At 40.7% G+C, this 60948-nt stretch overlaps 1 protein-coding gene and 1 long non-coding RNA gene across 2 annotated transcripts in view; both read right to left on the reverse strand.

Annotated features, from left to right (window-relative positions):
- The window catches only part of tmem161b (transmembrane protein 161B), a 15832-nt gene extending 6730 nt beyond the window's left edge, over nt 1-9102 (reverse strand). Inside the window, exons 1-5 of the mRNA XM_034118270.1 lie at nt 8889-9102; nt 4542-4645; nt 2915-2995; nt 1493-1590; nt 1195-1351 (exon numbers count right to left, since the gene is read on the reverse strand). Of these exons, the coding sequence (XP_033974161.1) occupies nt 1195-1351; nt 1493-1590; nt 2915-2995; nt 4542-4645; nt 8889-8891 (443 nt within the window). The 5' untranslated portion in view covers nt 8892-9102. The remainder of the gene's footprint in view (nt 1-1194; nt 1352-1492; nt 1591-2914; nt 2996-4541; nt 4646-8888) is intronic.
- Nucleotides 9103-23895: 14793 nt separating this feature from the next.
- Nucleotides 23896-58919, reverse strand: LOC117473029. Its single transcript, XR_004554981.1, has 4 exons — nt 58725-58919; nt 44609-44668; nt 27416-27514; nt 23896-24575 (listed from the first exon to the last, which is right to left on the reverse strand). It is a non-coding gene; the product is annotated as an uncharacterized LOC117473029 (long non-coding RNA).
- Nucleotides 58920-60948: the final 2029 nt, after the last annotated feature.

Consider the following 60948-nt stretch of genomic DNA (forward strand, 5'->3'; position numbering starts at 1 on the left):
ACAGAATGTGAGGGACTTTGGCACCTATGCATGCGATCAAGGATGTAATAATTTTCACTCTGCCCCTGTCAACCTTGATCAGACAGCTGAGGACAGAGCATGTTTCCAAAGAGAACCGTTTGCCTCGGAGATGGAAGGTGCAACATTTCAGGCGACAGCATGCCAATTGTTCACTCCCTTTAGTCCATTATAGGAATGGTATTCAAACCAGCGGAGTCTCCCTTTTTCCCCCCTTGTATTCAGCACTGTGAAGACAGCTGTACAAACACTCAGTTCAAGCCAGCATGGAGTTGAAAAGAGGTTTTTGAGCCATCATGTGGTGGGCTACAATTAATAAAACACAGAGTTTTCCTATCAACATTGGGCAAAGGTGAGGATGAATGAAGTCACATTGATACATTCCAGTAAACTAGGGGGATAAGCAAGGTGCCATTAGATGCAGATACTTGCCGACTGGCTGCTCCAGGGCTGTCAGAGAAGGTTAAGGCAGTCGAGACGGCAAGTGTCTTAAACATATCATCAGGGCTGAAATAGGAAAACTGAAATCAAGTGTCCCATTAACACTTATACTGAGCCAACACATTCCGTCATCTTCATCTTCATAGTGCCAGTCCATCTATTGCCCTGTCTTTCCTCCTCCCCCCCCCCAAAGCATATCAGTCTGTTGGGCTGTGAAAATTGGGCCTCCAATCTCCGACGTAGGCAGGAAATGACACACCCATCTGACTGAGAGAGCGGGGCCTGACCAGGAGCACTGGAAAGATTGATCCCTGTGGTTGGTGGCGAGGTTAATGCATAACATTTAACTGTCATTCAGTGTAGCAAAATAACAGGTAGCTGTGGAGGATAAAGGTGCTGGCCCTCAAGCCAGTAGGAGCTCGAGCGGTCATTTTATGATCTCTCTCAAACAGTGCTGCATCCTAACAATCAAGCAGGAATGATTTGCTCTCTGATAGACAAAGAGATGTTAACCGATGACATATATAGCATGTGGTGATGAATTGGAAATAAGGAACTTGTGAGAGCACGAAAGAGACTATAGAAAATACTTCCACTGAAACCTCATATGTTGCCAACCCCACCCACATAATGATATAAATATGCTACCAATTTAAAGAACATTGAAAACCAAATCACGAGAGAGATTTAACAGTCAGATAAAAAAGATGTTAAGAGTGACTGATGTAAGGATACAGGACAAAAGCTAGCACGAGCAGGCTCCAGACCACACTGATGTTCATCTCTCCCGAGGGCTGAGCCACGCAGTAGTACAGCTCTGTTATCAGATAGACCACAGTCGCCGCTACTGTGAAATCCACCAGCCACTGGAACTCTGGGAAGTAGTGCAACGCTGGGGGCAAAGAGAATTTCCTTTCATCATAATATTCAATAATAAAATATATACAGGCCAGTATGTGCAAAAGTTAAAAAGAGTGTGTGATTTAAAAGTTGATATTTAACTGTGGAGACATTGGCCCTCTTAGATTTATACCTAACGTGTCGACTTCTGTGATGCATTTCGTCTCCAGCTGTAAATCGATGTCCTTGGGAACTGTTACTGGCTTATGGTCAATGTGACCATTGAACTTCCTAAAGCAGAAAGGAGAGAGCAGCAAAACAGAGAATAGGGTCAGTATAACAGAAACAAGAACATTCAAATTTAAAAAGCATTTTATTTTTGTATCCCTGTGAGGAAACAATTAAATTCATGTTTCCTATTATACAATGAAAAGTAGTAACCACACATGTCTGCACTCAATGCGACGCTGGCTTACAATGCTAACATTTGGCAGAGTTGTAGTTATTCCTGTTGCTACTAATACTATTGGACTATTCCATGACCAAAAGGGGGGCAAAGCATAGGCTGTGCTCGATATCTAACAGCAGGCGAATGCAGAGCTGTTCTTTAGGCTTTAAGAGCTGTCTGGTGGCCTCCTCAGTTCTGGGCTTTGTTTGTTCACCCTGTGTGCGCGACTCACAGGACAATACCACAGTAAGACTCTAGGGCCAAACATGCCCTGGACAGAGTTCATGTGTGAGGCACCTGACAGGAGAAAAGGGGCTCAGCTTCACCCCTGACTGAGGGAGTCGGGCGTTAAACAAAGGGAACCGAGCGGCATGGCACGAGCTGGCAAACGGACAGTTATCCCATCTTTTCCTTGAAGGGATTACTGAGCATGTGGTGTTAGAGAGCCTCGCTGTACCTCATACAGGGCCAGAGAAAAGACTGTGCCCGAGTTAGAAGCTGGACACGGTGAGGAACAGTGAGGATTAACTCTCAGTTGTGACTTCAATTTAAAATTCATATTTAAAAAAGGATAGTACAAAGAAAACACCACTTAATTTATGTGTTCAACATATGGTTCAACTTCCACCTGCAGCCCGAAAAATTGAATAATATTGTTTTTTGAATTGCAAAGTAGCCTTGATGGGAAATGATCTGCCAGAATCAAAGCTTGACATCTGACCACTTTGAAGATATAATGCTGTTTAGAACACTTTGATTTCAGAGAAGATGCAATCCTTTTTAAAGTGTCAGCCCCTAAAATAGCCTAATAGTAATGGCTCCAAAAAACAGAACCAACTTTCCTCACATCCGCCAGACAGGGCCACTTCTAAGCCCGGTTGCTCTGAGCCTCGATGAAGAGCCATAAAGGAACAAAACAACAAAAACAGACTTCTGTCTCCTTACTTCAAACAGGCCTTAAACGAGCCACATAAACACATCAGCTTCATCTGTTTGCCGACATGCCTGTGGTCTCCATCCATCTCAAATGTCTGCATCTCATCTTTTCATGCCTCTCTGATGAAAGGGGTGCCTTTCGTACCTCCTCTGTGCCACTGCATTTCCCCAGCCCCAAAACAATAGCCCTTCTTCATTCCGTCCCCCCCGTCCCCCCCCCTCCCTACCTACCTGTCTTTCTTCTTCTGTCCTTTTTGTTTCCCAGCTAAGCTCCTCAACTCATCTTCCGTAGGGTGCTGATACCACCGCAGACTGTGAACAAAGAGAAGCAGAGGGATGAGGAATCAGGCTCCGACATGGACAGAGACAGAAAAGGGGACAAAACAAAGCAGATATTGTGAATAAAACACACACACACTGAAGCATACAAAGCAATTATCAAAACATTCAATTTAAACATATCTACCATAATGGTTGCTTGGCATGGAAATAGTAAGTAATTAAAACTTTAACAAAAATGTATAATGCTTTGTGTGCTTACTGGAGTGGAGTTCAATTACTTACATTTACTTTACATCAAAGCAATAATATCAAAAATATAATTGAAAGATGCTCGAGAAAGCACTTAAAGGTCCCCTATTATACTGTTTTTCATCAATATATTATAGTTGTCAGATATATACAAAACATGTTTCTGAAGTGTTTGGCTCCAAATACCAAACAGATCATTGCAGCATCCCATAAACCCCTCTGTTTCAGCCCTGTTTCAAAAGTGCTGATTCTCTGTCTGTTACTTTAGATGAAAATAAGGAGCCCCTCCCCACGCCCCTCTGAGAGACATTTGTTTAAAAAGAACACACTGGTGCTCTAGGAGGAGATTCAGGTGATAAGGTGGGGGGGGGGGTTACCTTGGTTGGTGATTGGCTAATGGTTACACAAGCCAAGAAAATCGTTATGGCCAAAATCTGATCAGCTCATTTTCAGACAGGTTTTACTTTTTATATAAATGGATCAGGACAAAAAGTAAGCAAATCTTTTTTCCTGAAACTTTCAGAATCTCTTTACACAGAGGGGACGTTTATGTATAAAAGACATGAAAAAGTGGATTTTGCACAATAGGTCCCCTCTCGTAGCCTTAATGTGTAATAGCTCTAAGCTTTATGATTAACTCCCGAACACACAGACACAAAACAGACTTTTATCAGAACTCCACTTTATATCATCAAAACGCATCTTAAAAGCATGTAGTGAGGCTTAACCACAGCAAGGTTATCTGTCCTTAAGCTTGAAATATGAGCTAATTTAAGAGCGTCCATTTGAAGACATTTCAGGCTCCTTCCTTGACTTTGTTTAGAAACCTTCTTGTCAGAGCATCTTAAGAAGCACTCTGCGTGGCAGAAGAGGAGAGAAGGAGCACAGCTTGTTCATCCCTTTGAACATTTATTTATTATGGAAAAATTAATAACTAAATATTCTGGGGGGCCTCGGACAAAAGTTTTCAGAAAATGTTTCGAAATTGCCCTGAAAAGTGAAAAATAATTAATTATTAAATGTGTTCCAAAAAGTTGTTTACTGAAAAAAACATGTGGCACTAATTAGAGGAAATGAGGCCGGCACTTTTATTTTTATGCACCATCCTCTCGGGTCCTCCCAATATTTTGATACCCTTTGGTCTTCGCGGTATCATTTGATGACTCCTTTTTTCTTCTATATAAACCGTTCTGAACGCTGCCGTCCGAGTAAACATTTTCACACCCATTGTTCAGGACTCTGAAATAAACTTCTTAGAGGTCAATTCAAGAAATGAAACTGTAGCATTTAAAGAAACTGAAACAGCATGTACAGGATCCTGCCTTACCTGCCACTGCAGAGTAGCCATCTTGCGAAGGAATAATGAGGTATGATTTTCTGAATTACACTGGCCATTACCATGGTAACCACCAGCTGCACACCGATCACACCCTGTGGAAATAGGAAGGGGGTTTACAATCACATTTAAATAGTAATTGTGCATGACATAAAGCAGCTACACATATGAAATACAGCTTTATATACACTTAAAGGCTACACCGTATTTTCCAAATGCAATAAGATTTTTAAAATGTTATTACCAATCTTAAAATGATGATGAAGTCATAGCATCTCTTATCATCTAGCGACAAAATCTAACTGTAAATGCATGTGATATTAGAAAATAATCTTGACCATGATCGCTGGCCCTTTCTATATCTTGACTATCATAAGTTCCAAAAACAAACAAAAAGGTAAAGAAAAGGTAGTGTTAGATTACGATGAAATGTGATAAGGATATTCACGGTCCCCAGGTTTTGTATGCTTTTGGCAAGACGGCATGGCTATTTTCTCTAGATGAAGTGTTTGATTTATAATGTGGCCAAAAGCAAAGCCTTAGCTAGACGGTGAACCCTTGAACATGAAACACCACAGCATGTTTTCTTTGTAAACACTGTAAAAGGGAAAGTTGTGGAAAGATTTGACTCAACAACCTTGATAAGAATTCAAAGCTCAAACCCAGAATGACCTTCATTTCAATATGAACAGAGATTGGGAGTGCGCTCTGTAGAACCAGGAGATACACACTTATTATTCAGACAAATCAAGAAGAGGAAGAAGGCCGTTAGATGCCCCAAAACACTTTTTATTACTACTTTCCTATTTTACTGAAAGCCACTATATGTTTTGTAGTATAAAAAGACCCTAACTTTAAAGACCCCAATAGTTGTCAAACCAAAAAGAAAAAACATGGCTACCTTTGAGGCTACCAACATGCTTACATATCATCCCAACATCCGTTCCTGAGTGCCCTAACATGATTTTCAAGTGACTAGCAGATGTCCCTAACCACAACTCTCATGTGACATCATGGTGAGCAACATGATATGTTTAAGTGTCTGGGGCTTCCTAACACTAACTAAAGACACCTCTTCTCACATGATTAGTGAAACAGTTGAAGTGATGACCTTGTATTGGCTGACATGATTAGGTTTAAGGTTGCAGCAGGCCATTGCAAATTTGAAATAAGTAGGAACGTTTAAAAAAAAAAAAAAAAGGCACATTTATTTAAATTAGAGTTCTTTTGTACCAGAAATATACAGTATTGTGATAGTTATGGTTAATTCAATTTTAATTATAGGTGTTAAGAGATTAATATCACCCCCTCCCCTAACTTTGACTCAAAAGCAAAACTACATTACGTTGTCATATGTACCTAAACACAAGAAAATGTAAGGGTTACTTTTACAAAACATATCACAATGTTGAGTTAAAAAAAGCATTTAATAGTTTACTCACCATTACAAAGTACCGTAGTTTGACTACATTTAGCGGGGTAAATACCATGTTCACAAAATGACTCCAACATCTGTCACAATGACAGCCTCCATGTGCCCAGGAGAATGAACAGCCTGTGCTCCTTTGGTAGAAACCCAAAGATTTAGCAACATAAGGAGCTCAATATCAACCCAGCACACTCAGATCAATATTCACTTAGGCTTAAGAGGCCAGAATCATTCCCATCATGCAGCGCTTTTATCCTTTCACTGCAGGTAAGGTCTGCGGGTTGGCCTATCTTTTTGGGCAATCAGTAGGAATCATTGATATCTGTGCCTACACACACACACTCTTGAACAGTGAGAGAACCAATTACCTAACTAATCCCCAATAAAAAGGGTTCTTTCCAACACAATGATCGTATATCTCTTTGAGCACCTAGGCAGTGAAACTACCCTTGCAAACTCATACCATAAATAAAGCAAACCGTCCTGTAGATTTCTTTGTTTACTCAACATGATGTTTGTTTACACATCAATAATATTAGTGTAAACAAAACTCCCTCCCCTTTCTCAACTTTACTCAATACAGCCAGAATGCTATTTTCCTCTCGCCTAAGCTGCACTTTTGTGGATTCGAGAATAATTACACCAAAAAGAAATACGTTTATCATAGAATGGAAAATTGATTCAGTACATCATCCAAACAGACTCTGCTAACATGCAGATTCTGAAAAGGTGTCTTCTGGGTCAGTCTGTCATGTGTGACCTGTGACTTTTAGTGATGTATATTATCACCATTCTCTAGTTTTAGTATCTAATGCTTTAATAGAGTTTTGCACTGGGCAACCATTTTCTTAAATATATCATTAAACTTAATCTTGTACTATTATAAAAATTTTAATTGGGTTTTTAAGGCTACACTGCATGTAGTTGGACATATTAACCTCATACACATATCTGCTTTGATTATACATGTCTGATTAGCAACATAATGTATACACAATAATGAAATAAAAACTATAATGAACAACCCTGCGCATGATGCTAGTAAATGTCTTTCTAAATGATGGTTAACCCTATGTCAGACTGCTGTTGGTGTAGACTAGAGGGAGGAAGGAAATGACAACTAACAGGACAGGGGCTGAGTCTGGACTCTGCACTAGACCTATATTTTGGATTGGTCATGGGGATCCCCAGAGTCACCCAGCATGTGGTAAGCTCCAAAGTCTGAAGTCAATACCTCGTTTGGAGTCCCAGAGAGGAGTGTGGGTGCCATTAAATTGTACTCGCTAAGATGTGATGCGTGTCCAAACCCAACCTTTCTGACGCAAGACATTCTCCATGTGAGGGATGGTCATGATATATAGGTCAAAAGTAAACTGCCTTAGTTTGGTGGATGCTGACCACTCTCTGTGGGGACCCTGCAAGGATCTCTGGCCTGGGGGGAATTGAGCCAGCATGGACTCTCTTATCTTTCCCATACCGCTTGACCCCCTCCACACAACAACCAAATGAAATCTGTAGGGGGTAAGACGAGGGAGCTGCAGTGATAACAACCATCCATAAGAGCTCCAACACCTCACTACTATTTTGGCAATGAAACTAACTTTGAAGGAGCAAAACCCCTTATGCTTCCCTAGTTTCATTTATCTTGATGTATTTATATGTAAACTTTTCAACTATTAAGTATTTGATATCTAAGGTTACACTTTCCAATAGACATACTGCAGCTTTGGTTAAAGATGGGACATAATGTATATCGGAATGGGCCTAATATTAATCCTGGAGTAAGTAAGACTGGAGGAAATCCTGGATGTTTCCTATTTCTAGGATATACTGTGATTAGTTTTTTCACCCCATCCTCTTGTAATACAGTATACCTTGGTGGTGTTAAAATGAACTTGAAATACTCAGATTATCTTTGTTTTTCTACCAGCTTCCTTTCAAGAATGAATGACTACCTGTGCTGTGAATAGAGTCCTGTCCTAGCTGCTGTAACAGACCAGCATATTGTGGACATTCTGATTATATGATATGAAGAACACTAGAAATGTACTCATCAACATAGTCATACAAATAACAAAAAAAACAAGAGGGTTGTTTTGGAGCTCCAAGAATTGTGAACTCATCCCATCTTACTGTTATTGTTATATGTATTGCTAACTGTTTGAGATTGAAGATACAACATGTGTTTTGGGGGAAATTGTTTGATTATTGGGTGCTAGAACAAATTCACACCATCATGGATGCCATTATAAATCTCCCTTCATTGACTTTTGGAAGAACAAACAAGTTTACACTGCAAACATGTTCCTGACAGGTTTTTAGAAACCCTTGAAATAAAATTGGAAATAACTATCGGAGTACTCGACCAAATCTCATGAAATTACAAATAAAAGAGACCAAATGAGACTCAGATCTGGTCGAAACATCCGGAGGTCAAACTGCGCAGGTCAGGCAGGTGAACTTTTCCCAAAGGTATCTTGCTACCGGCTTAGTGGCAACGTTATGCTAACCGCTTGTTGCATGATTTATACCGATTACTTGTCTTCAATGTGTACCCTGAAACACAACCCAACACCAGTACACCCAGACATTGTATGCGAGTGAAAAACAACTGAAACAGCCACCGATATGAACTATTAACATCTGGATTGCAGTCAACGGTCCCTTTGAGCTAATGCTAGCTAAACCGCTACACTGACTAGCCGGCTACATGCACTTGCTCTGGTTAGCAAGCTAAGCTAACAGTACACTGCAATCACAAGAACACATAGAATGAAAACGTCAATCAGTCAGCAAAGTCTAAATAGTAAGTAATCTGCATTACAACTGGTGTGAGTAAAATGCCTCCATCAATGCAATGCGACAATAAAGAGAAACCGTTGCGTGCAGGTGCTCGCTGTTACACTCACCATGTTGATGCAGTGCAGCTGAAACTGACTCTACCCCGACAACACTGAGCTCCCCGAGTCGGAAATCAAGTGGCGAGGAGCACATAAGCCCTTCTTGCGATGGTTATGCACAAACTGAAGGGGGTTCTCATTCAAATTGTCACCGTATCCTCGCAGACTTGGGTTACATCGTCCAAAATCAATGGATTCAACCTCCTCTCCCAAGTATTTTCAACTGCAGTAGAGGTCACGCTAGAACTCTGGGTAAGCCGGTGTCTTCCTATATGCCTGAGCAAAAAGAGTAAAATAAGAGGATTTAATTATTCGATTCACAACAAATTAAAATAAAACTATTGCTATAAAGTATATTGAACGAAGCTTTGTGTCTTACAATTCGAAATTTGTTTTAAAATGTACATGGACATTATCATTTTGATTAGGATTAAACAGGATCTCTATAAGTATGCTTTAGGACCTCCGCAACCGGAAGAGAGCAAAGAGACACCACCACACATGACATATCAGTTCAATTGGTACTTACATCCATGATCAGTACCTACAACATCAGACAGTATACTTATATATTCATGGCATCAGATGCCTGCAGTCCCGAAGCAGTACCTCGACGAATAGGCTAATAACACAGTCTCCCGGTTTTTGACTTCATTGATTTACCTCGGAATGGGATTATTGATAGTATGCATTGTACTTTGCGGCTGTATGCATCAATAAGTAAAATATCTAGGTCTGTTGGCTGTCTATTCACTTAATCAAGGTGACTTTTTAGGGCGGCTACTTTGACATGTTTAAAGTTATTAACTGTGAAGCAATTCTGCGTATCACGCCAGAGGCCTTTCAGAAAGATTGAAATGCATCACATGTATTTTAAAGCCTGTGGTCTCAAAAATCCAACAGAAGGAAGTTAAGGAACACATAGGTTGGTTTTTGTGGTTGTATTTTAACATCAATGATAACAGTGCTTGGCAGTTAGTGCGACGTTTTAATCACTTGACATCTGATATGGAATCCTAATGATGCACAAGGTTACTCTGTTTTGATAAGCGGTGACTTATTCATGGGATGATTAGGAGCCAAATGTGCAATCCCTCTGAAAACTCAGTAGAATTAGCAGTTGTAGTTTATGGAGCGTTCACCTTTTGCCATACTTCAACGTTTTTCTCCAGTGGTCTGGAAATTACATAATTATTATTATATACTTGATCTTAAAGTGTGTTTCGCAAGATATGGCCACTTGCATTTGCATATAAAATTGTGGAACCAATATGGGGTTCTGCTAAAGTTTTAAAGGTCCCATGTCATGCTTTTCCGGTTATTACCCGTCCCCTTGTATGTTATGAAGGTTTTTATGCATGTAAACGGTCTGCAAAGTCACAAACCCTCAAAGCACACCCTGTAGCGAGTAAAACTTTTACACAGAAAATACCTGTCTATGCTGCCCCAGAACGCCTCGTTGGAGATTTCTCTTTTTCTTCCTGGGTACAGTGACGTGCCCATACCCAAATGGACCCATTGGTCCAAATGGACCAATCCGTGGAGCCGTTACGTTACGTCCGCGGAGCCGTTACGTTAAATCCGTGGATTGGTCCAACTGGACCAATCCGTGGACTTCCTCACACACACACACTCAATCTTTTCTCAGCTGCAGCTCCGCCGATTTCTCCTCCCTGAGACGGCGGGACGCGGCGAGGCTGTGAGTCGGTGTGTGAGCACACACACAAACTCCCAGCCAGGCTGCGGGTGTGTGTGTGTGTTCGGGCTGGGTTTCGCTGTCTCGCAGACGGCCACTGGGCTCATTTAGGACAGAGAGTGAATACACATACTACACAGAGATGCTGTATGAGAAACCAATGTGATTTTGGAAAATTGCACAATATAAATCTATTTTAGTAGACCTCAACAATGGAATTATGATCAGTAGAAATGGCCATGACATGGGACCTTTAAGTACAATTATGCATAGTGATATCTGCATCACTTAAAGCTATTTCACACATTGAATGAAATACATTCTATATATTTTTAAAGGGAACATTTCACAATATTACTTTTTATATGCTACTTTATTGTATCATAGGCCATTGCTCATACTTTCAGATGTTTCTTTTTTCATGCATACTTTGAGTATACTTGATATAGAGTAGTTTACTATTAAGTAACATTACACACATTACACTGCCAAGACCACCAGATACAGGGTTTTAGCCAATAGGCCCGTCGACGCTCGCGACACTCATCATACAACTTTGTGTGGGGCCACAAGTTTGCCCTGTATATATATTTACAGTATACAGTATTTATTGTACTGTACAGTATGTCATTTACAATTATTTTTCATCTTATTTCTCTTGCACTATATTAATGTACTATTGTATTTATTTATTTCCTTATGTCTTCTTCATACATGTCAATTTTCTACATTTTCTTTTTTTTTTAAACGTTTGAGTTCTATTTACAGCATGGCTAAGATTAAAGGTGGAACTCTCAAACACACAGTACACATGTTTTTGCAGTTATGTGTTTGCAGCTGTAGACACAGACTATGATGTACATCAACATGTGGGTGTGATATGGCTAGGCTGTATTTGCACATGCGCATACGTTGTCTAATCCCTCCTCTCTTATTGCAGGGATACCTACCCCACCCCCTTGATGCATCGTACCAGCCCCTCGTGGTATGTAGGCACACAAACACACGCACACACACTGCAGGAGTGTGTTACCACACTGTCTCAATCTACTCTCTTGCACATTTTCCTCTCTAAAAAATGCAAATTCTGCCCTGAGGCCTGGAAGGTGTCATTATAAAGATAACTGTTTACTAATGATTATGTCAGCAATGAATATAAAGCAATGAGTTAATTCACATGAACATATATGTACTTTAATTGAATTTTTTTTTTAAATCCAGACATAAATTCAGTTTGATTCTGAAACAGAATGTCGTCTTACAAAAGTGGCTCTAGAGGAACACTGGCAATGTGTTATTTCAGTATCTGGGTTATTCCATATATTTCACACTGATTTACTTTTCATTTATAATTGAAGGGAGTCTCATACTGTACATTCTCCTCGTTGCGTTCCATATCACACTCAGCACTATTACTGCTGCTGTTTGAACTCTATTCTCTCTGGAGCTTGTATATATTTTTTCTTTTCTTATCCAGTGTTGTCTGTTCTTTTCAGTCAGGCTTGGTATTTTTAGATGAAACATAATAGCCAGAATCTTCAGTTACTGTGAGAGTTTCACACTTCTTCCTAATGTTTAATCCATATGACATCTCCTCCGTGCCTACTGGTTTCTTTGAGTTTCAACTCACAAGCCTTACAATATAAATAAAGATGATGAGAATGTTACAGTAACAATCTCAGCCTAGTCAATCAAATAGACTCATTGTTCAATGTCACGATTCATTTTTAATGGCAGCGCTTTTTGTGTGCGACTGCTGGTTAGCATTATACATCGTTTCCTTCTTTTATTAATCAAACAACAGTTTGAAATGTTTGTCACTGATCTCAGCAGTATACCTCGAAGCAGAGGAGGAAAGTGGAACAAAAATTCATGTCAACCCGTCACCAGTAAGACTGAAAATGGATCAGAATGTAATTCTCTTTGGTGCAGCGCCGCCTTCTTCATTCTGTGTAATCTACAAGGATGCAAATTACAATGCAAATGCAAATACTACTGAATAATTTATGTGTAGCGTTGAGTTCCTTTAAAGAAACCGTGAGCTTTTTGCTTAAATAGAGTAATGTGGTTTTCGAAACACACATTTGGTTAACCACAATATCTTACCATAGAAATTCACTGTGGAAAATTCTGTTCAACAATTTAGTGCAGGTTTTGAAGGTGTCAGGATTAAATATCAAGGATGAAAAATCTTAATTTCTTAATGATATTACCTCAAACTGTACTGTGTGTTTATAGTATAATGCTGGACAAAGTCAAGGTTTTGATACATTAAACAACAGATGATTCTTAATCCGACTGGTCAAACAATAATTATATTTTACAGTGCTTCATTCCTCTTTGGTGTTGATGTGTAATTGTGCCTGTTGTTGAACTTAATGTAGGCTGTAACCAACAGTAGTTACTTTTTTTTTTCAATTATTTCTGGATTCTCTAGAGCTATTTAAATAAATACTGTATATAAATGTCAATCCAAACAACTGTTGACATTTCAGATACCACAGTGCCTTTGCATCAAACACAGTAACAGAGCCTTCCTAGGTCCCCGTTCAATACGTCATTCTAATTTCTGGCAATGAAATTGACGCACTTGAAGAATGCCTTTGTATTTCGTGTGGGGGTTGGGAAAAAATTAGACCTATTACAATTAATGGCATTCATATACACTTGAACACATACATTTATTTATTTTTGCTTGAAATAGGTTCTGTTTCTATCCTAAAGTGTCGCTGCTTTCAAGCATCTCCTTTGGCGTTTTTTCCATCAGGGATTGTAATTAAGCAACAGCATGAGTGGGCATGCTCATTTAGCCTGCGTCCGGGCTTAGACAGCTTTGGAGGGATGAAAGAACAAATCCTGGTGGAACAAGGCAACGTATGCTATAGCTAAGTGGAAACATTGCAGACAGAATAACAACTATGCTTTAAAACTTTGGACGCATGTTTTTTAGTAACATTTGCTGTTCTGAGTATCTGGCATGTCAGGTGTGTATCTTGTCTCTTCTTGATATACTTGACTTAATGCTTAACGTGGTCATACAGCCTACATGCATACATGGGATTGAAAAACAATAATAAACAATGATTTTATTGCTGCTTTTTTTTTAAGTTGCATAAAATCGAACAGAAAATGAATTTATTACACTACAATTTTAATGAAGCCGTTCTATTCTCATTTGAATATAAAATGGTCACAAAAATGCAATTAAATTGACTCTAGTTGATATGACTGTAATAAAATCTCGATATTAAATCATAATTATCTTCTGGGGGTTTCTCTTTGTGAACCATGGGATTAATCGGTTCAGACTGACGTTTTTGGGCCTCTCCTTAATTGTTTCAGGATTTTTCGTACTCAAAGTATTTCTCAGCGACAAGACTTTGTTGATGTATAATAATAAAGAGTTAAAAATATAGATTTCACTTTGATGCTATTTATATAAAAACTCACTCCTACACTGAGTATACGATTTAAAGATTTGCAATTTGTATATTTAAAAAAAAATCCCATTTGAGTTCAGTGGTTGTTCCTTGGGGTTGGATTAATCTTGAACACTGCAGTTTTCTTTCTTCATCTTCTATACGTCTCACACATTCAAAGTCATAATGTAATAACAATGCAACATAAAGCAAAGTGGCGTATGCTTTACCTCACATTACCTCACGGTTACCTTCAGACTTACCTGCCTGAAAACCACAAAATCAATTATTTGTCTGAGTGTTAGGCTTGGTGGCTTGTTTTACTATTTTGTGTTGTTTAACTGTATATTTAATTTCCTTTTCTAAATCTCTGTTGGCTCTTGAAGTCTCAGGAAAACACTGTAGAGCGCCATTGCAGCACTGGGAAATATTAATGCAGATTTTTTTCCCCTTTTCAATTGAAGACTGATTTATATCAGAATTAGGCTACATTGTGTGTGCGTGTGTGTGTGTGTGTGTGTGTGTGTGCATACAGAAACAGACACACAGAAATAAAGGCAGAGCTAGAGAGAGAGGGAGAGAGAGAGAGAGTAGCTCATTATAATCAGGCAATTATGCTGGCAGAATTAGAAGCGTCCTTATTTTCTCTTGTGGCAGCCTGAGTGTGGAGACGTTTTTTTTCAGCGACTGCAGACTAATCCATGGATGTGACTATCTTGTAATGTGGAGCATCTGTAGTTGTGTTTGACAACAACATTTGGAGGTGAAAGCCTTTGATTTTGGCTTTTTGGAAAACCGGTGACTTAAACAGGGCTTTCCAGGTTCTGGGCTCTAATTTGCATTGATGAGAATCTTTTTCCTTCCCTCCCATGGTTGAGGTTTTGGCTGAGCGGTAGTGAGTGAGAGACGAGGGCAGTTATACACGCCTACAGCTCAGGACCATGGCTGTACGCAATCAGTGCCTTCCAAACAGTGGTATATAATTATATTGCATGTTTTTTGAGACATTTATTCAATTCTTATGCGATATATGCATTGTTGTTGTTGATGTTGTTGTCAGTGACAAAGTGTGTGTGAGAGAGGTTATGTATGTGTGTACATCATATGTTATTTATCTCTTACATTGAAATACATTTTTGTTATAAATTGATTGTCCTAAGGACATACAAATAATTCTGAACAAACACGGTATCTACATTATTTTTGGATTAATGAATATTGTGAAATATTGTGATATGTTTGACTTTTCTGATATGATAAAAATGTTTTGAGAAAATAAAATAAAAGCCTCACTATCTACATCTGTTTGTAAAAACTCTTAATTCCCCCGAAAATGCACTGTCATCATTATAGAGTCAAGATTTTACACATATGTGACTGCACCAACGGCATGTTCACGCTAAACACTTTGACCTTAGGTCAAGGGTGTTTGACCCGCATTAGACTCTTGACCTCTACTACATGTCTTATCAACTGGCCTTTTAATGTTTATGGATCATCCCTCCCCAGAGACAGAGAAACGGAAACATATTATTTTCAGTCATTTTTTGTAAAATGGAGTACCTAGTTGTTGTTATTCAAATTGAACCCGCACTTGCAAAGAAATTGAAATTAGATGTTTCCCCTTTACTTCATAATACAAAAACAAATCTGACATAACAATAAAATAAACAATGTAATATTTTACCCTTGGAGTATTTTAGCCTGAAATATAATTTTTTTTTTTAGATATAAAGACATCTTTAATATTGTTTGAGGACATAGACAGAATACCCCACAACTCCCACCCATTTTCTACTTGAAACAAATGTTGAATTGCACATGGAATTTGGCAATACAGACTGTCTATGTGTGTGTGTTGAGAGAAAGGGGGGGTTAAGATGAAGTGGAATGACGACTCCCTGAAAGTTCTCAGGGAAGTGCTTGTGTCTGGCCATGAAGCAGGCAGCTGATTTGGGATAGGGTGTTAGCATAACAAAGGGCCTGAGCCTGTGAACTTGGGGCACCTTTCGACCCTGGCGCTGTGGGGAAGAATAGTCTGTGGGCCTCCCCATAGAGCACCCCCACGGCTAGCCTGATCGTGGCTAAATTGTTAATCAGGGTAATTTAATATAGTTTTCAATATGCCTCATCTCTCATCGGGGATTCACCGCCTCCTCGCCTTCCCGCCCAAAAAAGCCCCCCCTTTTCAACCAGACGAGACAGGCAGCTGCAGGTCTTATAGTCTTCTCAATTGAAATGTTCAAACATCAGCCACACGAAGGCCTGAGCCCTGTGTTTGTGCATGTGTGTGCATATGTGATTGTATGCATGTGAACTGGTCTGCTTCTTCCAAACTTTAGCATGAAAGACTGTCCATGCCTGTATAAACCTGGACACACACATAGACAGCAAGTGAATGACAGTGTTGGTGATGGATAAGACAAAGAGCGCGATAACAACTGTAATGCGCAATTTTACAATATTACTGTACTGTCTGGCTTCTAAAAACAACTTTGGCCTCTCCACCTTCATTTTCACAAAGTGCAATGCCACATATTTACTTTGACCTGTGCTCTGAAAATTGGGAAATGAAGCAGTGTCTTTAAGCTGCGACATGACAGACAATCTGTGGCACTTTTCCTCTCTGACCTGGATCAGAGTGAGGGCAGTGCGGGCAGTAAATCTCAGGACAGGTGACGTCATCTCTCCTGGTGGAAGCGTCCAGTTGCTGGGTGAGTCACCGGACTGTGGGCCCTTGGTTTTAGGCAGTTTGAGGTAGAAACACACACACACACACACACACACACACACACACACACACACACACACACACACACACACACACACAGTACACACTTTTACAGATGCATGCACACACATAGGGCCTGGGTCCTGACTTTACTGTCTATAAATACATACTGTAATCGAGAATGACTCAGACTACACATGATGGCTCTCTGTGGGGAGGCACAAGATGAAGAGGGGAGGACAAGGAGTCTGTACGGCACAATGGTAGAGAGCTAGCAAGACCCCGTGTTGTGGTTTTCTCTGTGTTCATTTTAGCTCCCATCTCCTCGTTGGCACGCTGGCAGAAAATGGAGGACAAAGAACAGGAAGTACAGTTTCCCCCCCGTACTGTATTCAGTTACTGAATGATAATTTTCTGGTACTGATCTGGTAATTAATTAAAATGAATTACCCAGACAGATAATCGATTTGAAAAGTGTTCAACTTTTAAATGATACGAAACAAGCCGTGCCCATTTATTGCAGTTTTGTGGTTAAAAACTGCTATATTATTGCCCTTTGTTTTCATGTATTATCTTTATACAGCCTACTTTTCTGATAGTCCCAGGCTTCTAATGCAGATTATACAACAAAGGGTATTCCCTTAGATTTTGAAAGATAACAAATGGTGGCTGATTAAATTAATTACTGTACTGCTGTCAAAATATATCTCCAGTGCTCTTGCTTTTCTTTTACTGATTATACTTGTTTTCACAACTTTGTCTTATAAAGCTCCTTGCTCCTGGTCAAATGATCAGTGTTGGCATGTAGACAAAAAACACTGTATTGATGGCAGAGTGCGCGCTTATGTGTAAACAAGAGCTAATTAGCATAACACCTCCGATGAGCAGGCCGGGTGCTAATACAGACACTGTGAGTCTACGGCCAGCAGACCGTGTTCCCCTGTGGGCCGTTGAATAGAAGTGTCCTGCTCTTGTGTACTCTGTCTAAGGCTGTATGTTAATTTACGGCTAGATGATAATTCATGTCCAAATCACCAGACTGCACCCCCAAAAACCCCAAATCCAGACAAGTGTCCATGGGAACCAAGTACCCTAAGTCAACGGATATTATGGACATCACCGTCACACCGAGACAAATCAGTTGAGTGAAACAGACTAAGTATTATTTCAACCACAGATCACTTTATTTTTTAACAACACCATTTACTGATGCACATTTCTCCAATTGTTTTGTTACCTCAATAAGAAGCTTTGGTTTATTTTGTTTAATCATTTGTTTTAATAAATACAAAGATTATCCGTAAAAGAAAGCCTGAATTATTTTGTTTCTAATTCTCAAAGTTACCTACAGGTATACACATGCCTGCAGTCCTAGTTTAGTTTTAATGTCACGATATTTGTTGTACGGCTAGTGCGACAGGAAATAGAATTGATCAACATGGAAACAAAGGTATGATGGGCCCCTGGGGGGACAGGGTCTAACTGGGGTCAGGACTGTGGGGCCTTGTCTAGACGGCCTGCTTTTGTGGTTTCAGGGTTTCAGCCTCTATATCACCCTTTCAATAGGAGAACTTGACCCGTGTCTAGCTGCCGTGGGACTCAGAGTCAAGGAGACAGGGAGAGATGTGATGTGAAGACAGTGGGACAGCAGTGAAATAAGTTAAGAAGTTGAGAAAGTGATTTATTTCCTTATATTTAATGGTGGAAACCAGATTATATTTTGTCTTTTTAACTCAAGTTACATTGTTTCACCCCTAAATGGGGTCTTTCATCAAGGGTTACTTTCAATATTTTCCATTTTCTCTGTATGGGTGTGTCCCTCCAAACAATACAGAAAATAAATCTTGTGAAAAGGAGTTAAACCAACCAATGACAATACCAATATACAGAAACACCATTAAATGCCAAATTCAAATCAATCCCTCCCACTCTCTCAGCTCCCGTCTCAGTGTATAGAGGGTGCAGGGTGCTGCTGCGGGGCATGGTATAATTGAAAGGCTGAAGAAGAATACTGCTTGTTTAAACCAACCAGCAGGCAGAGAGGGCATGATGGGAAAACAAAGCCGGAGCCCCAGGAGTGGGTGACACAACATCACTAATGGCGGAGCAGAGAGGAACAGTGCCTCTGTTTTGTTACCCTCAGCCCTCCTGACAACCTGCAGGTTGGAGATACTACAGTACAATTCACAAACTCAAATGTGAGATTTTCCCAGCTGTATTGAGTTAGTTTAGCGGGATCCATCACAGCTCTACTGATACAGTGTTTCCAGAGTTATTTTCTTTTATTTGTGGAAATATATAGCCAATCATCAGCGTAATTTCAAGAAATTCCTCTGAGTTGTGTAGCCATGGTGATGTCATACGTGTAGTGTACATTTAATTCAATATTTTCAACTTTGATATCGTTTTCAGACTCCCACAAATACATGACATAAGGGCAGAAGGAGCACTTATGGATTCATTTGCTACTGCGAGTATAACAGAACCTCTTTATTCCCTCACTCTCTTTCTGGTACAGTACCTATATACACATAGCTGGGGACAGTAAGTGATAGGTGATAGAATAGCTTATTCACACTCTATACAATCTATTTAAACAATAATGAAAATCTGCAATGTTCCCTGAGACCCCTCCATTTCACATCTCAGTTGCTTTTCTTCTTCCTATGGATGAGAGTTTGACACGGGCTAAATCTCAGCAGTATAAGCTACAGCAGCTGGGAATTCCCTCAAATCACCAGGCATGTCTGTCTCTTATTGACCCACATCAGGAATCCCCACCCACCACCTGCAAGACGGCGGTTCATTTTAGCCAGCAATAAATATCAATATTACATATCAATAAACCCATCAAAGAGGTGGGTAGGAATTGCAAGGAGGAAAAGGGGTTAGATTGAAAGGGGGATTGATGGAGGAGGAGAGAGGCCAGAAGAGAATGGGTACAGAGAGAGAAACAGAAGAAAGAGAGAGAAGAAGAAAGCCATGGCTGCTAGTCTGTTTCGGCCCTGTGGTCTCGTGCCTCCTGGGATAGCCGAACACTCTGTCAAGATTCTACACTTCAAAATCAATCACTCTAGACTGAGCACAAAGAGAAAGACACATACATTCACACGCTTGTGCACACTCACACACGCAAACAAGTGTACGTTCGTACAGGCAATGTCTTCTGTTCTTGCCCAGTTTCAACAAGGCAGCCTTGGCATGTCACGGCAATGTGGGATAGTGAGCCGTTGTAAGGAAAGGTCGCCAGAGCACCAAGTTTCTCCAAAACAGAGGCACTACTGGACTGTGTGATCTGTTACACGATCATACTTGGTTATATACCAGAGGGGGTTTCCTGCAGTATAGAGGGTACATGGAAGGAATGTGGAGTAGCTCAACTAATTAAGCAAAATGAATGTTAGTATTGAGTCAGCTGTACAATTTCAACAATATAAGTTAGGATTTAACCGCATACTGTAGCTCCCTGGTACAGTTGCAGCCTATGTATCGACACTGAGTCCTTACCTACTGCGCCATGGGTTCAAAACCACCCTGTAAGTTGCATGTCATTCCTTCTCTATCCCCCTTTCCAGTTTATCTGTCCTAACTATATAGTAACGGTCAAAGACACTAATCTTTTGCGATGAAGGATGCAGAAAAATAGTTGGTAAGCAAGCAGGGAAGTTCAAACGGTTAGCTATAAGTATTGGATAAATGGTTGAAATAAGTTTATGTATTGAATAAATGTTTACAACTGATGGCGAAATAATAATAGTGGATAGAGAGTCAAAAGATGTAGCGGTGTGAACTAAATTTGTCCAAACAAACCCAAACAGTCACGTTGTATAAAATGATACCCACTTTTATAAAGTTGATAGTGATGAATGACATTCAGTTCAAACCAGTTCAAATAAACACTCTTGAACGTTATGGGTGGTGTCAATGCAAGGGTGCCTGAGTTTCTCCAACAAGGCTGTGGAGTTACATAATACTCTTTTTTGGAAGTGCTTATTTACAGAATGAGATATTAAGGTTGCTGTATCTGATGAGGAGTGAAAAGTTGCTCATAACATGCGACTACATTTTCATTTGAGAAGTAGTGCTTTTTTTTGGTAAAGTTCCAACACCCAACAACCTTGAATAATTCAATAACACTCCATGTTTCTGCACCACATTTCAGATGTGATCTTAAACAAGCTGCTTTTTAACAATCTGCACACATCCTTGTATTATATCTCATAGCTCTATAACCTGATGCAGCCGGCAGCTTCTTTGATTTCCAGATCCTCTTAGGCAATAACCAGAGTTAAACACACACCAAATGTAGTTTCAGTAAGACCTCATTTTTCTCACTCTGAAGTTTTACAGACCTAGAGTTCTGTATCTTGTCGTCTGTTGGGATCACGGGGCGGATAGTACTTGTGAATCTTCTACCCAACAAAATAAGATAACACAAAGTCCTGCTATCTGTAGATAAAAGTGAAATACTGTGCCGTCTAGTAGAAAAAAGAGCAGGGAGACAAAGAAAGGAGCAAAAAAGTTCTATCACATAATGGAGTTTAGAAGTTTTACTCTTTACTCTGCCTGCCAGCAGCTTCCAAGGTCATGTTTCTGGGCCAAAAAACACCTTAATGTAAAAAGAAGATTTTTTTCTTTAAAGCTCTGCTTCAATAGTAGAATTCTTGCATTTATATTTTTTACTGCCTTAAGGAGATCAATCCTAAGTGCCATCTGAGATCTTTGTGGTTCCCAACTGCTCCCGGCTCAATTCAATTGTACTGAAAGAGGTAGACAGCTGCATTACAATTCCAGGAAGACATATAGGGTCCATGTCTCGCACGTTTCTTATGTCTCTTTTAAACTACACATTAATTTACCAAGTACCGCAATACGGAATGATCTGTAGTGAGCATTTTATTTCATGGATAAAGCCTGGTTATTGATAAAGTCTTCATCACAATACAGTCATGTAGTGCATGTGTGCAGTTTATAACACACGATCAATGATTTTGCATGTATCCAGCCCAAAATCTAATTACGAAAATATTTTCCCATGCTCGAACCTACACTCATTAAAGCATATTAATATTCTTGTCATGTCAGCAGAACAGAGAAACAGGCTTATAACTTTGTTGGGCTTTGCAGTCTAACAATAAAAAAAACTGTGATCTTAAAAACGTCCAAATGCTAAGGAAAACAAATGTAGTGAATTACAATAATTAAAATACTTTGTTTGACATCACCTGCAGAAAGCAGGCCTGTGACCTATATAGTGTCCTAATTAAAACTAGAGTCCTCGCTTTAACCAACAAACACATTTTTCTTCCTCTATATCTGTGGATATACCGTTTTTTTCCATCAAAACCGTTTTGTTGCAGACCATTGCATTTTGTTTTCCACGTGTAAATAGAACTACATTTGCATGCTCTGTGATCAGGATTTACTTCTGACATTTGAACTTTTTGTAGACTTTACACCCACATAGTGACACAGTATATATTCTGTATGAACTATGGTAATTAAATGGAAAATATTTTTTTCCTAAACATCTGAGTGCAGGTGTCAGCTACAATTGGCAAAATTATGTGAACACCAACAATGGGTGCGGCCTGTTTTTGGGGGAAATTGACTAGTTTCACCTGGTAAGGCCTCCAAAAGAAAGTGGGCTTCTGCTTGTGCAAACATTACACTTTTTATTTACATTTAAAGATTACTCAAAATAACATGATTAGATTTATTGTGATGTAATGCCAACATACTAATATAAAGTTTCAGCCAGAAATGAGATCTTAGATGTTCAGAATTAGACACTTAAGGAAAAGTAAGATTTTGCAGCTGTGTGACACAATATGCTTGTCAAGAGGGTTTCAGTTTTACTCGGCACTTTGAAGGTGTGGCCCTTTTCATAATTGTATTCCATTATATGAGTAATTGTTATAGTACACCATATTTGGGAAGCATTGTCTGCCAGCAACAGAAATGACTGCAAATCTTGCTCAAGATTTCATCTTTGTATCCTTCAAGTTGATGCAGAGACATGTTGGAGCTATTTTAGTACTCCTGAGACACTTTTTGTTGTTGTTTCCTTTATTTTGCTAGTTACCTGCAGATGTGACACTGCTGGCTCCAGGGCATCCTTTGTCTCATCACAAAAGCCACTAGCAGCTGATACGAACATCAGTGGACATTCGCGGAATACCCACCATCTCACCTGTCACGTTGTAACAATCACATCGACAACTTGGTGCAAACATGGTGTGTAAAAATTGACACAGGTATCAGCTTGGATTCCTGTCCCACATGACTACTGATGTGTGTGTGTGTGTGTGTGTGTGTGTGTGTGTGTGTGTGTGTGTGTGTGTGTGTGTGTGTGTGTGTGTGTGTGTGTGTGTGTGTGTGTGTGTGTGTGTGTGTGTGTGTGTGTGTGTGTGTGTGTGTGTGTGTGTGTGTGTGTGTGTGTGTGTGTGTGTGTGTGTGTGTGTGTGTGTGTGTGTGTGTGTGTGTGTATAGTATGTGTTTGTGTCTGTCTGTCTGGGAGGGGATAGGTGGAGGCCATCTTTCATCTCTTGCTGTGATCAGATATTCTACATGATATGATGATACAGGCCCAATTAAGGGATGGGGTTGTGTGAAAAATGTGATGACAGGGCAAGCGGAAGAGTAGACTGTGATCTGACATCTGAGAAGGAGAGAGACAACGGAGAGAGAAAGGTAGCAAGAGAATGGTTCGGGTGGGGGAATATGAGGGGGGACGGGCGGGACTGAAAGATGGTTGTAGAAAAGAAGAGTGATGCTGTAAAGGAAATGAAGATGGTGTAAGTGTGAGAAAAATAGTGAGAATTAATGTTAAGTAGGAAGGGACAGTGAGAATTAATATGATTAGGAAGGAGAAGGGAAAATGGGGAAGCAAAAAAGATGAATGGAGAGTAATGAAAGATTGAGAAGGGAAGAAAATGATGCATCTATCCTATAAGAAACAATTTGTCAAGATGTTATGGATCTTACTTGTGATCCTTCTTGTTGTACATTGAGTAGATTCAGGGGAAACTTTAACAGCGATACGAAAGTTAGATTGTTGTATTTTTCTTTCAAAAACATAAACCTGACATGCAGCATGGAGAAGAAATGGCAACAAAAAGAAGCATATCATTCCAATTTTTAATTGCTATTTTGTATTTCGCACAGATATATTTGATTTGACAGACATAGAGAAGTACACCAGAAACAGCACAGAGTGTGAAATCGAGCTAATTCTAAACTGGGAGGCTTCTGTCTGAACCTTTTCCCCACATTTCGTTAGTCTGTCAGGATAAACTACAACTGTGTCAGGTGTATGATTTTGATCGGGACGCATTGGGCTTTGATCACTCTGCCAGCTTTTATCAGTGTGCATGCTCTTTTCATAACCAAATAGGACCCAATTATGTCAAGCACATTGTTCTTTACCTGGAGTGCCAGAGCACTACTCAGAGAAGAGGAAATAACTCACACTAAAACATCACTTAAAGTAAAAAAAAATGCCTTTATTTTGCTGTCAAAAAATATACTTGTTAGACTCAATCAGTTACATTAAATAAATGCAATTTTCAAAGTGGAGTATATTTTCATCATTTCTTCTTATAAAATATTCTCCCATATACAAATAAATAAATATATATATTAGTGCAAGGTCACAATACTTTTCAGTTTGGTCAATCTTATATCACCATTTGACACAAAGACTGAAACAAGAATATGGTGAGGGTTCAAGAGTCGTAGAGAGTAACATGAAACTCCTAGAGATTGTGAGATTTCTGATGGGACATCTTGAAGCTTCTGTCTTGACGATATTCAAGCTCATCTCTTGTTGATCAGAAGAACTCGTATACCTATAAAAAAAAAAGAGAAATATGACAATGATTAAAAATCCAGGAAATCTCATTTGACAATACCTTATATTAACAATATCAAAGCATCAAGGTGTCAACTTTTAATGGGCTTTAATAACATCCTGTGTGTGTTACATCTACACCTAAAAAAGGTAATCTTAGAAACTATGAAGTGTGAGACTAAATCATCATCCCCAGCCAGAGGGGCTCTTAAAGCAACCTGTATGTTACATTTTTCAACAAACACATAATCTTAGTGTGTACAACACATGTTGTAGAGTTTCATCACATCCCAAAGCAAGATCTTTGAATGAAAGGAGTTCAGTGAGCTGTGAGTTCCCGGTGTACTTGACAGTGACAAAGGCCTGAACAATAGCCGCTGACATTAGTCCCCCTCATATCACGCTGCACTTTCCTCCCATTGTTCCCACTGCACTTCTCACATGTATTGTCTTACGTGATATCCTTAGAACCTGATAAGACGACCGGTGAATGTTTTTGTAGCTGAGGACACAGGCCTGGGAGTGTCTCAGGGTTACAGCTGCTTATTATTCTCTCATAGAGGAGACTGGTAGACTGTAAGGTCTGGGGAACGCCTTATCGGATCCCCTGTACACCCAGCTAACCTAGGTTACCTGCACCTCCAGCCCTCCCCCACTACTCTTCCCATACTTGACACTCCCTTCTTTACGAGGACATTATGGTATTATATTTCCCCAGAATTATAGAGCTTGTTGACAAGCATGAAAGGTATGGGGCCCGATATGAACGTATAGGCTGTAGAGAACAGCTGGGGTTATTTGAGACAGTAAGGTTGTCTGACTGGTTCAGTTACATTTTCTGTGTATGGTGTTGTTGTCTACAACATCACACCACAATGGCCGAGTAGCACGTCATTTGAAGATCCAATGACTTAACAAAAGAGTTTCCTTAAGGTAAACTCTAAATTGCTGATTTATCTTTTCTGACACTCTTGATAGTCAGCAACTCCTCCCCTAATTTTTTACAAGCATTTAGAAAACAGTTTTGACCATACTTTCTCTTTCAACACATTTCTCTGATTTTTGGCTGACAGTAAAGAGCAGTTCAGGATTGGCAGAGGGTCCCTGAGCCATCAACAGTCCAACTCAGCCCATCTGTATAAAGATGAAGGGAGGTGGATTCAGACAACTGAAGCACACCACCCGCCTGCACACGGCACCTCAAGGGCACATACTGCCTTCCTGGCCTGCCTGTCTATTTGTGGCAGCTGATCTTAGTCAACGCTAGATGTGCCTGTGCCTCTCTCTGCAACCTCCCCATCTTCTCTGCTGACACTGCAGTTTGATGCCTATATATAAGGATGATGTCCGCAGTGCTTGTGTGTGTGTGTTTGTGTGTGGATCCACAACGTTGCTGATAGTTCTCAGTATCTCTGATATTCAGGTTACATCAAATTTGAAATTCACAGACTGAACAGGAAGATCTGAGCTTGATGTTTATAATGTAAATGAAAATAGCTGCAACAATGCAGCCCAAGTAAAATCAGTACAAACACTACCATGCATGATAACCAACAGTTGTACTTTCACCAATTACGAATGTGGACTTGTAAAGATGTTTCTTTAATTGTCAGATTGACTTACTTTGACTCAAACTCATTCCTTCTAGTATGATACCTTTAAAATAATGTTGTACATCACCAACATAACTTGATTAAAAAATATATATTTATTTTGTCCTTCTAATTTTTGTGATTTTTAGTGGACCCTGATTTTCCCAGACGAGATCAATACACATAGACAGTTGTCATGCTCTCCATCACAATGCATATATATGCAGAAAAATACAGGGTTGTTTGGGAGTGGTCTCCCCTCATCCACACAAAAGGATTTCATGTCAAATTGTCCCTCAGGAAATCGACAAATGCAGAAAGTAGTGCCTGGTGTTGCCCCAAGTCTGGTAACAGGGTGGAAGAGTTGTATGCTTTGCTCCCCTTATGCTAACTACTCCCAGTAGACTACAGTCAGATGCATCCACTCTCCATGAGGAGCAGGCTGCTGCTGCTGACTGAAGCCCATGAGACCTGCTAGAGACTACTGAGAGTCATTGCATGAGAAACAAGATGCATGTGCTTGCACTGTGTACCATTACTTCATTTAGACTATATAAACATGGGTAGGTGAGGACACTGTTGTACAAGCAGAGGCCAACACACAGATTGGTGGCAATAAAAAGACACACATGTACAAATGCACAGACATGAATAAACAAAACATACACAAAGATATGGCTGACACACACATCTCTCCACCATCCTATTCTCTCCTTATTTCTCTATCTCTGTCCGTGCTTCTGAACCTTACGGAGACATATTCTTTTTCATCTGTCAGTATGGATGGAAACAGACATGTTCAAAACACACAACAATGGCCTTGCCAGCACAGAGGAGGCTCTATGTTTTGTATGCTTGAAGCACTGCATTATCTCCTAAGTGTCTAGCAACCCCAGTATAGTAAATAATGGATGCTCCTCGTCCTTCTGAAAAACCCTTCTTTCACTTCAGGGACCAGTCATGGTTTACCTGTATAAATGCCCTTTCTGTGTCTTTGGAGAAATGGATAGCATTAAAAGATGTGGGTCAGGCGATTTCATTAGCACAGCATGTCTCTCTGTGTCTCCTTCAATCAGCCGTTTGACAGAAGCAATGTCACTCAAAATGTCTTACAGACACTTTCATATAGAATACTCTGAGAAAAAGGATGCAGAGACCACTGATCCATAGCAGGGAAATCGTAAAATATTGCCCATATAATAAGATGGAAGAAATGTCAATGCTTGAAAGGGGAGTGCGCAGTCACCTCTGAGATCAGCTGAATATCCTTGACGTCCTTAGTCTGGAGACTTCAGTCTCTATGCCATTTGTTTCTGGGTCATGATCTACGAGGTCACCATCCAACCTAGAAACACAAAATAGACAAAACATTTTAGTACTATAGTTGTAAGTTTACCCGGAAATTAACACACATACATGGAAGGTATAGATTTCATTTTTCCGACGCTGAATAGAGTCAGACTTTATCAGAAGATGCGAGCCCTGTTTGACTTAATGGATATTTCTTTTTGGCCTACTTTTTTCTCAGTACACTCAAAACACCAAGCAATATTGGATGTGACTATTGTGTGCAAGTACGTAACTAAGTCTCTTTGGTCTCCTTCCCCCCATGCATTCTGAGGTTACATCGAAAGAGTTTCAGCTATTGTGAATTATTTACTTGATTCACCATTCGGCCCTTTAACCCCTCAGCAAATGCACAGGCAGCCGGGGTTAAAAATACACTCCCACAGGGTCTGAGTTTGACTCTTCATGCATGTGTATGTGAGCATGTGTATGTGTGTGGGCTGGGATTTGGTAAAAAATAAAACAGTATATAACCTATGACACATATAGCAACTTACACTCTCTTTTCTACAGACACACACTCACACACAGGAACTCAACAGAGCATCATTATATGGGTACTTTCTGAGTGAGAATCCCTGCTGTCCCATATGGGATTATTATAACACAGCAGTGTGTGTGTGTGTGTGTGTGTGTGTGTGTGTGTGTGTGTGTGTGTGTGTGTGTGTGTGTGTGTGTGTGTGTGTGTGTGTGTGTGTGTGTGTGTGTGTGTGTGTGTGTGTGTGTGTGTGTGTCAGTGTGTGGGAGCATGTTTGTTATAGAGAGTAAGTGAGACCTGACCATGCTTCATGACCTGAGTGAATGTGAGGGGGCACCTCTCTGTGTCTGTGTGAGTATAAACTATATCCTACAAGTATAAAACTGTGCCATGTCCAATCATTAGCAAGTAGGTGCTTTCCTTGACAACTGTGTCAAACTACAGAAACTAGCTTACATTCACTTACAAGAGGGCATGTATACTGTGGATATTTTTCATGTTAAGCCTCCAAGTCTAAAATAAAGGTGTCTGTGATTTGTGCCTGACTAACAGCAAACTGATTGAGGCAGCAGTGGCTTTCCTGTCTGACCGAGTGAATATTAATGTCAACGAGATATGTGGGCCTTAATGGATCTTCACACACACACACACTCACACGCACACATCGACACCAACTCTACTTGTCCCTGTTGCCGTGGTATGTCCCTGGCATGCAGCAGTGTTGTCATGGCTACCCCCAGACACATCCGCCATCCCATAAGTGGGGGGATGCTGAGCGCTTCAGAGGGGCTGGCGCCGAGGCTTTCCCCCCCTCAGCCCTCAAACCGTCAACCCCCATTCTCTATCCCCTTCCCCCAAAACTGAAGCCTTCTCCCTTATTCTCCCCCAAAAAAGGCTCAGCCTCATGAAGACTTCCTGCTTGTCAGCTGGTAGGCCAGGAAGCACAGTGCTTTTATCTTGTCCCAATGTTGGGCCCTCCATTGCTCTTAACTGGAGTGGATAAAATAGAACATGGGGCAAACAATGAGATATAGACAGAGAATACCTAGTACGCTTGCACCAGTTTTCCTGTTAAAACCTCAAATAGGTGTTTGAATGGTGCTTGTGTGTATGAATGTGTGTTAACCCTCAGGGCTAAGCTTGTAGTTCATCCTGAACTGATCCTTTTCATTAGCCATTATCAATAATTCATCATTGCACTTGCTTTAATGCTTTGATGTGAGCAAATCCTCGATCCGCACACTTTCACATTGACACACATGCACACTCTACTTAATAGCACTCACTCTCTTGCCCTACGTCCAATGCCACCGAGGTGAGTATAGATGTGTAAACGTGCACATAACACAGTCACTGCACCTAATGCTTCAAAAGATAAATACCTATCAGTCAGGAAAAAAAATACATTGTTCCTAACTGGCAGTCATAGGAACTCTTGATTGAGGCGAGAAGAAAACACTTTATATTCTCTACAAAAGTCTGTTTTACTGCATATCAAGTTATATTTGCAATAAAAAGCCATATCAAATCCTCTACTCTGAGATGAGCAAATTAAAGGGTTAATCTTTTATGACATGTTTCCCCCTATCCATGCTCTTTTTTGACCTCCCTTTTTATATTCTCCAATATGGCAATGGCTGCACATCTGCTGAAAAAAAGAATCCTCTTTGATTGGAAGGCTAAGTTGAAGTGTCAATTGTTCTTATGCAAATGACGGTACAGTTTCTCACATCTGAAATGGGTTGGGGGCACAGATGGGGGTGTGTGTGTGTGTGTGTGTGTATGTGTACCCGCACAAATCTCCCTACAAAAACCTACAGGGCCATTCCCCCCCCCCCTCCAACTTTACATCTATACCTCTAAGGAAGGAAAGCTGATGTACAACGACAGCTGGCAGAATGGGACGGAGATATTTGCATGCACATTGTCCACACTGAACGCCAAACAGATCATAAATTCAGAACACAATGCCAAAACCGTAACAAAGGCGTAGAACTGCAAGTAGGCGCCCAACACATTCGACAATACGGCAGCCTGATTCTATGTTGTACTGTACATAATGAGATGATGTTGGGTAAACAGGAACACAACAAGAGCTTGGAGGTATCACTAGTATTGTGAGCGAACAAAACAATTTACAGCTTTTGTCATTCAAACACTTTCCAGTAACATTTTCTTCTGCTGTTTCCATAACAGAGGTGTAAGTGAGGAATATAATCCCAGTGTCTGTACAGAGAAAAAGGTACAAGAAGGGGAAAAAATGGTAGAGAGAAAGAAGGAGTAATTGAGAGCGACAGAGTGTGCCTAAAAGCATACGTTTGTGTCTAAGTACAGTTTGTGAATGAGTGCACGCTCCTCTATATGGTAATTAAAGCTTTGGACTAAACATTTGAATCTGGATGACAGATTAAGACCGATGAAGTGAGAATGGAAAGTAGAAAGAAAGGAAAGAGAAGCAGACAGACAGAGGACTCTACAAATAGAGTCTGTTGTCTGAACCTCTCAGCTGATGTGGTAGTTCAAGAAACAAAAAAGGGCTTTTCAGGCCCAAACAGGATCAAACAACCTGCTGTGGAGTCCGGTTACACCATAACAATGGCTTACATTCACTCTCAGCCTCAACACACAAGCTTTTTACCTCAAAGGGTGGAGAGAGAGAGAGAGAGAGAGTAAGTCTGGTTTGGAGGGTGGGTGCATGCACCGTATGGAGGGGGGTATAGCGATATATTAGACGATAATGGTGTTCAACAGATTAGATGGTATCAGCCTACCCTGTTTGTTTTCAACTGTCTGCTTCTGAAGCTCTACTAAGATCTATGGTCAACCCCCGCAGGCACTCCCAATCTCAAGGAAACTTTTAGATATCGTTAGAGAAAGTGAAGTACTCTGATAGATATAGCGTTCAAAACTCTTAGATAAAGACAGCTGGTGAAGAGAGAGCAGCTGAGGATTGCCCGAAAAGTGAAATACAGACATGTCTTTGTCAAAATCAGTTGTTGTCTGCCTGATCGCGTTGGACATTTGATGGACTTTTAATTGACTGGTGAATGAATTCATCTTTTTTTTACACTTCCCTTCATTAGCTCAGAATATTGACAGATTCCTACAGATATCGTAAAGCCAACTAGCTGTCCCTTTAAGCTCCTCTGTCCACAGCAGACAATCTGATTAATCACATACACACAATAGATAGCTACTTTCTGCTAACCTCCAAAGACCCTGCCTCTCAAGCTATGAACAGCAGCCCAGGCAATTTGTATTTGTTTTACATTGGTTCAGTAGTTCTGGGGAAATTAGTATGCAGTCAGGGATGGGAGAGCTTGTCAAGATCAGGGTGAAATCTCTACCCACCCACCGGGCGGATCTACATTCATGAACAAGGTTGACAAGGAAACTGACTAGTGTAAAGACAAGGAGCACATAAAATGGTGGAGAACACAATACATATTATTTTTCATATGAGAACACCTTTATAGACAGGCCTTCTCTTTGTCTGTCTGTCTCATATGTCATCTGTCAAGACACTCACTTTTTTTTTCTTTCTTCCTCACACCCTCTGGCTCTCTTTCCCAACACTATGTGTCAATTACGTCAAGATGCTAAGGCCAGTCCTTTTGGACAGTGTTCTGCTGGACCGTGGAGCGAATAACATCCATGTGAGGAGAAAGCGATCTGGGGCCCTTCTCTCGCTGAGCCCGAGCTCTCCTGGGAAACACACAGCTCATACAATAGATAGAGGAGGCCTTTTGTTGAGTATCTGGGAGCTGCAGGGCTAGCTCTGGATCAAACAGGGCTGTGTGTACATTTCTGCATTTTGCACCCGCACACATACACACTAATACAAGTGCAAACCACACCACACTGACATGCGAGAGTGCACACACACAAACACACACCTTCGCCCACACACACACACAGAATCAGAGACTTTCTTCATCTCCCTTAACTCGGTGTGACTAAGTAAACTTCTTCACCCTTTTGCAGTAGTTACCAAGGGCAGAGAGATGAATTTGAAATAGCCAGCAAGAGAAGAGACACAGTGGAGAATAGTTGGGTAAATCAGTGTTTTAGACTGCTTTAGTGTCAGTCTAAAGAGGTTTTCTGTTATACTATATACAGATCAGAGCCTGTGGGCTCCCTCCTGGGGTCCAATGCAGGGAAATCCTGCAGGAAGGTGAATAATGCCTCTGGGTATGTGGCACAGTTATTTATTACACAGCCCTGATAATACTTTTTCAAATGTATGATTAAATATTGCCATGATATGTTGGGGGAGGGGTTGTACACAATGGGAGTACAAGAAGAGAACCAGCATAATATTGTATTTCTACTCAGGTCTACAACAAATACATATAAACCTAAGAGAAGCAGTCAATTGATGCACATTAGTATCATTCTGTATGTAGCATAACAGTTATATCATCATTCTCTTTGAGCTATGTTTTTCATGGTGTGAACAGATAGTGGTGGCAATATAGATACAGGAATTAAAAATCTCAGTCCATCTACCCAGAATGCATTTTAATACATTTCCATTGGAACCACTGCCTTGCTAGTGGCCGTCTGCCCCTCAGTTAGGATCTGTGGGAATTCTCCTCACTGAAATGAACTCACACCGTCTGACCCTATTCATCCCCAGGACTGCACTTTCTCTAGGACTCCCCCTTTTTCAGTCCCCCTGTTTCCCACAGACCCCCTCTCTCTTCACTCCCTCTCTCTCTATGCTTCTTCCCCTTCTTTCTCACTACCTTCCCACCGCCCCCCTCCCTTTCCAAGTCTCTGCCTTGCTTTCAACTCCAATTTTGGGCACAATGAAGTTGTTCTGGCTGACAGTTTGGCCAGTAGAATAAGTGTTGTTTGAGCCTGCTGTGTGGCCCTGTAGTGGGCCCATTCTCCCCCTCGCCGGCTCAGTTACCGAGAGCCTTGTTGGTGGTACACGGAAGCCATCCGTCCCCACGCTCCCACCCTGACCCAAACAATTACCCTCAAAGCTCACATGCGCCTCCTCTTTACATACTTTACATATGCTATCTAATCTTCCACTTCTCTACAAATAAAGAACACTTTTGCAACATGCCATTTTAAAACCGTACAATAAAAGGTGTTCTTTCTTTCATATGTTTTTCTATGTAATGAGTTGAGCTACCATGTGGTTCACTTCCATATTGCATCTGTTATGGTGCATTCACTGCTACACCACAGCCAGATTGGCCTGATTTACTCAGTTACTCCATGTCTTGTAGGATGTGTCAGAAAGGATTCAGTATTGGGGTCAGCTGGAAAGACAAAGCCTGCAGCCCTCTCTCTTTTGTCGCTTTCAGTAAGCATCAAGCAGCACCCCCCCTTCCCTCTTTGCTCTCTGTTTTTCTTTTCCAGTTCTCTGTTCCATTGACTTATCAAAAATGTATAAAAAATCACATTATAAATATTCTTCTTGTGTGTATCCCCTCTGAGACAAACACAGACAAAAGCACACACACCAGAAACCAGGACATGAGAAAGTGGCTGGGAGAGGCCCTGATGGGGGGGGGGGACCATATGTCCAAGCGTTGTATATCAGTCGGCTCGCCCTCAGCGCTCTGCCAGACCACCATAACTTAGTTTGTCTTCAGCACAAAGTTTGGTCCAAGCTTGACTGGGTTCATTAGGAACCTATTCTCTGGAGCCAATGAAGCTCAACAGACCTCCAACAAAGGAGCTAATCACACCCACTGCTGCTCTCTCTCTCTCCCTCACCTCCACTCTGTATTTAAAAACTCCACTATTTCCACAAATTCTCACTCCTTTACCTAATAGAAACCAAATATAAATAATCAGTCGGCCAAATAATGGTAAGTGCCGCGCAAAATTAGAAAATACTGCACCATCTGTAGACTGTAGAGCATGAAGAATAAGCAATCACAGCAGAATAGCTAAATGATGAAAGAAAACAGAAATTGTCCAATAGTCATACCTTTCATTCTTTTGTATCTAGACCTAAAAACAAAACAGGATAATTGTGACTCCATTGAAGATTCACACCTGTGACTGTTAGTGCACGTGAGCGGACTTTCGAGGTGTCATGTTCTCACCTGACAGACACTTTGCTGTCTCGGATGCGAGTGTTAGTGAGATGCGGTGTGTAGAATATACGCCTACCAACAATGTGTTTGTGCTTGCATCTGAGTTCATGTGTGTGTGTGCAAAATGATGTGATGCACTGACAATGGAGAGCCCCAGGCTGCTGAATACTTGAAATGACCTTGAACCTCAGCGTTCTCCATTCCCATGGCTGCAGGGACGGTGAGCACGTCTGTGTGTTTGTGCGTGTGCGTTTGAGAAGAAGAACAATGAGGCTTTGCACTTTGTGTGTGCACCTTATAACTCTTCCAAAATTCTGTATCACAGTCAGGGTCAGAATATTTCCAGATAATCTACTGTATAGTGAATAACGTAGATGAGATTATATGGCCATTACATTTATGAAAAAGTAAGTATTGCTCTACTGAAGTGAACATATTTGACATCTTGTGAGACATTCGAAGACACATTATCAGGTTATTGTGCTTATTAGGATAGAGCTCATATGTTTGTACTATCTTATCACATCAGATTGAGTATCCTTTTTCATGTGTGCCGCACATCCCAGCATGCGGTGACTGTATTTGCTCACCCTGCATCAAGCATGTGTACTCACTAAGCAGATGAAGAGGACTTGGTGGGTTAAGAATGGCGGTAGGGGGTAAGTAAAGGGAAGGAATACCCAGCAAGGGGTCGTAAAGGCCATGTCACCGGGCTTGGACACAAATGTCAGCAGCATGACTACCTGTACATGGACCCCCAGCGGTGAGAGCGCAGGAGATAATCAAGAAAAACAGATAAAGAGGAGAACAAGATGTCTTACTGCAAAAAAAGCAAGCTAGAGTAAATAAGGTAAATAGAAAAGCTTGTGAAGGACACATTTGAGAACACGTTTTAATGATTTGTCTGACGTGGAACCTAGCATAATTAATTAAAAAAAGACTGAATGATGTATGAAAGTAGAAAGAATAGCTGTTTCGTTTTATCTATGTTTTGTGTTTTTTCTTAATTATTAGGGGGAGGAAGTTGTCCATGCAAAACTATGAAGATATTTTTCTTAACTTATTTAAACAGTAGTGGATTATATAGTGTTTTAACTTAACTTATTAAACACTCACTGTGTGCATCCTTCCCTTGCACGCCACATGTTACCATTCCTGCTCCCTATGCATTAGATGTTGAACATTTCAAAGTGAAGAGAGAACACTATGCCCTCTGCAGCCTGGAAACAATGAATACATTTCAACATTTTTGCACTAGCAACTGAATATTCCAACAAGTACAAACAAGCAGGCTGCATACAGTATACACAGAGGAGAATGCAATGTTTGTTCTCTCTTTTAAAGGTCAAAACACAACCCTGCGCCATTCTAAGGTACTTTGAAGATCACAAAAACATTTCTACCCAGGCACTCAACGTTAAAAAAGATAACATCCAATTTACGGTTCCTTTGGTAACAACAGAAAATATGTATATTTTGATGCATTTTCCATTCATCTATGCATTAGTGAAGAAGCTCTTATAGACAGCAAGTGGACTGTAGGCAGGAGCCTTGTATGCTCGTTTTTGCATAGTTAGAAACTGCAGTGTAGCGAGGTTAAACATTGGAAATGCAAACACCTTCGTACTCATTCACTCATACCAAAATGATTGTAGTAATTTCTTAACTTGGTAATATTATCTATAGCATAAAGGGAAATGTGATTGATAATACATATACACATAAACACACACAGACCTTTTTCATTCAGATAGCCATAGAGTGTACATTTGTGTTTAAACACAACAACAGCAGCTTCCCTGAAGCACATCTCGAGGCCATCTTCTCCTAAGAGATGCATGATGTGTCTTCAGTAAAAAAAACAGTCCTACATCTGACTCTTAATACAATTGTTCCTCTATTCCCCTTTTACTTCATTTCCTTTTTGTGTCCACCATTTCCAACCTCTGCCTGGAATCACAGCAACATTCCTGAGTGAAAGCAGTGTGTTCTACTTATCAGCGACATTTTTACAGATCCCCAGCCAGACAGTGGTGATTTGTGCCTGTGTTAAGGCAGAACTATTCCTTGCCTCTTTCACAATATAGATTGCTGCCATTATCTGGAGCTATTCCTCTGGCTGACACAAAAAAGAAGCAGAAAACATGGTGGGAAAAGGATGAAGGAATTTCACCCAACCGCTGTATGAATTGCTGATGGGACCTGAGTGACAATTTGGTATGCAATTGTCAGTGTCAGTCACAGAGACATTGTCATGTCTGATTCCCATCGTGTGGAGCCAAGCTATAGGGGCTACACTGTGTTGTCAGAGGACAGTTTTCCATTGAGGAAGTCCAATCAGCATCACAGCGCTTTTGTTGGTATAGCTGGGTTTAAAAAGGCTGTGGGAATTTAGTTGAGTGAATATGCCATTTAATGTACATACACATGAACACACGTATTTAACAATGAGCCAGGACCTTTGACTGTAGTGGAACCTGACCAATATTTCAACTAATGTGGCGTGAATGGGCCGGAAATGCAAATGCAACGCTGTCCCCTTTCACATTGAGGAATGAAATAAAATCTTTTGTGGCTGCTGGACATTGAGGGTGGGAAAAGCGGTGAGGCAAAGGGGTTCCTTAGGCCACTCGTTTGGGCCGTGAATGAGCCAGTGCCCAAGCGGGAAAGATGGTGTGCCAGTGGTCTGCTCTGTTAATTGATTGCCTCTACTAACAAGGGCATAATGTATTCTATTGTGATCATCCTTTGCCCATGTTCATTAAGCCAGGAAGCAGCGTGATCTTTCTTTTTGTCTCGCTCCTGCCCCTTTTCTCTCCCATGCTCCTCTCAACCCCCCCCCCCCCCCCCCCCCCCCCCCCTCCCAATCCCCTTTTTTTTCTCGCTCCTCTTCTCTCGGTCCATCTTTCTCTCACACTCCATTGCCGGATGGAAAAGGTGATGTAAAGGTGGTATGACAGGCAAAGCATCCCTCGCTACCCCAAATGCAAAAAACGATGGGGAACAAAGGACAGATGTAAGGAATAAGAGTAGGTGGCTGGAAGGATGGTGCAGGAAGGAAGTATGGATGAGAGGATGAGAGGAAAAGTCAAGGATGAGAGATGATGGCTGAGGAGGTAGAAGAGTATGGAAACAAGAGGAAGATGGTAGGAAACGAAGAGGGGGGAAAAAAATCAAGATCAGAGAAGCACCTCTCTCCATCTGCCTCCATCCCTCTCTTTTTCCTCCACGTCCCCCTCCTCTATTCCTGTCAGGTTCCCACACGCTTCTGCTCTCCCCCCACACATTTTCTTTTTACCCCCCTTCTCCCCTCTTGCCCCTTTTACACCTACCTCCCTCCCCGCTTCTGCTCCTCACCCCATCTCTGCTACGCCTCTCAATAAGAGCTGGCGGGACAATAGTACCATTGTTGCCCGTGTTTGGGAACCCTGGACTGAAACAATCGCTGTTTACCCAAGCAGGGGCACAGCCTGGACCCTCTCCTTCATTAGAGCCGGGCCTAGACTGATTAAGTCAGTTCCGCGAGTACAATAAGCCACTGAGCCAGCCAACAAGACTCATCCACTCTCCTCTGTCACCTCACTCTCCCTCTCCCTCCAACACTTCCTCCCTTGTCTTTTGAAGTCCAAACTTTATTTTAATTTCTTACTATTTAGGTGTTGTTCATTATCAATGATCCATCCATCCAATAAACACACAGAGAAAAGAGTAACATAGCAGAAATGGTGGATAAATGACAAAATATTTCAAAGCCATTAGTTTGAATCTGATCTATTTTCAAATGACCTTCATAATCTAGGACAAAGCTAATTTCTTTATTATAAATTCCCAGTTGGTTTGAACATGCTTCAGGCATCGGCAATATGACTGACTGCAAAAAATAAGAGACAACTCTTTTCCCATAATGGTGTAAGATCATAACAAAAATTGGCATGGAGGTAGTGTTATCAAGTTTATGCTTGTGGCGGAGAAGCACTGAATCAGTGGATTGAAAGCCTTTTCACTCAACCACATCCCTCAGCTCTGTGGCTTGTAACAGAAGTATGCTACCAGCACTATGCAAAACAGCATCATGAATATGCGTAATTAGGTGGGACTGGTGTAATTTTTCTGGGTTATGGGATGTGACATTTGTGGAGCAGGAGCATACATCAGCATAAGCACGACTGACAAATGCAAAATCACTTTCTCTACAATAAGGCATTTTACACTTTGCAATACAAAACATGCAGTTTCCCTTCATACACTTTACAGCTGCCTGCAAAAATGCACAAAGTAATTCAGATAAACAAACACACACAGGTACACACACATACTCGCGCATGTAAAGAAAAGCCCAGTTGGAAACATGCCGTAAAGAAACTGCAAAAAGGAATGTGCATTTGGCACTGAAATAAATCTGTAAGATTGGAAAATAAAAAACTCTCGATCACAGTCCATTTTTTAAAAAAGCACAAGTAACACAACAACAGAGAGACATATAGTACATTTGTGTTTACTAGTAAAAGGAAAATATAAAGGTTGCACTTCATCTAAAAGCATAGACATGAGAATATGAGAGGGACACAATAACTCAATGATGATGGAGGAAACCTGAAAGAAATGAAAAATGAAATAAAATAGGGCCTAGCATTAGAAGGCATGATACAAAGACTGCTATTGCCAAGCAACGAGGATAAAAAAGGGATGATACGCATGGATGTTTAACATAATATGCTACTAGCTATCAGTCGGTAATGAGCTTTACACATTGTTGTTAGCGACCAGGAAATGCAGGAGAGCTGATGAGCGAGTCCAAGCTAATTTCCCTCCACACCGTACTATGTGGTTAAGAAATACATAGAAATCTATCCTTTTTTTTTACACAACATTGAATTACTAAGCAATAAGGATCTATAATACGGTATGTTTTTTTTCTCTTTCATTTTTTCCTGCGTTAGTATTCAATTTGGAAGAACCATCAAAAGAACTGAACATGTGAATGCACAAATGGACAGGCACATGGGCTGACAAAAGCATCCATTAATAATTGGATCATATTCTTAACAACCAGACACACACTCACTCACACACACAAATTCTTGCACATTTTCAACACACCTCTCTGGCTCTTCAGAGAGGGCCAATTTATAGATACTGTACTGAACCCCCCTCGCCACCTCTCGTCTCTCTTTGCCTTGCCATGCCCCTTTCCCTTTCCCATTTCACCCATACAGACACACATACAAGCACACACACACACACACACCGGCACACACACCAGTACACACAGCACCCTGCCACAATCCACCGCCCTGCCACACATACCGAAGGGGAGGACACATCCCTCATAGCACCCAGGAAATTAACTTGACATTTGATGCAGACAGAAAAAATATATTTCGGTGGGGGGAGGGAAAAAAACAAAGTGTACTAAAGCAGAGATAGCATAAACCCATCCCTTGTTCACCCTTCCCCACCCCATCCCCCCTTAAGCCCAGGGACGCATTCGAAGGGGATTTTAGCGATCTGCAATGCAGACGCCACTTGGTGCCCACGAAAAAATGAGCTTCATATTTTGCCTGTCCTTCCCTGTGTATGCTGTCTGTCCCTCTTTGTTTCCATCTTTTATGATGCCGGCGATCCATTTTCATATCCACTTCCCCTCCCTCTGACTCTCTGTCATTCAATTTGGGAGGATATTAAAAATAAATTATTGGTGGTGTGTTTGAAACCAAGTCCCACCTTTCAAGCTATTCCTTATGAATATAAATATTCATTCAGTTACAATTCAAATTGTTGTTTCCACGCAATTCTTTCCACATTTATCTCATTAGACCCTTCCTCTGATTCACCTATCTCTTTGCTGAGTAGTTCAATTCAAACAGCTTTGTAAATCTGGCTTGATTCCTCCAAGATTAACCATCATTTGAGAATACAAAAATAAACAAATGTCCACTGGTGGATATTTTTGTACAAAGCAATAACAGCAGTAGTGACTCTGTAACAGTCTATGATTTCATGCAAGCAGAATATAAAATGCAGTGTGATCTTGCATATGTTTGATAAGATTAACGACGGCATCAAAGGCCGCATAGTAACCTCGGCAAGGGGCCCAAACACCACAAGCGAGAGCAGGCCACAATTAATACATCATTATGCACTGCTACAGTTTATACCCGTAAACACATACAACACACAGCAGAACCCCGACCAGCCAGTGCCTGTCTCAATATCCCCTGCATTAGACATGCAGCAATGTTAACATCATTATGCACAATTGTGAATGTCTGTCTCTGCCCTCCCCCCTTTTACTCCCCAACCATATTGTGTCTGCGTGTTAGTCCGTGCGTGTGTGTGTGTGTGTGCCTGCGTGTGTGTGTCTGAAATAAGGGCGTAATTATTTTTATTTAAAATTGTACGCAAGTTGAAACCAATTGACTGCTGATTTTCGTATGGCAAGAAACCTCTGAATGCAATAGACATTGATATTAGCATTGATTTAAGGTGATTGTTATAGTGAATAATCCAATGGTACCAAAATACTTGCTATGAAAAATTACAATATTTTTCAACTATGATTTTTTGGCATATTTCTTGTATTTATCTACAAATTAGGATTTAAAATGTTTAATTTATTTGCGATTAAATACACACGCAATTCTATACCACACACACACTGCAACGCTAATGTATTAATGTAAAAATGATATATAATTTAGGATGAAAGCAACTGGACTTTAAAGTTGTAAATACTCAAATGAATGTTTTTGCACTTTCTATGCTCATGCATCTGTAATATTGTCTTGGCACAGTATATAGGTAACCCTACTAGTGTTTTAAATATTTATGGTAAGAACCAAATCAAATATCCAGGGAAATAAGTGGAGAATCTTGTTCTTACTGTGGAGACAGACCCAGTTCATCATTACCTAAATCCCCCCAGTTACTGAACGCACTCGAGGAAATGTCACATGTTTGATACATATTTACTGGGAGGTTGAGGAGGACTTTCATTAGCGCTGGTGTTAATGTCTGCTCTACATTTCTCTGAGACACTACGGTATAAATATTCCCCCCACACACAGACACAATTACTGCAATGCTATTAACAGATATTGTATCACATTTGCATCCATTTTGTTTTACGACAGCCTCTTCAGCGAACACGGCATATTGTTGCATTATGAAATAAGGAAAATAATTATGCAAAAAGTCAACAAAAAGGTACATATCGTTTAGGCCTTAGGAGTCGTACTGGGATGTATTCAGTACTTGTATGCAGAGGAAATTAAGTAGTCTTGTTTTGCTGAACACACAAAAATTAGAATCAGATTCAAACACATATATTTGTAGTTATCTGCCACAACTTAGATTGTCCGGCAAGTGTATACAAAGTCCTTGGCATCCCTCTGCTTATACAAACTCCCCTCCTGCCACCTCGCTATTCCTTGCTGCCAGCGATTTGCATTAATTTGCATGATTTTACAATGTGCATATCCTTTGTTCTGACTGTATCATGATGCAGAAGAAACCATCCCTACGCATCGCTATTACACAGCCCTATGAAAGCTGTATTTTAATCTGGTTTAATTTTAAATTGATAAGAAGAGATTTCTGCAAATACCAGACTCATCCCATGCTACACCAATAATAATGTGGTGCATCAGAATGAGGAAAAGAAAAATGAGTATGTCCTAGTTTTGTGGAATCTTTGAACAACCATGGAAATGACATCGTGTGCTATCGCTAAGAGGCATGAGCATCTGCAATATATAGCACGGGGTAGAGGTTGCATCCAAGCATGAAATATGGAATTACTTGACAAATAGGAAAAAGGAAAATTATAGATTGAAACTAAATCATTGAAAAGAAAAAAAGCCTTTCACCTATTTTACAATATTTTAATAAATACTGTACTCCTTCTGTGGCCTCCAACTTTTAGTCATCATTTATAATTGCTGGCATGATGAATAATTCCACCTTTGCATTTACCATATTATCTTTACTGTGCAAAATTGTTTATTTGTATGTTTGTGAATGGACCTATACCTACTGCAAGCCTCATTGTATTCTGGTGTCTTTTGTTCTCTGTTGTATTATTCGAGACAACATGCACACACTCACACACACGCTGGCGCTTTAACACTCCTTAATCATGCAGACACATGCAGACGACTTCATTAATCGCTGTGGGCTTGCACTGATGATGCAGAAGCCGGCCTACTAGACTGGAGGGATAATATCCAGGAATACGGGCGCCACATTTTAAATACTTACCCCCGCTGGCACCATAATAGTAAGCAGCTGTACTCCAAATATGCATGGTTGATAAATGATTATGAGTATAGAATAGGAAATGAGGCAGTGCAATATAAACAAACTATAATGTATAGTAAACATACTGTCTTTTTTATGGGGGATTTTTTTTAATATTCATTATATGCTATATGCTTTTTTATTGTCTGAGCTTGAAATAATATCAATCCTGACCATACACATATGAGAGAGAGTGAGAGAGAGAGACATAAATGGATTGTAAAAAGTCCATGTCCTTAGCCTTTCTTGATATTGTCTCACAAAATACTGCAAAATAGAAAAGGTGCTCTGTGTTCCGGTTTCAGCTTCAAGCCCCATGACCTTGCTTTATTCTGCACACAGGTAATGGCTGAGAGGGGGGGGGGGTGTTACTCATAAAAACGCCTACCTCTCAAACTAAATAATGCAAAGTCAGATATAGCTAGACTTTTAGCAGAAGGAAGGATATGTAAGATGATAGTTTTGTATGCATAGAAAATGTTTGCAAAGATTCTCCACAGATGGTCTTCAGTTATTCAATTATCTAGTGAAACCCAATTAAACTAAAGTCAAAAGTCAGCTTTTAATGCTATTCAGCCAAGTGTTGAAAAAATGAAAAGCTGTTGACCTACCTCTTTATACAATGACACAGTTCTGAAGTCTCAGGTAACAACACAGAGGGCTAATGGGTTTCACTTTAGCCCTTTAAACACCTATCGAAATTATCCTGGCTACACTCTGCACACTGAAGTTATGCTGGAATGAAAATATGTATATAGGACATACAGAAAGATACCAATGGTCAGCTATAACATATTCTATTCAAATCAATGTTATGGTGGCAAAACCATTAATTTCATGCCAACAGGGTAATTCTGTGGAAATGTACTGCAGAATTGGATATAAGGCTCCATCTCTCTGTGGTATAGATGGAGCTACAGACGTGAGCACTACCTTTTCCTACCCAGTGACTTGCCCTGCCTTTCCAATTGGCCCTTCTGAGCAGTCCACCAAATGTGTGTGAGACAGTATTGGGAGTAATTAGGATGAGTATACTGAGGCCCATGGGTGCTGACATACCACCTCTTCTCTTTAGCCACTTTTCTTTTCTTTTTCTAGCATCACTAAGAAATCAACTTTTCAACTCTCAAAACAGAACTTGTAGAATCAATGGGGTGTTTTGATTTGGTTTGATTCTTCCTACCAAAGAGGCCACTGTGTGGTATTGTTTTATCGGCGAAATATTGTCTTAATATAAGCATAGTATAGTGCTGTCATATTTTTGTAGCTGACACTAGCAGATGTAAAACCTTTCAGCTAGTTGTGCACAGTGTGTACACCTTCTATCTTAACACTTTGCACCAACTCAGCCGCTTTAGAGGTCACTTAATTGTCGGAAATATTTGGTCAAAGTTGAAATAAAGACAGCACAGATGGTGATTGGCTGCTGTTTGCAACTAATGTGATACATATGTCCATGTCATGAACACATCTCAGCTCATTAAATAGTTTCTATCGTTTCAATAACATATAATGTCACATGTTAAAAAGGCTGTGGTTCTAATTGATAGAGCGAGATGTCCTGCACGCAATGCTGAGCACTGATTACTGTTACCGCATGGATTTCAATGGCCACAGGAACAGTTTGAAATCACTTCCTGGTTATAGCTACTGTTGGTGCGTATGTGTGTTGTGTTGTGTTGAACAGTGAACAGTAACCTCTGTTTCCCCTGGGCTTTTGTCTTTGTTATGGACCACAGGGCAAAGAGTGGGTCATGGGATTTGATATTGCGCACATCGCCTGAGCTCCCTTCAAACCACTGCCATTCTGTTTACTGTGTCCTCTGGACCATTACTAACATCCATGCCTTTATCCAACACACACATGAGCTAACTTTGCTGCAGGCCAACAGACACACATGGACACAGGCTCACACATCAGCAAAGATAGGCACAGTTTGAAAAAATAAAACTCTGACAAGAAAAACATTTTTGACCATGTTTTGTAATACTTTGTATCAAAATGTGTCCGAACAAAATCGAATCCATGTATTTGGTAAGTAATCCTAAACACTGTGTTTTTTTCAACAACAGCGTGATTTGTACATTTAAAATATAATGGTGATTATGATGCTCGGCATTTAATCAGAAATGTAAAGACTGATTATCAATAATTTGATTGTGTCCTTTAAGTGGTCGCAATAATCTCAAAAAGACCCCCCCCCCCCCACAAACACACACATTTATGCATTTTTGTTTATAAACCAAAGCTCACCTCATGGGGGTCTTCTACTTCCTGCTGCCTTCAGTTCTCCACAGCTCAATTTCTCCATCACTACAGCAAAGAAAGACACAAAAAGGCAGAGAGTGAATACATTTACCAAGAGTTAACCTTTACATGTTGAGTTACTCTTTTTGAGCAAATCACAATTAACGTGTTTCCAAAAAAAAATAAAAGAGGGAAAAGCAAACACGCAGTTATATGGTAGAGTAAAGAAACAGGGGTAGCATTTACCATCGCTAAGTTGACTTGCAGGAAATCAAATTGGCAATAACTTTGTGCAAACGTCTTCTCAACCTTTACACTTTGCCTAAGAAGTAAGTTAACTTGATATCTTTATGGCAAGTGAGCTTCTGGTTTGCAGATAATTTGAAGGTCATTGGAGGTATACACCTTTTAAGACTTTATTAATATCAGAAATTGTGTAAATGTTAACCTAGAGCTCTAACGTTGTACTTTTGGTATACATTATACCTAACTATGTCATATTAACATTTTGATAATTTTAGAAATTGTGAATCTCTCCAGTCAAATGCTGGTGAATGCTAACTCAGTGTCAGCAGCCATGTTGTTGAACCAAACCACCCTTGACCTCTGCTTCCTCTCACTGGAGTGAAAAGGTTACAAGTCAAATGTCAAGGCTAAAGGACCAGTTTGAGGTCAAAGGTAAACATGATAGATTTCATCAGTCTTTGGTTCGTTTTTAGACCAAATGATTGACCTCACACAGCAACATGCCGATGAACTTGGATGGATCTTTAAATGATGAACGAGAACCGATTTAATAACTGGTCTGCTATTAAAAATACTGTATTTGGACAACAATGTTGCACCTTTGATATTCGATAAGTACATTTCATTACCATGTGGTGGTTATGACGCTACGTCGTTTTTGTTTTCTGGATTTCATTCGGGTTATGTTCCCCAGTGATTGTGAGGCTCTTCTGGCATGTCAATATCAAACTGACAGATGCCACATTTTATTAGAGCTCCGTTTCAAAGTGCACACACACTCACACGCACATCATATTCAAACACTTGCACAGGCACACACAATGTCATGACAGTGCTGCATGGCAATCAAATATTAACAGAACCACACAAGATTCTTATGATTGTGTTCTCAATTTTATTTATATTTTATATAAAATACATACTCTGAATATACATAAAAATCAAGGATCCCGATAAAATAATAAAAAAACATAAACCTCTGACAACCATTATCTTTAAATTCAATTATTAATTCAGTGATAATAATAAACAACCAAAATCTTCAACCAGGGCGTTTTTCTTATACTCCCCTCTACACTGTTCTGAGTGTGTTTTGCGGTTGTGTTGCAAACCAGTGTGTGTGTGTGTGTGTGTGTGTGTGTGTGTGTGTGTGTGTGTGTGTGTGTGTGTGTGTGTGTGTGTGTGTGTGTGTGTGTGTGTGTGTGTGTGTGTGTGTGTGTGTGTGTGTGTGTGTGTGTGTGTGTGTGTGTGTGTCTTTTTAGCCCTACGGCAGGGTTTAGGGTAACTATACAGCATCCCCCTCCACCTTCACCCCGTTCCCTTTGCGGCTTGTGTGGCTTGTCTCATCCCATCTCCCTCCTGCTCCTCTATCTCCCTCCTCCGCTCTGCTCCCCCCTCTCTCCAACACTACTCTGTTTCTAGCCTACATATGTGTGTGTGTAGCATGGGTTGGGGGTGGGTGGGCGACGACTGTGCCAAGAATCGTCCACCTGCTTTCTCGAAAGCAGCAGTGTGTTGATGCAGAGGACGCTAGCTCTAATGCAAATTGCATATTTATACACACAATCACACACAGACAAAATGAGATAACATGAAAAGGAACATAAAGACCGTAGGCCCACAAGCCCTTCTTTTTATAGAGTGTACAAATAAAAATGATGTTTAAGTGAGCTGCACTGATTTGAAACACAGTGTAAGTAATTGAAAATAGGAAAAACTACATATCTTGACTTAAGTGATGCAGAACCAACTGTGCCTTTCTCACACTGTGTGACTCCTCGCCAATTGCACCTACCTATATGACAAAAAGAAGTATTCATAAAACAAAAACATTTCCTTTACGAGAGGTGTTCCTACTCTCCACCCCGGTGGCTTTCAGTGTTTCATTATCCAAATTCGAGGTCTGCTTTGCCACCGGCTCCCCCATGATGCCTGTCTCATTTCCTCCCGGTAACAATCCATTAGCCAACGCCAGGCTCAAACATGCAGCCGCTTAATTATTCCCACTTCTTTGGCAGCACGCCGGGGCGTACCACTCATCAGAAGAAACAGGGAAACAGCTGATATTCTATACCTTATGTTGTGTAAAAAAGGACACCAGGCTGACTATGACAAGGACACACACCTCATATATTATCCTCGTACACACAGTATATTAACATGAAAACTTCCAGATGAATTCACACACTATACATTATGCACACAATATACATTTATCAATATAAACTTCGTCAACCAATTTAACCAAGCTGTAACCGTAACACCTCCGATAACACACTTTCTGGTGAGCGTGTGTGTGTGTGTGTGTGTGTGTGTGTGTGTGTGTGTGTGTGTGTGTGTGTGTGTGTGTGTGTGTGTGTGTGTGTGTGTGTGTGTGTGTGTGTGTGTGTGTGTGTGTGTGTGTGTGTGTGTGTGTGTGTGTGTGTGTGTGTGTGTGTGTGTGTGTGTGTGTGTGTGTGTGTGTGCCCAAAAAAATAAGGATGATGTGTGGTATAATTCATCTTGAATAATTTCCTGCACATTCTTCCTCATGCTATGCCTCAGGAGCACTTCAGGATGAAAGAGAATGCTAATGCTGTGTCTGTATCTCACTGAACAATGTGTGTCTGTGCGCTGTGCCCATGTGTGTTTGTGTGTGTATGAGTGTGTGTGTGTGTGTGTATGTGTGTATGTGTGTGTGTGCCTGTGTGTATGCCGCCTCACTAAGCAAATTTATGATAATTAACAGATAGGAGAGGTCAGCTACAGTGTGTGTATGTGACAGTGATAGTGAGTAAGAGAGAAGGAGACAGAAAATGATAGGGGAACAGTATAGCGCTGATTTACATAAATTGGCAATATTGTCACCGACTTCTTTTCTCTGCTCTAAAGCAATTCTACTGTCATTTTTGGCGTTACATTTTCGAGAAATACTCTCACAAAAAGAGCAATGTTTTATCAGTAACTGTTCCCAAAAGGTAAAATGTTGCACCTTTATCCTTGAGGTTGAAGTTAGTACACTGATACATTCGTCATAGATACAATACACTGACTTTTATTTGCACCTTAAGATGGCAGGCACTCATTCAAGATGACGGCAATCAATATATTTAATGGACATTATATCACTTTAAATTACCACATAAATGCATCTTAGATTAAATAGTTTCAAATATAAATGATTTTTGTGTCGCATAACAATGTTTAGTTAAACTCAACTCAATAAAATCCAATTAGCAAATTGATTATTGGGCTCCAAATAAATTGAAATGCTTAATTGAAATGATTAAATATTACCAAACACTGGTTTGGTTTCGATGATGGTGCAAGTATTAGCGCTTTTACCCAATAAACGGCGTGCAACCGAAAGCTAAACACAGTCCGATCTTGTAGGTGACAGTTATCGAGGAAATTAATACATGCAAATGAAACGTTCAGCATGCAGAGAGGCCGATGACAGTAAATGAATAATCCACTTTCAGTGCCCCGTGATTCATACCACACAGAAATTGTATGCGTTAATGTGTATGCGTGCACGTGTCTATGCCAGCGGACATTTTAGGTCTACCCTCCTCACACTCTCACTACTGCCAAACGCCTTAAGATGGTGGCACCTTGAGGCAGAGAGAGACACTCATAGAGAAAGCCAACCTCCTCCTCCCTTTCCCCCTTCTTCCACCTCGGGTCCTCACGACAACACAGGACAGGCCCCCCTTCCTAACCCTTAGCCCCCCTGATAAATATTTAATTCATCCCTCTCTAATAAGGATATTAGGCGAGTACACCCCAGCCCTGGCGTATATGCATGAGTCCTTTCTCATCAAATTTACATAAAAGGGCCAGATGCTAATGCGAGCGTAGCAACTACTGCTCACTATTCTATATGCAGTGGAACAGGCTCCCTAGTCCGAGTGCCCATATAATTTAATTGCCGAACAGCATATATTTTTCAAATGGTTCCTCGTATTCAAATTGCATCTAGGCCTCAATATCGTATGCTCTACAAAGAGCGCAAAGGCGGCCATATTTTAATTGTAGTGGCGGCACCACTACAGTATTTATGCTTATTTAATGTTTTCTGAAGCCACTCCTCTTCTATGAAATTATAATATAGACCTGCTTATGCATAACATCAGAAAAATAAAAATTCAGCATGTTCAGACAATGAATACAGGTATGTTGTTTTTTTAAAGAGTCAGAGCTTGTTCAAACATGAATTACCATTTCAACAATAAAAGATAATTAAGGTTTGGAAACTGCATAACGCTAATAGCGTTTACTAATGGGATGTTGAGGGTAAATACAGTTAGACAATTAGCCTCATAATTTTGAAACAAATGACTTGATACTGTGAGATCGTCGCCGTATACGGTGTACTGTACATACAAAAATAAGATGTTGATGACTTAAAATAAGAGAATAGCATATAGCATGGTGAGAGGCCCCCGATGTTTGTAATTAATAGAGGATGAATAATGCAGTGACACGAAATATATTATTTACACCCTTTCATCTTCGAGAAAGATTCAAAGCATATTTCAGATGCAATTATACTAATTTATTTATAGTGCATAGTATTTGCATAATCAAGAGCCAACAGAGCACAAATATCTTGGAAGACAGGCTGACAGCCAGCTTTAGACCTGGAGTGTAAAAATAGCATTTATGCACACAGCCTTATTGTGCACTTCTGCTGCTACAGTATTAACATCTAACAATGCTGCTACAGAGCTGAAGTATAGCATTATTATGGTTTGAAATACAGGTACAAAGAGAAAGATGTGGCATAGCATATTATGCTTCCTCCTCTTACAACTTTCACAGTTATATTTTGTATTAAAATAAAAAGAGCATATGTAGGTTGAATGTAAGTATGATCATATGACCAGTTGTATGGTTTAAGCAACAATGCCTAGTCATTTTAAATGTTAAGGCACTGTGGATGCCATTATCAGCCAACACAGTACACAATGTAATTAAAGACATTTTAGAAGACAACATAATCACAGTGATAGACTTATATCAAAATGTCCTTTTTCTCTGTTTTCCTTGCCTCTTGATTTAGACATATTGCAGTGATTGGTTCTATGGTCAGCACTTACATAAAGGGGAAATGTAGGCTGCAGTGCTGTGGCAGATTCACAAGCATACTGATGGAGATTTGATTTTGATAAAACAATAGTTTGGCCAATAAGATGTTAGTGGTTTCATTTTAGGGACAACATCATTTTTGCTTCACTTTGTTTGCAACTGTGGAAACACAATCACAATGTCAGAAGAATGTATCTCAGTCATGTATGTAGTGTTATATTGTACATACATTTTCTGGGAATTTTAATTCTCAGCTGAAATTGTACTTAGTGGTACAACTCTAAACTACCAACTGTCAACTACCAAAGACATCGTTGTAATACCACAAGAGCTGAATAATCTGCTAATTCCAGATAACAAACCCATACATACAACACAACACAACACTTTCAAAGACGATCTCATAATGCAATGTATGGAATAGATCTCTGACAGCATGTTGGCCGTGCATATCCATGCAGTTAGCTGATGGGGAGGGCCGTACAGCGTGGCAGAGCACAGCATGCCCGCTGCTCCCCACAAGACGCTCAAGTGGCCATGCATGATGTCATTAAAAAGGGTCCAACCATGACATTCCTCTGTGGATTATTGGCAAGTTATGGCTGACTGCTCTGTTATGGAGTAGGTCGATCAGATCCCTTTTAATCGCCATTGACACCATTAATGAAGGCGATGACACCTTTTGAGGGTTAGTGTGTGTCAGTATGTAAAAGGCCCTTATATTCTCAGAATCTGTTTTGCCTTATATGGAAACCATAACCTCAGATTCGCACAACTCATTGAACAACCACATTATGGCTTCAATTAGAGAAACTTTGACTAAATCAACAAACCAGTGGATGTAAGTTTACCTGACAGGAAACATATTATAAACTAAAATGTGTAAATTGAACCATTTAAAGAGGCACTTAGTGGCTTTTTTTTGCATACAGCACATTACACACACACACACACACACACACACACACACACACACACACACACACACACACACACACACACACACACACACACACACACACACACACACACACACACAGTCTGTCCTGCATTGGCAAGGGCTGATGCTGCCATGCGCACGGTGATCTCACCTACCGTTGCCGTGGCGACACCAACCAGAGGGAAAAGCCTTATTGTGTGTGCGCATGCGTGTGTGCACTTGTGATTGTGGCAGAAGCTTGATCTGGAGGAAGAGGAGGAAGAGGAGGAAGAGGAGGAGGAGGAGGAGGAGGAGGAGGAGGGCCTGTAGGAATTCACATTGTGCCCGGCTTGTTTAAGGTTTATGCCTCATTCACTTACTACCCTTCATCAGAGGGAATACTGAACCGGCCCTTTCAATTATCAAGGCAATAAATTCAGCATGGCCGTGTCGTTAAAAAAGCAGGCCAGTGCTTTAATAGGGAAAGGGACAGTATATGGGATGGGAAAGGGTGTATGTCAATTAATTAGCATGAGCTATATAGAGAGAGATAAAGAAAAACAGGATGCTCCAACACTGACAAGCATAGAGACACGGGCAAACATGCATACTCCACACATGCATGTTAGCACCACCACTTCTCTTATTGCTCTTTAGGCAAACAGCTAAAATAAACTCCCCTACTACCAGCTGGTATTGTTGAATTATATTAGCGATGAAGAGCTAACTCAGACTATAGGGGTCATCTGCTCATCAATGGGTGGCGGTGGCCTAGCTTGCTCCACAGCCCTGAATGCACCAAATTCATTACCCCTGGTGCACAGATGGTGTCTGGCTGCCTGTCTCAAGTTCAAGTTCATGTCCAGGAGAGAGACACACACACACACACACACACACACACACACACACACACACACACACACACACACACACACACACACACACACACACACACACACACACACACTCACACACACTCACACACACTCACACTCACACTCACACTCACACACACACCCAGAGGAAGAGAGAGACTTGGCCCAAGCCAGACAGACAGACGTTGTTGACTGAGACACAGCTATTGTTCCCTTTCATCAACATGATGTAGTGGCCTCACTAGCTAGCCGAGACGCCTCCATCAGTTAATCGTTGAGACAAACACACAGGAAAACATACACATCATGCAAACCAAGACATACATCCATGCATATATATGTAGATACACATGGAGGATGCTCCCCACCACAAGCCACAGCAGCATGAATATAGTCCTGAATTTCTTCTCTGGATTAAACTGTTTTGACTGTCTATGGCTAATATGGCAGATGACACTTCATGGTAGCTCTGAGTATGACAACTTTTCCGACTGAAAAATAAGCCATATATCTTACCAATTTGTTTGTGCAAAACATTCTGGGAGTAACTATAAATACAGCCACGCAGCACATATATTAAAGAATGTCACCCTTATGTCAACTATATTTACATCCTTTGTCTGCAACAGAAATTTCCCTGGGCCGATGCATATTATAAACCTGCTACTGCACCTGCCATACACAGCACAGAGGCACAGTGGACGCAAATAAAAACCCTGGGCACGCTCGCATTAAATATGCTGATTGCCCATCAAATGAATATGAAAACACCTTCCATGGTCGCCATGGTTTTGTTACTCAACATATCACGTGACAACAATGGCTGCGACACACTGTAGTTGTCAGCGTGGAAGGAGGGCAGAGCAAAGCACATAGCCCCCATTTACTGAGGAGAAGGAAAGGGAACCGTCACCACCCATTTCAACACGCATAGTCAGATTACATGGATATATATATATTTTTATATGGAAATGGGGCTCCATGAACGGAATAGCAGGTCCTTTTTTTCCCAACATGCTTGTATGGCAGGGACACATCTATAAATAATAATATAAAAGCATACTTTTGTCAACTTCACACTAGAAGACACAGTTCAGCCTCATTTATAAAGACACCGGGAAATAGTTTGAACCTTTACACTTTCAGGTGAATTTGAAATGATATTGATGATTGATAGAGTCGGCATCACTGATAGAGAATGCAGTTCATTATTTTAAGGCAGCAGTAGCTGTCAGTGTTCATAAAAAGCAGTAATGTTACCCATATTAGAAAGATTTACTCAATCTCCAGAGACAGACAGTAAGCACCATAACCTCTGCCAACCCACACTGCATCTCTCCTCCATGCAACCCATGAGTACTAAAAGAGGCTGTGAAGGGAGATGCATGCATTTGTGATTTGCAGCTGTTTGAGACATGTGATGCTGCTCTCTGCCAGTACAGTGCATCACAGCATTGCTTCACATTCGCTATTCATTCAGTGGACTAAGGTCCTTTTTATATTATGCTTGTAAGGATGGACCTAAAGGTTAGTTTCGTGGAGGGATGATAAAGTCAGTGATTTAGTTTATGGTTTTTACACTGACTTAAACCTCTTAAAATCTACAAATCTATTGGATCTAATAAAAATAGGAAAAAAAATAGAATTACATTTCTTGTTTGAGTTAAGAACCAAAATGTGGCACTGTTTTAAGAATACATTTGTAAGAAAAAAATAACAACTGCAATGGAAATGTGCATGATGTGCTGGGGGCTAGGTTACAGATACTGAGTTATATCGTCCTCTGGGTTGACATTTAGTGTGACCCCCAGACTTGAAAACAGTGTTCCCTTTCATAAAACTAGACAACTATTTTAATCGACTTAACCAAGGACAATAAGACTTGTTTTTTTTCTGCGCTGCTCAACCCAAACTGTGTTCTCAAATGTTCTTTCTGGTAAACGACCTGTTATTGTATGGCTTCTCTGATGGGGGTTGGGAACAAGAGACACTAGTTTTGTCTGACGGTGTGAGAAAGTCGGCAAGAGACCTTTTCAGTAAAGGAGGTGTTGAATTCAGCCACTGCGGCTCTGTTTAACACTGCACTTGAATAATCCTCTGTTGCAAAAAAAAGGGAAAAGAAAAGAGAAAAGCCCACAGATTTCTGAACATAGTGTGAACTTCAACTATGACTCAATCAGACATTTTAAAACATGGAAATTATAATACATAAACATGTATACAAAGATAAACAATTATTTGACATGTCTTTAAATTAATCAAGACGGTTTTAAACACGTGGTTTTGCACCGGAAGAAGTTTATGACGTATGAAACAGTCGCCAAGTGCAACAGCCACCTCACGTTGTGTGGATAAATTAGGGGAGGACTATATATCACTTATTTACAATACAATTTTGCAACTCAGCTATACAGTAAGTGTTACATTCTTATAACAGCGGTCTTGTGCTTTAAATTGTGCACATTAAATAATTCGCGGCAAAACAGAGCCTAATATATTTTCAGGCATATCTGAGATCGGCCAAATAATCTTTTGTCTGATAAAATGGAAACCATTCAAAGTGAGCGTTAGGGTTATCCTTAAAACTGCTGATCCAATTTGCACTTTTTTTGTTCAAAAAATATATGTTGTCTAGCCTATGTATAATAGGCTATGCTGCTAACAAATGTCCTCTCAGCAAACTTGATCTTAAATCCGTTTAGGGTTCAAGATCAATTACAAACAATGCACATAAATGGCACCTATTGAAATGCCCCAGACTTATTTATGCAACATTATCTGTGCTTTTGACTAATTCTTAGAAGAATAAGTAGCGTACAACGGCAGGATCCGCGCAGTGAAGTGGGTCTGCAGGATTACAGAGTTGCAGCCCATCTCTTTCAAATTCATAAACCCGCATAGTTTTAAGATAATGACCCAAAGTCCTCATTATCAGTACAATTGGCGAGACATTACGCATTCAAGACCGTTACTACTCCAAGTTTAGGAGCGCCGCGTCGGCTGGGGCTGGGAAACGTCGCCTCTTTCTTTGGGGATGCAGATGAGTCTGGTGCACTTGACGTCTTTTCATGACCCCTGTCGCCCCCCATCCCCCCTCCCAGCCCCTCCAGGCCCTCACTGCGCTGTCTGTCACATTGGGCCTGGGCATGGCATTGCCACTTGCCCCACCGAGCGTGGGAATGGGATCGTCCAGTCGTTCACATCTCCTGCACTGCGGTTAACGGAATCAATTAAGCAGGCCCGACCCCCCCCCATATTTCCCCAATCCCCTCACTCCCTCCCTCCCTCCCTCCTCTCCTCTCCTCCCTCTTCTGCCACCTCCCTCCTTTTCCTACCCCAACTCCCCCACCTCTCTCTCTCTCTCCTCTCTCTCTCCCTCTCCCTCTCTCTCAATTTTTGTCAGTTCTGTATACGTCCTAATTATTACTGTTTGGGATGCCAGCGCCGTTTCCTGGCCGGGCTCGATCATGCTGTATGGCAGGGAGTCGCACGTGGGTTTCCACAGAAGCCCTACATTTCACTCTTTCATCCTCATGAAATACCTAAGATTAACATGCGATTTTAATAACTTTTAAAATATAAACTGTATTAACAGAAGTGTGTGTGTGTGTGTGTGTGTGTGTGTGTGTGTGTTTACGAAAATATTGTATAGCCTACATTATGCCACCTGAAAGTTATTAATCAATAGGAACAAACAAACAAATAAGCAAAGTGCACAAACAAAAATGCCCCTTAGTGGTAAACATGCATATGCATATGTACATTGGGGGGGAAGAAGCAAAAATAAAACCAATATAAAAATAAAGTTATGAATAGCATCTACATCTCTTTTCCATTATATGTCATGAGTCCTCCACAAGTCCTCGATGAGTTTGGAAGTAGTTTTTACTTTCGGTTATCTAGCTTTATGACGAGCAGAACACTCATACAGCTAGATAACCAAAGATAACAACCTACTTCCCAATCTTCAGCAATAATCCACATGTAGGTTTCCTCTTCTGGTCCCCGTGTTTCCATCTCTCCGAGATCAAATATATTATGTAAAAGTCATCAGTGTTCCTTTTTCAAGTGACATTGTGCATTATATTCCTTATATTCCCTTTTTGCCATTGAAGACCATACTGCACAGCCCGAACTGTTATACACCCGGCGTAAAAGGGCAGCAATTCTTCGGAAAAAATGATATATAATCCCAATGTTAATGTCATATTCACTTGACATTACCACATATTACTGAGTTGAAGTAGGCCTTGAAAATCGCGGGTAAGGTGCAGTCATCCTTGCACAGGGGGCCCTAATTTGCAATGCAAATAGCTCCAATCCCACAAAAGGCTCTTTCGCCTCTATTAAGTCGTTGTGGCAGTAGCAATAGATATCCTGTGAGGCCGGCGGAGAAGAAACACGGTAGTGAAGGGGGAAATCCGGTTTCCTGTGAAAAGTGCAATAACGGCACAAGGAATTACGACGCAAATGTTTCGGATTATGAAGACAGGAGCTTGTTTTTGGCCAAAGAGTGTCATGTTGTCCGTTCACATCCAGCGTGTATTTAAGGAGAGATAAAGCCGATGACTGAGCCAAAGGGTCCTTTCTGCTGCACGGCCGGGCGGTGTGGAAAGAGTGGGGGAATAAGGGCCATCCCCACACGATAGGGGGCTGGGGGTGGCCAAAATATGGACCAACCCCGGTGAGGTCAAAGGCCTCGGACCACGACAATGTAACTGCGATGATGTCATGAAAAAAAATCGCAAATGCACCCTCCTATCAATGCATGCACAATATCCATCCATTACACTGAGCGCGCTGGAATAAATCCGCCTTGCATCGAGCAGTCTGCACACCTTCTCTCACACAGGGATGAAAATGGATGGCAGGGCAACCGTATGTTTTTTTACACAGAATGAGAGCGATTCAACTGCTTTAAAGGAAAGCTGCGATCAGATTTATATAAACAATAAAAATGAAACAACTCTATGAAGACAGCATCCTGGAGCTGCCTGGGCTTCTTCTTTCTATCCAATGCAGGCTGCATTTTCTCATCGCAATAACACGCTACTCGCTCGCTCATTGCGCTCCTTCTCATATAGTCTAACAGTCATCACTGTGGTTAAATGGCTCTCACGTTCTCGATTTCGCGTCGATTCCTTACGAACCCTGTGTTTTTGTCATCGTCGCATCCGAACGGTAGACTACAATGCTGTTCAGGTAGGCTGGCGATGTCGCTTCACAGCTAAATGAAGCCCAAGAGCTTTACCGTGTACGCGTGTCAAGCCGTTCACTTTTCCACAGAAGTGTAAGAAGTGAACGAATGCTTCGCACTAATTGATTAATATATAGGCTATTTGGAAGTGGGTCAACAATAAGTGAAACATGCGATGCACCATGCGCAGGATGACATGTAACTGCAGGTCAGTTTAAGGTACATTGTGCACAACTTTGATTATGGATGTCCATATATCACTTACTATTCAGCAAAAAGTTAGCCTCTGACAGTAATCAACTTAATGAATTTGTGTGTGGGAGAGATAGTGCTTGTGTGAGAGTGCATATGTGCGTGCGTGTGACAGGAGAAGTATCAGGTGGTGACAAATTAACACCGGTTTATTTGTCAATGGCATCATCCTCTTTTTTTGTGTCCCATTCACTTGCTACAGTTTTAAATCTGGCTTTCAAGTTTACTCTCGATTCGTCGGTGGGAGGGGCAAGCGGAGGTGTTTTAATGAGCAAATATGAGTCACAGGGCCTGTGCATTTCAATAAGGAACTACTTACTATAAACAGCACTAGTCTCTCAAATGTCCAGCCAAAGCTATTGCAATCATATTTCTATGTTTCAGTCATTCCTTTCTAAATAAACTATCCACCTGCCACATATACAAGAATGTATCAACTGTAATTCCTACTATCCCAAATCCTCGTATCCATGCGTATTTCATCACTTCATTTCTTGTGTGCCAATTTTCACACGTTCACAATCATTTTGTGTTCCTGATCTGGATCTGATGAATATGAGACTGTAAGGCCAACCTGATATCATTAAGATCAACATTATAAAGCTCACCTCATTAGGGTGAAGGAGGCTCCAGAATAGGCCTCCCACACAGAGGCCATGATTTAATCACATCACACCATTTTTTAAACGCACAACCTGCTGATCCACTTGACATTTTAATAAGCTGTATATCCGTGAGGGTTAATTAAATGCCGAGATGCCAAAAAAATACCATAAGTGCATTATTCTGTTCGCATTATAACCTATATTATTTAAACAAACGAGGTATTAGTGCGCAATATCTCATGGATAAACAATACAATACACGCTTTGTTACATGTCTTGTGTGTCAATTTTGCTGACTTCATATAAACCCAACCTATTACTATTACCTATGTCAAAAATCTTGCTAAGCAATTTGTATGTGGTTTGCTGAAGTGTTTCTGCGCGTAAATGAGTCACACTTCGCTCCCGAAATCATATTACTAACACTTTATCAAGTCCCTCTACTAAAGCCACAGACAGTGTCTTGCTGTCATATAGATCTAATAATAATGATAATTTCAGGCAATACCACTTTTAACAAGATGTTCCTTTTTAAAGTTAAAGGAACATACTTCACATTCTGCTAGGATAGCCTACTGTCGAATAGAGTGACATTTATTTCAGAATGAACGAGAACTGTCCATAAAGTACACCATATGAAAGCCAACTATATTGATATACATTTATTTCACACACCTGAAGTTACCGGTCAGTTTACATTTGCTGCTAAAATGCGCAAAAAGTCTAATCAGTGTGTCCTGATTCCAAACTGACAAAACATTCCCAGTCACAAACTTCACAATTAATTCCAAACAAGTGCACTCTCCCTACTCAACAGTCCTGATCAACTATTGATACAACAACTACACCTACTTTTTCTAATCGACAGCATTTATTTAACTTTTACGCACATTGGAAACCTTTGCGCACACAATTACCTCTACGCAGCCTATTAACACCGGCAGAAAGTTGCACTTACTTCCTAGGAGAGTCAGTTCACTGCAATCGTCCAGAAAGCGTCCCAAGCAGGAGAAGAACACCGGTGTTCAGTTGGGTCCGTGTGTACCCTGATGTGGTATATGGTCCCCTCAAGTATCCCCGCCGTATTATGTGGTTGGGAGGGGGGGCATCACTTTAAAATTGCCGCTAACACTCAGTAGCCTGCATTAGACGTGCTTCGGCTGCTCTGTGCAAAGCATGAGCATATCCCAAGCACATGATAGAAGAAGAGGAGGAGGAGGAGGAGGAGGGAGGTATGGGGAGAGGGAGCGAGATGAGGGAGAGAGACAACTTTCCCATAACGTCTACAAGCGCCAAATAGAAAAGTGCATGCACAGTTAAGCTCTCAGAGTGTGCAAGTTTTTCCCCCTGTTGGTGGTGGGGTGGGATGAGGAGGGAGGAGGGGATGATGATGAGGAGGAGGAGGGGGGGGGTGTAAAGTCCATCCTTCTGTGTGAGGAGAGGACGTGCTCTGAAATTCAAACAAGTTCCCTCGGTTCTTTTGTTGCACGCACGAACTGAGGCAGCATTGTTCGCGGTTTGGCGTGGACCTCTCCGTCCCTTCCCCTGACCAGGTTACGGAGTGAGCCTCGCAGTTGGGTGGTAATGAATTTGCTGCAGGCACTTCGCTAACACGCTTTGACAAACGGAACGCATTTACCGGTTTTCAGACAGAGGAGAAATGATTTGCTACATGCAATTCCCAAACTAAGTCTAGAATGAGGTCTATAATAAAAAGAAAAGGGAAAAAACACAGCGCTTTAAACTTCATTCAGAATGTTTTGATTGGATCTGTGTGTACAGTACAGGCCCTGGACTTATGAATTTAACCTTTCTCCCAGGAGCCTAATAAGAAGTAATCGTATAAGACTCTCACACAGGCGCGTGCCCCCTCCCAAAGTGGACAACTCACACACAGCCCTTGAGAGAGAAGGGAAAATAAAGATAAGAAACATCTTTCACATAGAAAAAAGTTAGAATGAGGTGACCTACTTGTCAGTAGCCTATCAGTAGCCTGTGTCTTCAGCTAATTATCTTGGTGATGACATACTTTTTTCTGTTTTTGTGAATATTAAGCTACTAATGCTCGACTTTTCTGCAAAACGAGTTGGACCACTTTTGATATAGCTTCCCTCTATCCTTGGTGAAAAAGCAGCAGACTACACCTGCTCTGCTTTTTTCAGATAGAAACATCTTCTTTTTTTCTCAAATTCATTTTCTTTATGTGTCATTAAAAAATAATTTCAAGAAATCATGATGTGACTTAAAATACAGAAACTGGGAACGTAAATCTCTTATTACCCCCTCCCTCTTTTCCTAATTGCAGGCGTATCCATTAGATTCAACCGGATTCACGTTTTAGTTTAACAGCGAGGGCACGTTCAATGACGTAGACAAGCATATCAGCTACGTGCAGCCATATTTAAATACATCAAGGCAATTAGCGCATCAAAATATGCAAATCCCGCTTACTACATAGTCCGCCCGGCCGCAGTCGGAGTAATTCCCCCCCCAAGCCAGTTCTTGGGTGTTTGATTGCCGATTTGAAAGCCAACCTAGTCTTGTTTGTTTTTCCAAAAGGCTTCGATAACGTGAACGGGACAGAAGGCAGGCATGAAGAGGAGAACCGTGGCTCCTGCGTGGAAAACCGCCAATGCATAATGAGACGACTCGCTCCTCCATTCTCCTCCGTTGGCTCTGGTGTGCGTATTATTTTTTAATATTGATGCATATTCAGTGGGTATATTTGCATTTTATACTTATCGTTCAGTGTTTATTTTACATGCTTGTGCGTTTGGATCGATGTAAATCCTGTTGTAGCGATGAAATGTATTAGCCTACCTAAAATCTCAGATTTCATACTCTAATTGTCAGGTAATGTGATGTTGGTTGCAGTGACACGATACCGGCAGCGTTGAGGTCTTAATAGTTACAATTTTCTTTAATGTGAATGATGTAAATCGGCGAAAGCCTTTGAATACTCATTTACAGCATGCATGAACAAAGAGCTCTATGGTGGGCACACAATGGAGGAGATTCAGAGGCAATACTGAAGAGGTGATACTTTAATTCTCATAACATGAGGATGACACTGGCTGTGCACAAACTTATAACCAAAAAGTCCCTTGCCCAGTTTGGAGCAAAATCCGTGACGCAGCGCTGACATTTAGGCTACAATTTCTCAGGCTGTCTTCTCGGTCTCC

Source organism: Trematomus bernacchii, unplaced genomic scaffold (genome assembly GCF_902827165.1).
Source record: "Trematomus bernacchii unplaced genomic scaffold, fTreBer1.1, whole genome shotgun sequence".
NCBI classification, from domain to species: Eukaryota; Metazoa; Chordata; class Actinopteri; order Perciformes; family Nototheniidae; genus Trematomus; species Trematomus bernacchii.